Below are 72,089 nucleotides of genomic sequence, written 5' to 3'. Positions count from 1 at the left end.
GTGAACACAAAGGTCAGAGAAGAGGGAGGGGGAAGCAGCACTCAAGCACATATTCCCCTGCAGCCTGTGGAAGTTTTGGAAGAGACCAGGGTGGAGCAGGCATTTCCCTGCAGCCCATGGAGAGAACACATCTGAGCAGACGTCTACACTGCAGCCTGTGGAGAGCCCCTGCTGGAGGTTTATCCAGAAAGACTGCAGCCCATGGGAAAGCCCCTCATCGGAGCAGGGGTGTGGGCTGAACTGTAATGGAGTCTGACAACACGTTATAAACCAAACTTTATTGAGGCAGTAAGAAAGATGAGCAACAACACACCCACACAGTGACTCACCCAATCACCAACAGCAAACACAAGATTGTAGGTGATGTCATTGTTCCAGCAGACTATCAGGGACACTTGACTTCCAGGTCATCTGACAGGAACAGCCAAATGTGCAAATGCCTTTTGAATGACAAGAGTTGCTCCACTGATGGTAGTGTGATTTGAGACAATCATACCTTACATGGCAGTAGCGTGCCCCACACATCATCTCAGATGATGTGAGAGGCTTTCTGCCTATGTGGCAACACTGGCCAAAGGGCAGGACATCAAGGGGAAAAGTGTAACAAGGAAGGAGTGACAGAGAGGAACTGTTATGGACTGATGGTAACCCCTACTTCCTACTCCCCCATGCCACTTGGGGTGGGTGGGCAAGGAGAATACTGGAGATGGGAATGAAAGAGTGAAGTTGACCATGGGAAAAAGGAGGTGGGGGAAAGGTGTTTTAGTTTTTTCTCTCTATTTATCCCCATCCTACTCTATTTTTAATTAGCAATAAATTAAATTAATTTTCCCCAAGTCAAGTTTATTTTGCCTGTGATGGTAACTGGTAAGTGATCTCCCCATCTTTATCTCAGCCCACAAGATTTTTTTCAACTTATTTTCTCCCCTGTCCTGTTGAGGAGAGGGAGTGAGAGAGCAGCTGGATGGGGGTCTGGCAGCCAGCCCGGGTCAACCCACCACAGGCCTTTAGCATTCTTTGATCATATTTTTTATTTGAAAAACATCTAAAATAAGCTTCAGCAGCTCTTTTAAGTGTTCAGCAGTATTGCAGCAGAAAATCTCTATCTGTATCAACTGTAAGAGAATCTTGTCTCTTCCTTCATGCCACATTAAGTACAAACTTTCCAGTTTCTAGAATAAGTATTCTGCAATTTGAAGCCTGATTTCTTACACAGGTACAAAACATGTTAAGCCCTGGACCTTTCCATTGTGAAAAAAGTCTGGAGGTTATGTGGAAAACAATATGTGATCATATAATTACTGGAGAAATAGGCTTACAGGAACCTCATGAAGTTGAGCGAAGGGAAGGGCAAAGTCCTGCACCTGGGAAGGAACAACCTCATGCACCAGTACATTCTGGGGGCTATAATTTTTCCAAATCAGCTGGAAAGCAGCTCGGCAGAAAATAACCTGGGGCTCCTGGTGGACACCAAGTTGAACATGAACCAACGACGTGCCCTTGCCGCAAAGAAGGGTAATGGTATCCTGGGCTGCATTAGGAGGAGTGTTGCCAGCAGGTCAAAGGAGGTGATCCTTCCCCTCCACTTAGCACTGGTGAGGCCACACCTGGAGTACTGTGTCCAGTTCCGGGTTCCCCAGTACAAGGGAGACACGGACATACTAGAGAGAATCCAAAAGAGGGCCACTAAGGTGACTAACAGTCTGCAGCATCTCTCCTATGAGAAAAGGCTGAGAGATCTGGGACTGTTTGGCCTAGAGAAGTGAAGACTCAAGGAAATCTCATCAACGTGTACATATACCTGAAGTTGGGTGCAAAGAAGATGGAGCCAGGCTCTTTTCAATGGTCCCCAATGACAGGACCAGAGGCAGTGGACACAAACTGAAACACTGGAGGTTCCATCTGAATGTAAGGAAACACTTTTTTACTGTGAGGGTGACCAAGCACTGGCACTGGTAGCCTGGAGAGGTTGTGGACTCCATCCTTGGAGATATTCAAGTGCCATCTGGACGTAGTCCTGGGCAGCCTGTTCTATGGGGCCCTAAACGGGGCGGGGGGGGGCATGCTCCCCATAAGCAGGGGGGATTGGACTAGGTGACCTCCAGAAGTCCCTTCCAACCTCAACCATTCTTACTCTGTAATTAATGCTGCTTTCAAGAGACATCTAAACATAAGGCAAGACAGAGGAAATTAATTTTGGCAAGCAAAACTTAGTTCTGAAATTTACGGTCTTTGAGTTCATGGTCTGAAACTGTAGACTTTTTACTATAGTCTTTTACCGTTATTTTCTTATGTTAAGTGCAACATGAACACAGACAAAGATTTTATTATCCTGCCTTCCAAGTTGTATCATCTGAGAATTTCAGACATTTGAATTTACAATACAGACTCATACTACTACTTAAGCTGATCATCTAAGTGATAAAAGCCATAGGCTGCAGCTTTTGTGTGGAACAGATGCAAAGAGAGGTCAGTAACATACTGTACAAATTGCTAAATCTAGCTCCAGGTTCTGGAAGACAATGTTACTGAATAATTGTACATGATTTGCTCCCAGTCTAGCCATTCCAAGCATCTCCAACATTATTCCTCAGCTTCTAGCCTCCAACTTTTTTTCCCTCTCCATCCCCAGGTTTTGCCTTAATTTCTTCTGTTTTGATGATTCTGTAATTTAGTAAACTTTGATTGTTGAAAAACACCCTCCCAGGTCTTCATGTCTATGCCAAGCTGCTTCTCCTTCTCCCTTAGTGCTCTTAACTGTAGGAAAATCAATCTACCTGCTTTCCCCTTCCTGCTTCTTGCATGTGAGTGATGAGACCACTGAGAAGAGGTAACCTCAACCTTTTACTCTCAGTTCCTGCACTTACCTGGAAAGTTGTCCCTCTTATCAGTATTTCAAGTATTGCTTCACAAAATGGTTGCAGAAATGTTTTGTGGTAGGAAAAGGAAAAAATTTCTTAAAACTGTTTGAACTGAATACTGTCAAATGAAATTTTCTAGAAAAGAATCAGTATGAGGCAGATGATGAAATGTAAATGTTCAAAGACTTGGCAAACCAAAAGAGATTGTTCTCTTTTTTGAAGAAGTTTTGAAGAAGCCTAGGAAAACTCAATTATACATAGTTAAACTAGAGCTGTCCTATGTTGTGTGTAATACAGATACAAATATATAGAATTTCTTACAAGAAGGAAAATTGTGGCACTGCTTTTTGTTCTTTCAAGATATTACTGCTGTTAGTTATAAATATTGCTGTACCAAGAGTTCTGTATCTGGCTGGGGCCAAGCACTGAATAAAACTTAACAGGACTATGAAAATACTTAGTAATGGAATTATTTACTTAATATTACCACATTATCTTACTGTTGTGTTTTCTGCCACTAAACAGCTTGTTTTCATAGAAGATGAAACACAATAGTCTGTGCCCAGGATATTATCAAATGTTAAAAGATAATAATTATGAATATAATTTGTCCAGTGGAACTAACTAATTTTCTATTTTGTAGGAATAAGTAAGGCATTGTAAGTGAAGAATTATTAAATTTTTTAAATAAAAAGAACACTGTGGAGTTCTGTTTTTAATGTTGCTCTTAATTGGTTTAATTTTGTTTTCAAAATAATCAGATAAATTATCATAGCAAGTAAAGCATTTATTCCTTAATATCTAAGAGCAGCTGTCTTCATGTTTTCTATCATATGTTTCGCTCCCCAAAGGGAGAAGAATAGTCTCTGCTTGCTCATTGGTGTTTTTTGCAAAGACTCAGAGAAAACAGCAGTTTTTCTGGTCTCAAGTAAATGCACCCAGCCTTCCTCCCCTCTTTCCCTCCTTTCCTTCTCTTCTTGGCTGTGGTCTTTCACTATCGGTCCTGGAATTCCTCCACCTGGAAGCACAAAGTCACTAATTCATTATTCCTGCAACAGTGAAAATTCTGAATTCCCAGGAATATGAATGATATATTTCTGTGAAATATATTTAGTTATCAGTTCTAGGAAGATAAGGAAGTTAGATCTATTTTTCTTTATATTAGGAATACTACGCCCTAAGTCTGGTTGGTTTTGTCTGTGTGTTTGCTTTTATCTGGGAGAAATCTTTCTCATCTTTGAGGTCATGATTGAAAAAGCTGAGAATACAATTAACAGCTTAATCAAGTTGTTAATCATCATAATCAAAAGAGATTTGTAGGCAAATGGCAGCAGAGCATTTAAAACAAAGCTGGAAAAGAAAAAGACAGGGAGGGTTATTTGTTTGGTCTGCTTTTAAAAGGCTGTTAAAGCATTAAAGCCACTCAAGCTCTTGTAAATACAAAAAAATATCTATGGACAGAACAGGACAGAGTCAAAACAGTGTCTCAAATCAGAATAAGTGACACATAGAATCCATTTACCCTTTTTGAAAATAATTAACAATAAGTTCAAAACATTACATACTTAGAGATTAACAGTTTGTCGTGGTTTAATCCCAGCCAGCAACTAAGCACCACGCAGCTGCTCACTCCTCCCTCCTCCAGTGGGATGGGTAGGAGGACTGGGAAAAAAAAAGTAAAACTCGTGGGCTGAGATAAGAACAGTTTAGTAACTAAAGTAAAATAAGATACAATACTAACAATAATAATAATTATAAAAAATAATATAATAATAAGAATTGTAATGAAAAGGAATATAACAAAAAAAAAAGAGAAAGAAGTAAAACCCAAGAAAAGACAAGTGATGCACAATGCAATTGCTCACTACTTGCTGACCAATGCCAGAGCAGCGGTTCCCCCCTCCCGGCCAACTCCCTCCGGTTTATATACTGAACATGATGTTCTATGGTATGGAATATCCCTTTGGCTAGTTCAGGTCAGCTGTCCCAGCTATGCTCCCTCCCAGCTTCTTGTACACCTGCTTGCTGGCAGAGCATGGGAAACTGAAAAATCCTTAACTTAGGATAAGCGCTACTTAGCAACAACTAAAACATCAGAGTGTTATCAACATCATTCTCACACTAAATCCAAAACACAGTACTGTACCAGTTACTAAAAAAAGAAAGTTAACTCTGTCCCAGCCGAAACCAGGACACGATTTCAAAATAAAATTCCTACTACTAATTCTCAAATTAATCTATTACCAGTATGTAATACTAATGTTGCAATGACACTAGGTCATTTACACTGTATAAGGTGGTGCCTACCTTTTTAACACATAGTTTACCTTGTAGAACAGGGAAGACACATTGTCATTTTCTTCCTTTCATGTTTTGGTGACTCAAAATCTTCAAGAAAACAAAAGAAATACTATCTCGGGGTCAAACTGTAAAATGTTGGTATTAGTAATGAGATGCTCCTTAGAGATAATCAGTACCGTTAGTGGCTTTTAAGTCCATTAAAATAAATCTCTGGAGCTGCTTGGCTTTTTGTCAAATTAACGCTATGATAATACCTATATCAACACATCTTGTCAATTGAACATGCACATTATCACATAATTAATAAGATTATGGAAGCCATTTGAGTTTATTTTACTTTCCTTTATGCTAATAAGTCCACATTTACCCCTGCTCATCTTATTTTTTCTTCAGACTATTCGCTTACTTGTTTATACTAAGATATTTAATAAAATAGTTATTAATTTCATATTCCTTTGGATTCACTGTGACAAAATTAATTAGCATAACATCAAAAACTCCAAAGGAGACATTCCTGACAATCAAAATCCTCAGAAAGCTCAAGAATTTTCTTATAACATACGGTTCCCATTCTCATTCATGGTCTAATCCAAGTTGGAGAGTAGTAGGCTGTTCCATTGAGAAAATCCTACCTGGGCAGAGGCAGGATCTGACAAATATAGTATTAAACTTTTCTCTACTAAGTTTCACTGCTGGTTCAGACTAAATTTTTCTCTCATGATCTCAGGATTCTTCAGGATCCTCCCCTTAAAATAACTCTATCCCACATGCACTGTAGCTGAAAACAATACCCACCAAAAACCTAAATTCTTTTTAAGTGCTTCATCAAAGCATGTGTATTAACAAGCTCATCCAATGGTGACAGCAAAGTACCTGTGGATGGTGATTTGGTCAATATAAGGATTGCTTGCTGAGGGACCCCTTCTCTCTCGATTGACCATAGAGGGAACTTTGGTCAACAAAATTCAAAACCTAGTCAACTTAGTTTAGTGCCTGGAATTAGGTGATATTAATGTGAAATGAAGTGTTTATCATTTTATTTTCTCAGCAAATTTGTCTTTGTTTCAAATTAATTCTTTTTCCCAGCTACCTTAAATGAAGGGCAACAATGATAATTATCTACTGTTTAACCTGAGAAATCCCAAAGATCTTTAATGCAAAAGCACAATACTTTCAACAAAGCTGAAAAGGTAATGATCTAAGGTATGCAGTAGTTATTTCTTGTCTATTATTCCTAGGTGTAAGAAAGAAGCAAAAGAAGGAAAAAAACCCAAAACCAAAAAGCCAACACACACAAGACTGAATTGCTCCAAATTTCTCTATGAGATCAGTGGCAGAGGAGAGGGCAGACTTCCATCTTCTACAGCAACAGACAGCTTCCACAGTCACAAGACCAAATTGTTTTGCTCCTGCTCCTTTTATTCAGCTTCTGATATATACAGCTATTCTACTGACAATAACTGATTTAAGACATAGTTGATCTTTTCTAGAAACCTGATTACACACATTTACTCATTGAATTACTGGTATGGGATAAAGATGCTACAGTAAAAATAATATAACTAAAGGCTGTATCGTAACAGTATTTGTACAAAGGAGCTGAAGTAATATTGAGAAGATCAGATCTGGGCATTTTCTACCTTTTGATTTTGCAACCATAACATGTTTTTAATATAAATTTAGACTGTAATTATTAAATACTTAATTTAAATTATGCAAGCATTTATTGCACTAATAGATTATATTAATGTCCCCTAATCTACTGAAGAGGAAAATAACCGTAAGTTTTAATTATTGTTATTAGAGCTTTATTAATACAAGGAAATGTTTTGCTTTAAGATACATTGCAAAGTCTGAAGTTTAATCTTTGCATGTCAGTACAGCAAGAAGTTTCCAAAAATACCCATTTGAAATTGATCATATGAAGTTCTCCTAGCTTTGCTGTCTTCCACTTTGCAAATCGAAACACTGTACTGTTACTTCAATGTAACATTATAAAGTGGTAGATATGTGAGGGGGATGGGTGCTATTGTAAATTATTTCTCATATATTACTAATTTCTACTTTGTTTTGTTTTGTTTTGGTTTGGTTTTTAGTTTGTAATATTTACACTATGAGAAGAGCATGAGTTTCTGAATCTCTCTTGTTGCCCACTGAAGTGGAGATGGGGCCAAGCCAAGGCCAGTCCAGGATGTCAGTCCATGGGTGGGCATCACGTTCAGGCTCAATTAAGGGAAACAGGGTCAGACATAACCCCAGGACAGCAGGGTGTCCTGGATTCAGCTGGAATAGAGTTACTTTTCACCAGAAGCTGGGAGGCGGCACAGCCAGGACAGCTGACCTGAACTAGCCAAGGCAATCTTTGATATCATATGATGTCACACTCAGTGTATAACTGGGGGAACTAGTTGGGGGGAGGGGTGATCGCAGCTCAGGAACGGGCTGAGCATCCGGTTCTGAGTGGTGAGCAATTGCATTGTGCATCACTCACTTTATATATTCCTTTATTAATATTATTATTATTATTTCTTCTCTCCTTGTGTTGTCTTATTAAACTGTCCTTATCTCAACCCACAAGGTTTTACCTTTTTCTTCCGATTCTCCTCCCCATCCCACCAGGCGGGGGAGGAGTGAACGAGCAGCCGCATGGTGTTTAGTTGCCGGCTGGGCTTAAGCCACAACACAGGGCCTTGGGGATGGGATGGGGCCAGGCTGGGATGTCAGCATGTGGATCAGATCCTACTCTGGTCAGAGCTCTCCATGGCTGGGAAGGGCAGAGCTGGGGTGGAGCTGGAGATCAGTGCTGCTGCCAGTGTTGCCCTGGGCTGGACTGAAATGGGGTCCTAGGCCCATGGGCTTTTTCAGCTGTAAAAAGCCACTAAAAAAAGTAGGAAATGAAAATGCAGTTATTGATTTGTATTTAACAGATCCTTTCTTTGCTGCCTTGGTGTCTTAGCACAAGATGTGAGCCTCTTAGCCAAGCCATCTCCCCCTGTAATTGATATTGATCTCACCACTGGGCTAGTCCCTGAACTTGTAACCCTCCTGTTCTTATTTTCTAATAGAACAAGCCGGTACACCCAGGGCAGCTTCTCTGGGGTAAAGATTTTCCGTAGTTTTGTTTCTCACTAGGCTTGAAACCAGTTTGTTTCTTGACTTGTTTGGTTTGATCTATTTTTGTTTATTGATTCTTCATAAGTGCATACTTTCTTGCTCTCCAGAGTTGGGCCAGAAGGACATTCATGCTGAGGCAGAAGAATAAGGTGCTTCCTCTTTGTCCTTGTTAACATTTTTCAATTTACATGACCATTTTATTTGCATGTCTTTTCCTGGCAGGCTGTTACTGCTAATTGTTTTCAACTTGTAACATTGATAGACTTCAGTAATCATATATCATAATTTGTACACAGAAATCGCTAGATTAATAGCTTGTATTTCAGACTGTACAGCGTCCACGACTATGAGTTAATAGCATAGATGATAGCTTCAAAATTCACTTTCTTGTTATCAGTTCTAAGGGTTACATCAATATATTACTGCGGTAAAAGACAATAAAAAAAGTTTCTATAAATACATTAGCAACAAAAGGAGGGCTAAGGAGAATCTCCATCCTTTATTCAATGCAGGGGGAAACATAGTGACAAAGAATGAGGAAAAGGCTGAGGTACCTAATGCCTTCTTTGCCTCAGACTTTAATAGTAAGACCAGTTGTTCTCTGCATATCCATCCCCCTGAGCTGGAAGACAGGGATGGGGAGCAGAATGAAGCCCCTGTAATCCAAGGGGAAATGGTTAGTGAGCTGCTACACCACTTAGGCACCCATAAGTCTATGGGGCCAGATAGGATCCAGCCAAAGGTACTGAGGGAGCTGACGGAAGTGATCACCAAGTCACTTTCCATCATTTATCAGCAGTCCTGGCTAACTGGGGAGGTCCCAGTTGACTGGAGGTTAGCAAATGTGATGCCCATCTACAAGAAGGGCTGGAAGGAGGATCCAGGGAACTACAGGCCTGTCAGTCTGACCTTGGTGCCGGGGAAGGTTATGGAGCAGATCATCTTAAGTGCCATCACATGGCACATACAGGACAACCAGGTGATCAGGTCCAGTCAGCATGGGTTTATGAAAGGCAGGTCCTCTTGACTAACCTGATCTTCTATGACAAGATGACCTGCTTAGTGGATGAGTGAAAGGCTGTGGATGTTGTCTACCTAGACTTTAGTAAAGCCTTTGATACTGTTTGCCACAGCCTTCTCCTGGAGAAACTGGTTGCTCATGGCTTGGGTGGGCATACTCTTTGCTGGGTAAAAAACTGGCTGGATGGCTGAGCCCAAAGAATGGTGGTGAATGGAGTTAAATCCAGGTGGCGGCCAGTCACAAGTGGTGTTCCGCAGGGCTCAGTATTGGGGCCAGTTCTGTCTAATATCTTTATCAATGATCTGGACAAAGGGATTGAGTGCACCCTCAGTAAGTTTGCAGATGACACCAAGATGGGCGGAAGTGTTGATCCATCTGGATCGATGGGCTGAGGCTGATTGTATGAGGTTCAACAAGGCTAAGCGCTGGATCCTGCACTTGGGTCACAACAACCCCATGCAACACTACAGGCTTGGGAAAGAGTGGCTGGAAAGCTACCCGGAGGAAAAGGACCTGGGGGTGTTGGTCAACAGCTGGCTGAATATGAGCCAGCAGTGTGCCCAGGTGGCCAAGAAGGCCAATAGTATCCTGGCTTGGATCAGAAATAGTGTGGCCAGCAGGAGTAGGGAAGTGATCGTCCCCCTGTACTCGGCACTGGTGAGGCTGCACCTTGAATATTGAGTTCAGTTTTGGGCCCCTCACCACAAGAAAGGCATTGAGGTGCTGGAGCGTATCGAAAGAAGGGAGACAAAGCTGGTGAAGGGTTTAGAGCACAAATCTTATGAGGAGCTGCTGAGGGAACTGGGGTTGTTTAGCCTGGAGAAAAGGAGGCTCAGGGAAGACCTTATCGCTCTCTACAACTACCTGAAAGGAGGTTATAGTGAGGTGGATGTCGGTCTCTTCTTCCAAGTAGCAGGTGATAGGACAAGAGGACATGGCCTCAAGTTGCACCAGGGGAGGTTTCGGTTGGATATTAGGAAAAATTTCTTCACTGAAAGGGTTGTCAAGCATTGGAACAGGCTGCCCAGGGAAGTGGTGGAGTCACCATCCCTGGAGGTATTTAAAAGACATGTAGATGTGGCACATAGGGACATGGTGTAGTGGTGGACTTGGCAGTGTTACGTTAACGGTTGGACTCGATGATCTTAAAGGTCTTTTCCAACTTAAATGATTCTATGTTTCTATGATTCTGTATACTCCAATGGACAAAATAAAATGTCTGTAACATACAAAACAAATGAAAAAAAAAATGGTGCTCTGTTTCTACTGAAGAAATGCAACGTGTTATTACTGATTAAAATGAAAGTGGCTAATAACAAAGAGTTCCAAGATTCAGAGAATTTCTTCACAAGGAAGTTCCTGGAATTAGATAACTGAAGTATGAAAAGAGTAATATGGAAAAAGGTGATGTCAAAAAAAAAAAAGGGGGGGGGGAGAGAAAAAAGAGAACCTGTCCTCATTTGAGCCTGAGTCAAAAAGGGTAAAAAAAAAAAAAAGATTTGCCCAAGAAAACCCTTAAATACAGAATTCATCCATCCAGTTTTCACCATCTGGATTAGTTACCAGCAAAATGAATTATTCTTAAAAGTACTTATTTATTTCCACTGGCTATCAGAGGTGGTAGTGGTGTGTGTGAAGGTTGAGGTAGACATCCCTTTTTTTTAATATTAATTTTTTAGCTGAGATTAAATCCTAATTCAGGAGGTAAAATTAGCATGAATACTGCCAGGACTGTCTGAAGGAGGCTGAGCACAAGAAGATGATGTGCTGAGAGGTGCATCATGACTGTGAGCACCACTGGTATCTGAAGATCCAAATATGGTGAAATGGCATACATGCTTTATGCGATAAAATGTTATGTTCCATATCAAAGATTATCTTCATTTTCTTGTACATCACACTATAAATATATAAGAGAATTTACAGGCAGCTTTAATTTTTCAGAATGTTTTTTAAATATGTAACTTGTTTAACTCACTCCCTTAGCAGGGAACACATGTTTTCTGTTAATTTTACTCAGTTTAAGATTTCATAGTTGATGGCAACTGTGGTACTCACTTTTCTCTGAAGTATATCTCACTCTGCATCTAAGTGTACTTTTCTCAATGTGGGAATCTTCCACATTTACTTTGGAGTTTAAAATGGATGATTCACTCAGCAGACACACCATACCAAGTAAAATGAATATGTAAAAAGCCTTTTTGAATGGTAAACAAATCAAAACCAACCAACCAACCAACCAAAAGAAACCACCAAACAAAATCTAGCCTATTGTTATGTGAGAAAACCTAGGAAAGTACAAAGTTTTAGAGCAATGAAATCTGTATGAAGGAAAGAATTTTTCTGAAAACAAAGTAGGAACTCCTAGGAAAGAACTTTCTGCTTACTGACGGAGTGAAAATCATACGAACTTTATAAACAGAAGTTTATTTCTACACTAGCAAATTAAACAGGACAACAACCAAACAGTAGGATTGGAATGCTCTTAAAAAGATCAGTAAAGTATGTTTGATGAGTGCCAACTAACAGTCTCACAGGCAATAGCAGAACATGACGCAAAGAATACCACAGACCAGAAACTATACCCAGTAGACAACACAGCCAAGGTCACTGTATTAGGGAAGGGCAGGGAAGGAGAATTTAGTTTTACAGACAAGACCTGTAGCATATTAGCTGCCAAAGGATCAGCCTGTTTTATTTAAGAATACAGATCCAGTCACGAGGACCCATTAATTGAATTTCTGTTCTTCATTAGGTTCTCATGCAAAACCTTCAGGATTTAATTCATACTTGTGAACTCCTTCAGGATGAGAAAGCCTCCCACTCGTGGTGCTCCCAGGAGTGGGAGCTTCAAAATGCAAAGTGTGCTCTGAGACTCTGTCAGGAGGGAGCACTCAAGAGCTTTCCTCAGTGGAGAGGAAGGGAGGTAGCTCCGTTATAGGTCAAGTCACAGCTAGTTAACATGGTATATGTTTGAATCTGGCAAGCTAATACCTTTATATTTCCCTCCCATATGTACGTGTATGAATAAGTATGAATCCAGGCAGGTTTATTGGTGGTTTGTGCTTTGGAAGATTTATCATGTCCCCTTGGCCTCTTCTCTTCCAGGAAGCTTCTCTTCAGCACCCTCCTGCCACCCACCCCTCCCCACCAATTTACCTAGGTCATGTTTTCCAGACCTCATAGTATTTCTCTTGCTCTTCTCTTAATGCTTTCTGTAAGTGGCAGTCATTATTGTGTAATGTTCCCTAAGGGTCCTCAGTAAAGTGATATAAAATGGAGCAACTGCTTTTTGTTAGCACTTACTGTATTACCTCCCCAAATATTACTCCATGCTTTTTCTTTGTTTTCACACATTGTTGTCTAATATTAATTTTTTTAATCAGTCTAATCCCCAATTCCTTTTTGCGTGCACTGTTCCCAAGGCAGTTTTTCCATATTTGGTAAATCAGTATTTAATTTCTTCACTTTAAGCCTATCACTTGCCTTTATTTTATTTCATGACTTCCTTTTGGATGGTGCCTTCAGCTTTTTGACTTCTGAGAGCATTCTCAAAAATGTTGATATCCTTTTTCAGCTTGGTAGCATTGAAAAATTTTAAATATGAGTCTCTGGCATCATTCAACTTGAAAAATCCAAAGAAATGTGATATGAGTAAGGCCCCACTGGAACTCCCCTTGAGATGCTCTTCCAGTTACTTAGGAAGCTTTGATGGTATGTCAAAGACTATGCACCCATACAGTGGTGATTACACATCTTCCTTTTAAATTACTTGTTTATGAGATCTTCATTTAGAAAAGATCAAAAACTTAAAGTCAACATACGGAAGGGATTATAAGCTTCTTGCTGGTTCATTATGAACCAAAATTAGGAAGTATCTTTTGTAAACTAAGCATTCTGGTCAGAGAAGTGGAATTAAGAGAGTAAGCAGAAGTAACAGGTAATGAATCTTTTCAAAAATAGCCCATTTCAACTGATATAAAATAAAACAGGAAAACATATAATTATCTTCTTCCCCTGCATTAGAAAAATGAGGAAATTAAGATTTTCATGAACATCTGTAAGATGCTTTTAAATATAATTCTCAAGTTTACTGTTTGCCACATCTAAGCTGTAAAACTACAATCATGGAAGCTTAGTTCTAGAGCAAGCATTTAATAGAAATTTTTGTCTGTTTGATTATTTGTTATAAATTTCACTATTTTTAAGGAATTTGCCAAAATAAAACTTTAAAAATATTAAGTACAAGTTTTTCCACTCATCTGGAGCAAAAAATATGTTTATCCTCAGAGTTAAATATTCAGCATTTAGATAAGTATTTGGGGAGATGGAAAGTTAAGGTCTATTTATGTTTGATTCCTTTTCAAGATATAATATAACTCCAGGACCATGATATAGTTTAAAGGGCAGTAGATACTATAAATGATAAAATTGAGGTGGCTTTTTCCTTAGCTTGCAAAAAATATGATACATTCGCAAGAACGTAGTAAGAAAGCAAAAGCCATAACTGTATCCTTGGACTCAACTACTTCACCTTTTTGCAAATAACTTAATCTTTGTTGCTGCAAATTCATGCTTACTGAAATGAATATAAGAACTTTAGGCTAAAAATTAAGTAGTTTACATTAGGTGTAGGGCCTTAATATCTTTTAGTTGATAATAATGTGCTTAAAGGTCTTACTGAAAAGCAAATATTAAAATAAGACAGATAACAAAAGCAAATAATTCTAATGTTTAAGAATCAGCCCTTGCAAAAATCACATTTCTCTAAAGAATACATTGGGTTTAATGGAATTACTGTTACATAAATTTTGTTTTTCCCAAAGGGAATATGCATATGTTGTCAGAGTCCAATATTGGCTGATCAGGTTCTTTTAAATATTCCACACAGGGAGGGTTTAATGTTTTAACACCAAATTTACTTATTTGAAGATACTTGATGCTTCACTTGATACAGTGATACAGCAACGTAGTGAAATCACAACATAAGTGCTACATAGCAATTGTAATATTGTCCTGGTTTTGGCTAGGATAGAGTTAATTTTCTTCCTAGTAGCTGGTATAGTGCAGTGTTTTGGATTTAGTAGGAAAATAATGTTGATAACACACTGATGTTTTTGGTTGTTGCTAAGTAGTGTTTATACTAAGTCAAGGATTTTTCAGCTTCTCATGCCTAGCCAGCAAGAAGGCTGGAGGGGCACAAGAAGTTGGGAGGGGACACAGCCAGGACAGCTGACCCAAACTGGTCAAAGGAATATTCCATACCATATGATGTCATGCCCAGTATATAAACTGGGGGGAGTTAGCCAGGAGAGGTGGATTGCTGCTTGGGAACTGGGTGAGCATTGGTTAATGAGTGGTAAGCAATTGCATTGTGCATCACTTGTTTTGTATATTCTAATTCTTTTATTACTATTATTGTCATATTATTATTATTATCATGATGATTATTTTTCCTTCCTTTCTGTCCTATTAAACTGTCTTTATCTCAACCCACGAGTTGGGTTTTTTTTCCGATTCTCTCCCCTGTCCCACTGGGTGGGGGGAGTGAGCAAGCAGCTGTGTGGTGCTTAGTTGCTGGCTGGGGTTAAACCACAACAAATATGCAGTTAGATCACAATACAAACATGATTCCCATTACCAATCTCTATATGCTTGCTATCATGACACTGGGCAGCCCCAGTCACTGGGAATGAATACATAGATTCAAGCCTGTTCCACTCTTCAAAATTCATTTTGTTGGTCGCTCAGTTTTTTTACCTTAGGTTTGGCTGAGACATGTATACACTTCTCCCATGCTGATCTGGCTCAATCAGGAAGACATTCACAACTTTTCTTGATTAACTCTGGGAGGGACATTTACACAATCAGCTGATCCACCCAACTGATAAAGAGACAGCTGATGCATTGATCTAAAGAAATGGTCTTCTGACCACCCTCTGGTCCCCTTTGTATTGAGATAAGTTCATCTTTCTTTACAGCAGCTGTGAGCACTCCCTATATTCTACCCTGAGCTTCACAAGCGCAGCACCTGTGCTCATGTCCTCTGAGCTTTCTTCCACCGTAGGGTTTTTTTGATGTCACATATGTATATATCTATGTGTGTGTGAGTAACTTTACTACTTTCTTGGGAAGGATGTTGGTGATACTGCTGTTTTGCAGCCATGATACTTAGGCTTGATGTGCATTTGAAAAACTTTTATCTCAGTATTCATACTTCAGAGTTTCCCATTCATACAGTTTTTACACGTACACATAAAGTAAATATAATTTTGAGAGGATTTTGAGAATATGAATATCAGAGATTTATAGAATTAGTTGGTGCTATTGAAGAGTGTGAATACTATAAGTGTAAGACTGACATAATGAATTGGGCATTACTGTTATTCAAATGAGGAAAAAATGTTGAGTTTCTTTTAACTGGCTATAGGAAGTTTCTCATTCATTTATCTGGCAGACTGATGAATCTAAAGTAGGAACAAAACTGTTTTAGTCATGTCAGATATTAAAGTTTATGAACTATATAAATTAATAGCATTGTAAAGTATTCTGCTTTTCATCACCCTTTGCATGAGCCTTTCCCTTCCCTCTCTTTAGACTATACGAAGTGACAAAAAAGATGCCTAAAATTTAATTAGACTCCTAACATGAGTTCCTGATTTAGGTACTGTATGTTATGCACCACAAATACCTTACTAAGTTTTACGTCATTTGAAATATGCTGTCATTAACTTCTTAGCACAAAAACAAATACTTCTTTTTGTGTTTCTTGTAGTCAAAGTTTGCTGCAGTTTTCTACATTTGCCTCCATAAAAGCTATCCCATTTAGTGCTGTAAGCCAAAGGGTATTTCCATTGTACTTCTGATAAGATATTAAATGGAAACGTAATTCCCTCTCGCAGAATCAAGGAAGTTACACATTCTACCGCACTGTTGTAGTTATCTCTGGTTATCTATTCATTTAAATAAGACGTAAAGAGATTAGTCCTCTGGATAGTGATGATAAGTCTTGCTGGATAGTAGCAGGCGAAGGAAATGAAATAGAAGGGTATGATGGGTTGACCTCGGCTGGCTGCCAGGTGCCCCCCAAGCTGCTCTCTCATTCCCCCTCCTCAACAGAACAGGGGGAGAAAATACGATTGAAAAGCTCATGGGATAAGATAAGGATAGGGAGATCACTTACCAATCACCATCACAGGCAAAACAGACTCAACTTGGAGAAATTAATGTAATTTATTGCCAATTAATAACAGAGTAGGATAGTGAGAAATAAAAACAAAACTAAAAACACCTTCCCCCCACCCCTCCTTTGCCCCAGGCTCAACTCCTGACTCTTCTACCTCCTCCCCCCCAGGCAGCGCAGGGGAACGGGGAACGGGGGTTGCGGTCAGTCCATAGCGCGTTGTCTCTGCTGCTCCTTCCTCCTCACGCTGTTCACCTGCTCCAGTGTGGGGTCCCTCCCATGGGATACAGTCCTTCACAAACTGCTCTAATGTAGGTCCTTCCCATGAGCTGCAGTTCTTCAAGAACTGCTCCAGCATGGGTCCTTTCCATAGGTACAGTCCTTCACAAATGGTCTGCTCCAGCGTGGGTCCCCCACAGGGTCACAGGTCTTGCCAGAAAAACTGTTCCTGCATGGGCTCCTCTGCACGGGGTCACAGGACCTGCCAGGAGCCTGTTCCTGTGTGGGCTTTCCCCAGGCTGCAGCTTCCTTCAGGGCATATCCACCTACTCCAACGTGGTGTCCTCCACAGGCTGCATTGTGGATATCTTTACCACCGTGGACCTCCATGGGCTGCAGAGGGACAACCTGCTTCACCATGGTCTTCACCACGGGCTGCAGGGGAATCTCTGCTCCTGCACCTGGAGCACCTCCTCCCCCTCCTTCGCTGACCTTGGTGTCTGCAGGGCTGTTTCTCTCCCATCTTCTCACTCTTCTCTCCCAGCTGCTGTTGCCCAGTAGTTTTTACCCTTTCTGAAACATGTTATCACAAAGGTGCTACCAGCATCACTGATAGGCTCATCTTTGGCCAGCAACAGATCCATCTTGGAGCCACTGGAACTGCCTCTGTCTGACATTGGGGCAGCTCCTGGTGTCTTCTCAGAGAAGCCACCCCTGCAGCCCTCCCTGCTACCAAAACCTTGCCACGTAAACCCAGTACAGACGGTAAGTTGAAGGTAAAGACTTAGGAACAGTAGTAATATCAAAAAGAATTAATTATCACTATCATAAAGAATTTTTAGACTGTAATGACTTCGTTAAGGGTGGAGATTTTGTTGTTTTGGGTTTTTTTCTGTTTTGTTGTAGTTCTTGTTTTTTGTTTTTTTTTTGTATAGGATTTTATTTCTAAGAATGCAGTATTTTCTATGATAATCTGAATGGCTAATTCTGTGGGTGTCTCTGCTTTAGGAATTTCAAATATTTATATTTGTTTTTATAGGCCCAAACAAATACAGACCATTAAGAAAGTTAATACATATTTTAACTGCTCAGAGAACTACATGACATGAAGATGTGTCTAATAAGTCAAAATTCTGTAAGCCTAAATTCTAATTGTACCAGATATCAATTTACACCAGATAAAACATGTCTTGACTGAGGTCAGGTAATGTTGCTCATTTCTTATATCTACAGGAACATTAAAAAGCTCTGCTAAAATTCCTGACTCTAGAGAATAGATTGAAATGCATACTTTTTCATATAAAGTAGTAAAATGTTCTATTATGTTGAAGTTTAATTTTAGTAGAAGTAAAAGATGACGGTATTTCAGTGCCTGTATTCATTCACTGCATTTTCAAATGAAGAGTTATTTAAAATAGCTAGGATATTTTAGTGCTAAATTATATATTTTCTTGGTAGTTTTCAGAACAAATGAAGAGCTAATGAAAAGCTAAAAGCTGTTCTGATAAGCTAAAGAATAGCTATAAATTTTATAAAATACTGTTTATATAATACTGGACCAAGTTATACCGGTGATTCCTGATGTCAAGGGGCTGTTTGGACAACTAGAGATTAAAAAGTTACAAAAAATTAGTGTATGCTTTGAATTCTGTCAGGGTTCATCAGCCCAACTGCTTAAAAACATGATGTCTTCTCTAAATTATGTGCTGTCTGTTTATAGACATAAAATATTTTATTGGACCAACAAATACAGTTTGAAATAACAGACAAGCTTTCAGTTACTTGAAAAAGTTATTGTGTTTTTGAAGGTAGTCAGGCACAGACAATTCAGGCTAGACATGTAAGGGCAGTTGAATTGTCCTGTAGGTATGTTCCAAGATTAGTTTTGAAAAAATTGTTTTGACTGGTCATGAACTCAGAATTTCTGAGTAGAAATTTCTGTGGAGAACATCTGTTGGCTTTTCTGCTGCTTTTGTGCAGCTGAAGTCATACAGCATATTCCACCATCTGGTGCAGGAAATCTCCATCACTATATTGCTTTGTCAGAAGAATCTAATTTTATGTGTGAACCTGATACAGTATTATTTATGTTAGCATGCCACAAAGCACAGTGCGATTTGTTTAACTCAATATTGGAAAATTCTGAGCATTCAGACTCATCAAAGTTTTACTAATGTTAGTAAATTAAATAAATTATTTCATTAAGTGTTTATTGCTATAAGTGCATATGTAGATGATGGCTTTATGATTTTGATCATTGTAATAATCACAGTGCAACATGCTTGGTGAAATTACTGAAAGACTTTACTGACCCAGAAACTACCTGTGTTTTGGTCGTTCACCAACTTTTGTTTTTTGCTGCAATAAATGTATCTGCCATCCTCACTTTACTTTTCTGCTTTGAGTTAAACAGGAGGACTTTCTTTCTGCAGCTGCACTAGTGAGCTAGTGTAGGAGACCAACTGAAAAAACAAACTTGTAACCCCCTGGAACAAAGAGCTGGTTGTTCTGAAGGATAACAGCAGGAGAAAAAACTTGATAAGAGTGCAGGGGAGGATGTTAGATCCCCTGAGCCTGTCTGAAGAATGTCTCAAACACTCGCAATTTATGATCCTTGAAGAGGAGCTAAAGACTGATAAGAGGGAGTAGCCTGTCAAAGGCTGGATGAATTGCCCAAGAAGTGGCGAAGCCAGCAGTAAGTAAGGGAAAGGTAAATGTGGCAGGGGGAGATCACGACCACCGACTCAATTCGAGACCAAAAAGCCTTGCCCCCCCCACACCTGTAAGAAGCATGCGTGCTAATTTACATAGCAAGCGAGGCTAATTAAAATAAGAGGCAGTCCACATTGAAGGATAAGAATATAAGGAGAAGGCAAGTGCCAAAAAAGGGGGGAACTAAGAGGAAAAGAAGACACCCACAGACCAGAGACGCCCCCCCGCCCCTGTTGGCTGGACCAATGTTGGAACCCAGACCGGTGGTCTCTTTCCCCTCCCCCTTTCTCTCTCTCTCCTTCCTCTTCTCAAAATATATTATAAGCCTAACCAAGAAATCCAGTCAGAGTTTTGCCAAGTGCCTTATTCAGTCCAAAAGTTTTAAAGTTTGGAAGTAAAGTTGCTTTGATTGAACCTCCTGAGAACTTTGTTGTTTCTCCCGCGCACCGCCCAGAGTATATGAAACTACCTTTCCCTAAACCCGCCGAGCAGGACAGGACAGCTAGTCAATAGTGTCATCTCTCTTCTGTCTTCTTCAATGTCTGCGTTTTACCTTCTACATCAGGACAACCTGGCCCTGCTATAAATAGGTAGTCAAACAGATACATAAAGGCATTCTTCCCAAAGCCCAGGCACTGAAGAAATATTTTTCATTAATCATAGAATTTTTATAAACAAGAAAGTTAAATAGGTTACAAGTGTCCTTTGTGCTTCAACTGTGTGCCTTCAGTAACAACCAGTCACTGTGAATCATTTATTATATGTTTTGGTCCATATTCAAATACTCTTTCTAAAAGTACCATAGTGCTAAAAGTCACAAGTGTTTCAATAAATCTTCAAACTCTCCATGGAATGAAACACTGTTCAGTTTGGATAAAGAGATAAATCTTTTATACATAGTTTCCATCCATTCAGTTACATAAAGAAAATGTGTTTCACTTGCTGCACATTTCACATAGATTTCCTCAGAGTAGTTGTTTTCTTGCTTTAGTTATTAAGATAAATATTGATTATAGATAAGAATTGGGTACATTAAACTTTTGTTTTATATAAGCTTATCTTCTGTTATACTCATAAAAATTTAAGACTTGCTCCACCCCCCACCCCCACCCCTCTTTTTTTCCAAAGTCTACTCCATTGCATTTGGTGTAGGTATCGAGATTTTGGTAGCGTGGGTTGCAGGGGTGGTCTCTGTGAGAGGAGGTCAGGGGCTGCCCTGTGCCAGACACAGCTGGTTCCAGCCTGCTCCAAAATGGACCCACCACAGGACACAGCTGAGCCCATTAGCCAAGATGGTGGTGCCTCTGGGGAAGCATATTTAGGAAAGGCCGGAAAGCAATAAACAGGCAGAGGAGGAGGGGAAAAAAAGAAAAAGAGTGAGAAACAGCAGAGGGAACACCAAGTTTGGAGGAAGAGGAAGGGGTGCTCCATGATGCCAGAGCAGATATTCCCCATGCAGCCCATGGGAGAGACCAGGTTGGAGCAGATATAAACACTGTAGTCCATGGAGGACCACATGCTGGAGCAGTTGGGTATTCCTGAATGAAATGTGGCCTGTGGAGAGCACACACTGGAGCAGAGGAAAGATGTGAGAAAAAAGGAGCAGCAGACAGAAACTTCTATCTACTGATCACATCCACTCCCCCCCTGCCCCCAGCCTCCCTGCATTATTTGGGAGGGAGGTAGAGGAGTCTGGGGTGAAGGAGTAAAGTTGAGCCTGGGAAAGGGTGGAGGAAAGGTGTTGGTTTAATGTTTGTCTTTCTGTTTCTCACTACCTGATTCTATTTTAATTGGTAATAAATTAATTTTCCCCAAGTTGAGCCTTGTATGCCTGAGACAGTAATTGATAAGCAATCTCCCTGTTGTTCTCTCAATCCACAAGATTCCTCATCCTGTTTTCTCTCCCCCTCCTGTTGAGGAGGGGTAGTGAGTGAATCTGGGTGGGAGTTTGACTGCTAACCAAGCCTAACCCACCACATCCATAGACCATGATATTAAAAAGACAGTTAATCAATGATTGAGAAAGTCATGCGGGAATTGGAATGCTCATAAAATCTGTCAAGTTTAAAAATAAGGAAATTTGAAAAAAATTCTATTTCTCCAAACTCTTCCACCATAGATGTCTATAATGTTCTCTATTGTAAGAGGTGAAGCTATACCTGATCACAGATTAAGAAAACTTGCATATACCTACCAATGTATTAGTTTTGAGTAATAAACTTCACTGTGACCACTGGGCTCACTCATGCATTTTGTAGAAGGAAGATTATTTTCTAATAGTAAAGAAAGTCTCCATGTTTCACGTAAGATTTGGTTTGTTTTGGTCTGTTTTTTTTCCCTGGGGGATGGATGTCAGGGAGTAAAAGCAAAGGAAATATTCATTTTCTATAGTCAGCATCTATAAAATATTTAGTCTATGGCTGTCAACCTTGTTGTTTAAGTAGATTGTATAAGTAGTTTTCCAGACCTTTAGTATTTTTTTATTACCCACTCTTTTAAGTTTTTCACAAGTTTTAACTACATCATGAGTCTGCCATTGACTAGCATGTAATTTGGAAAATTTCACTTCGGCATTTTAAGGTGGTATATCCCTTTCATGTGTTCAGAGGAAAGTACACATGAAAACAACACATTAATAAGTTAGGAATACTTATTGCTGATTTTTTTTTTAGTTAATAATTTTTTCGATATCTCCATTACCATAAGGTAAGCAAACATGCTAGCCTGTGTGCCTGCCTGCCTCCCTCCCTCTCTTTTACTCAGTCCCTTCCTCCCACCCTTCTTCCCTTCCTTCCTTCCTTCCATGTAATCGAAGATGAATCTATGTTAGTTTATTCAGAATGCATATAATATGTAAGAGAGCCAAAGGTAGCTCCTCTACCTCTAATATTCAGAATATTAGAAGGTTGTTTAACTGTAGAGAGAGTTAAATTATATTTCATGTTTTAATTTACATCATAATTTGGAACAGAATCAGATTGAGAAATATTGATAACTTGTGCAAAATATAGTTTTCATTTACTGAACAGTTTTAGTAAAACCCAGCTGGTTTTTATCTTATCTGCAGTCAATGAAATACTTTTGTCAGTATGGTCCCAAAGCTGAGTTAACTTAAGTTCTCTCTGTAGTCATAGAGAGAGGGAAAGAAAGAGGGAGAGAACAAACCTGCAGGGTTCCCAAGGTGAATATCTTCCCATCCTGAAATGTAACCTAGACTACCATCTTAAACTTTTAAGATCCTAATGATAGGTGAGATTATACTAAAAGGCAAGCAATTTAATAGACAGATTTTCTTTGGAGCCTCAATCTGTTCTGAATATAGAATTCAGATCTTTTTAATGCTACCCATATTCTACACCTAGCTGAAGAAAGATTTGGAAAAAAAAAAAATACTGCATGCAACAATATATTATCCAGGATGGAATAAAAGAATATAATGCAAAATAATATCTTGACATTTATAAAAGTAACATTTAAGCTGAATATAAAGAATAATTACCTGGCCAAGACAATTATTTATGGGAGGAGCAATCGCCTAAGGTGAAAGCCTCAATACCTAGTTAAATTCAAAACATATTAAAAATGTAATATTAAATGAAAGAATTTCTACTAAATGGTTGCTAAAGCCATAAATATCTGAAAGCTCTATCATTCACAATCACTGTAAAATATGTATAAATTACCTTTATCATAATAGAGGTTGTGATTTTTATCATAAGCCCCCAAAATAATGGTTGTTAATATTCCAAAAAAGATAAGAATGAGACACAATACCCACAGAAACTGTTAACCTTACATATAAATCATCTTACTTACAGATAAAACAAAGTAAGTTATATCAGATGGAAGAAAACATAGGAATTTTTTAGGTCATCTTCCAGAGTACTTATTTTTACCATTTTTTGTCATATAATCCTGTTTTCAAGGTTTGAAAAATCTGAATGAGTAGGAGTAAGGCATGAATTTGCTTTCTGAAAAACTAATTGCTCTTAACATTTCTCAAGATTTTTATAAATAATGTAACTGTTCGCAACTGTAATGCAAATAGATTGAAACATTGAAAGACTATTACTGTATACTACAATTATGATGCATTAAAGTAATACTACTATGCCAGTTAGCATATTAATTGTTATTCAGTAATTTATATTCTGATATAATTCAAACCAAATCTCTGTCTTGGTAACTGCCCTTCAGGTAGCTGTACACCGTTGTTAGATCATGCCTTAACCTCCTCTATGCAAGATTGAAGAAGACCAGCTCTCTCAATGTCTGTTTGTATTTATGTCCTCTAGGCTCCAGACCATCTTGGTAGCCTTCTCCAGTTTCTCCACATTCCTTTTGATCAGGGGGACCGAAAACTGGACACAGTATTCCAGGTGCAGCCTCACCAGGGCCAAGTAGAGAGGAATAATAACGTTGTTCATTCTGCCAATCATACTTCCCCTAATGTAGCATAGCAGGGAAAGATTTGCTTTATTTGAGATGAGTACACTGTTAGCTCATATTCAGCCGAGTATCTACTGTGTCTCCCTTGTCCTTTCCATCAGGACTACTGTTCAGCCAGGTGTTTCCCAGAATCCCCTGCTGGTATGTGGCCTTATTCCTTCTCAGGTGCAGATCTTTGCATTTCTACTCGTTGAACTTCATGAGATTTCTGTTGGCCCAATGCTCAAGTTTATCACAGTCTCTCTGGGATGAGGGTCTACTATTTGGAATATCAAGCCTTTTAGTTCCCTCACATTTATTGTTCTCAAATTTGCTGAGGATACATTCTGTCTCCTCATGTTGAAGAAGATGAGGTAGTCTGCTATCTACTGCCTGCCTATGCGTAGCTAAGCCATTGATTGTTAGCATTTGATGCTCCAAATTCAAGGTCTTTGTCTAAAATTCCTAATGTTAGGGTGGATTGTGGGCCAAGTCCACTGTAGAGAGAAATCATAAATTCCTGATCTGAAATAAGTTTCTTCGTATTTTTAGCACAAAGTGTAATAAATGTCCCTGGCCTACAGCCAATACCTGTTCTTCCTTTGTACAGTCATGAGGAAGGATATTTGTATAGACGTCAAAGCAGAATGAAGAAGACCTACCAGAAGTACTGAAGAAGGACTGGAGAACTGAAAGAAAGTATGACCTACAAACTCATGTTGACCAGAAGTCTGTGAGGTAATCAGAAGATAAGGCTCTGGATCATGTGTGTCTACAGACAAGGTCACTGATTTTAAGATTCAGTCTGATCTTATGTTCCTTATTATTATCTTTCATCATTGCCACACAGTTTATGCTGTTTCATTGGCCTTTTTGATTTTTGTCCAATTTTAGGCTATAGAAAGAATAGTTACTGCTTCTTATATACATGACAATGAAAACCAATGCAATAAATGCTGTTTATTTTCCCCAGGCGTACCAGTAAAATGAAAATCCTTCTGTTATAGTTCCCTGCTTATCTACCCATTTGTTGTGGTTTAACCCCAGCTGCCAACTAAGCAACACACAGCCTCTTGCTCACTCCCCCTGTGGCAGGAAGGAGGATGGGGGAAAGAATCAGAAGGGTAAAAGTGAGAAAACTCATGGGTTGAGATAAAGACAGTTCGATAGGTAAAGTAAAAGCCATGTGTGCAAGCAAAGCAAAACAAAGAATTCATTCACTATTTCCCATCGGCAGGCAGGTGTTCAGCCATCTCCAGGAAAGCAGGGCTCCATCATGTGTAACAGTTACTTGGGAAGAGAAACGCCATCACTCCGAACATCCTCCCCTTCCTTCTTCTTCCCCCAGCTTTGTATGCTGAGCATGATGTCATATGGTATGGAATATCCCTTTGGTCAGTTGGGGTCAGCTGTCCCAGCTGTGTTCCCTCCCAACTTCTTGTGCACCCCCAGCCTACTTGCTGGTGGGGTGGGGTGAGAAGTAGAAAAGGCCTTGACTCTGTGTAAGCACTGCTCAGCAGTAACGAAAACATTCCTGTATTATCAACACTTTTTCCAGCACAAATCCAAAACATAACCCCATACTAGCTACTATGAAGAAAATTAACTCTATCCCAGCCAAAACCAGCACATTCTCCACCCCTTTTTCCATACCATTTACATCATGTTCAGGTCCCACACTCTCCAATACATCCTCATTAACCACCCCCCTCCTTCCCACCCTTTGATATAATACACAGATATCATTCCCTTAGTCTATGGACTATGTCTGTAAAATGTCCACAAAATGTCCATTGAGTTCATTTAGTCCATGACTTTGGGCTCCATCTGTTATGGTGGTCACTCAGGACAGGAGAGGTGGTGTGTTGCGTGGAGTTATTGGGCACCAAAGCCAACAAAGGTCAGGTCACTGCTGCACTTGCACTGCTTCTTGTAAGGCTTGTCCTCCATTGGTTCAGGTGGTTCCTGCTATAGTAATTCCCATAACATGCAACTCAAATCATGGTTATAACAATTTAAAGGTATTTCCATTACAATCTCCACCCCTGTTCCCTTTGGATCAGACCATAGGGTTTAACATTGCATTGAACTCCTCCCCTTGCCCCTGCTCCTGCTTGGACTTATCCACAGACTGCAGTTCCTTAGGGGTGTACCTGCTCCAATATGGCCTTACCCATGGCTGCAGTCCCTCCAGGGATGAACCTGCTCTGTTGTGGGCTTATCTATGGCCACATGTTTTGAGGCGCTCCAGCATGACCTCATGCACAGCCATTGATGCTTCAAGGTATACCTGCTGCAGCATGGACTTATCCACAGCCACAGATGCTTCGAGGTGTACCTTCTCCACTGTGGACTTATCCTTGGGCCACAATCCCTTCAGAGGTATACCTGCTGCAGCACAGACATAACCACAGCCACAGATGCTTCAAGTTATACCTGCTCTGGTGTAGACTTATTCATGGCCACAGACACTTCAGGGTGTCCTGCTCCTGCGTGAATTCATCCACAGGTCACAGTCCCTTCGACTCGAGTTCACACTGGAGTTCCAGCCTGTCCAGTATAGCAGCACAGAAACAGCAGTGATGCCCTGGCTGTCTGCCAGCCCAGGTGCATCACCACTGCTGTTATCAAAATGTTCCCAGGCACAGCAGAGTAAGATGACAAGCACTACAGCAGTACAGCAAGCAGCAAAAGCAAACAGCAGCCACTAACAAGCACTAGACTCTAATATACCTTAAGGCATGTAAGCCCCATGGCAAGCACAGGAGCCTGCCAATTAATAGCTAAGCAGCTAAACAGCTATAAATTTGATCTAGTACATTCCAATCAAATCTGTCATTATCTTGAAAACTTCGTGCCCCATGCTGGGTGCCAAAAAAGACTGTCATGGTTTAGCCCCAGCTGACAACTAAGCAACACAGAACCACTTGCTCACTCCCCCCAGTGGCGGGATGGGGGAGAGAATCAGAAGGGTAAAAGTGAGAAAACTCATGGGTTGAGATAAAGACAGTTTAATAGGTAAAGCAAAAGCTGCGCATGCAAGCAAAGCCAAACAAGGAATTCATTCACTGATTCCCATTGGTAGGCAGGTGTTCAGCCATCTCCAGGAAAGCAGGGCTGCACCACATTTAACGATTATTTGGGAAGACAAATGCCATCACTCCAAATGTCCCCCGCTTCCTTCTTCTTCCCCCAGCTTTATATGCTCAGCATGATGTCATATGGCATGGAATATCCCTTTGGTCAGTTGGGGTCAGCTGTCCCAGCTGTGTTCCCTCCCAACTTTTTGTGCACACCCAGCCTACTCACTGGCAGTGCGGTATGAGGCCTTGACTCTGTGTAAGCACTGCTGAGCAAAAAGAAAAACATCCCTGTATTATCAACACTGTTTCCAGCACAAATCCAAAACATAGCCCCATACTAGCTACTATGAAGAAAATTAACTCTACCCCAGCCAAAACCAGCACACCCAGCCAAAACCAGCACACCATTTAAAGCCATGAAGCTACAAGAGATGACAGTTGTTGTAGATCAGATAGATGTTAACATTTCTCATACATTCCACGCAGTAATGTCTCCTTAGAATTTAAGATTCCTTTTCTTCACAGCACTTTGAAATATCTTTTTAGAAACTACTGAAAAATAGGCCAATTTATCTGAAAGACAGAAGAGAGGAACAGAGGGTTCTTTGAAAATTTAAGTATCCGTACATAGTGAAAACTGAAATAAACTCTTCGGAGAAATAGAATCATCTACTTTTAATTCTTACATGCTCAAATAATAGAAATAATGTCTGGTGTTTGACATATGTTCCGAATACTGGCCAGGAAGGTATTAATGAGCACAAAACAAAACAAAGCATTCATTATTTCCTGATTAAAACTTTCTCCTTAAACTCACAGTAGGTGTACTGGGTTAGTCAACTTTCTTCATAGCAGCCAGTGTGCTGTTGTGTTTTGGGTTTGTAAGAAGAATAGTGTTGACAGTACACCAATGTTTTAGCTATTGCTGAAGAGTGCTTACACAGCATCAAGGACTTTCTGTTTCTCACTCTGCCCCATCAGTGAATAGACTGATGGTGCACAAGAGGCTGGGAGGGAACACAGCCAGGACAACTGACCCGAAATGACCAAAGGGATATCCGATACCATGACGTCACGCTCAGCAGTAAAACCTCAGGAGGAAGGGGGCATGTTTGTGATTATGGCATTTGTGTCCATTATGCATGCTGAAGCCCTGCTTTCCAGGAAGTGTCTGGACATCTGCCTACTGATAGGAAGTATTGAATGAATTCCTTCTTTGTATTGCTTGTGTGTGAAACTTTGCTTCACTTCATTTAATGGTCTTTATCTCAATCTATGAGCTTTCAACTCTTGCTCTTCCAATTCTCTCCCCCATCCTTCTGCTGGGGGAGTGAGTGAGCGACTGGGTGGGGGCTTAGCCTCTGGCCAGGGTCAACCCACCACAGTAGTTCAGGAAGATATTTTCTTTAAAATGTGCTATATTTACATGAATTTAATTAAGCATATTATAATAATGCAAAAAAAAAAAGCCTGATACTATAGATAAGGATAGAAGAAATACCTAGTTTATAAAATTTTGTTTGATGTAGAATTCAATGGAAGCACTGCTGAAGAAGCTTTCTAATAATTCTTGAAAACAGACTTTAATATATGCAATATTAAATGTAAGTGCTTTAAGGTATATATTTCAGGGTTGAAATTAAGGAGTATATAAAGTGATTATACCTGGTTTAAGAGGTATTTAGATTCATTATTTATGATTTTTTTTTTTTAACTGAAAGTTGGCTATTTTCTTCTTTATAATCTCAGTTTACTCATTACAATTCCTTAAATGATATGCATGCTTTCTGTCTGTATTTTCTTTTTCATGTGATATAACATATTTTCATTTTGTTGTCTCTCTTCTATCCATTCTATTTCCTATCCTTATTCTTTAAAATATAAATGTTTCTCACCATTAAATTTTCTCTTTTTGTGTCATTACCTTTGTATTTAAATCCTAACCACTACTAGTTAACAAAAATAATAGAGTCCAAAATAAGCATTGAATTATCAATGAGGAGCTTCAGGCATTGAAAATTAAATCAACACAGGATCAAAAGCAAAATATGTAACCACTTAAGGCAATGTGAAAAGAACAAATTAGTCGTAATGATGTTATTAAATATTGTTTCCAGATTAATATGATACCAGTAGCAAGGAAAGATATAATACAGAGCAACATGTGCAATTACAGTACCTACATACTGGATTTTGAAATAGATTACATGATGGGTTATGAGACATCATGGAGATGGCCAAATGTCTTTATTTAAGCAGGAAGCATGATTACTTGTAGAGGGCCATTGTGTGTCCCATTGTTCTTCAGATGTACAGTGTAGTCAGGGTTGAAAGATGAACATCCAAATGTCCCTAATGCTGAAACCAGGAACCATTGCCTCAGAGAAGCAATAAACACTTGCCAAACTTTTTAAAAAGTCATCAACAGTATCCTTCTGTCCCTCCAACTGATAAGACTTTATTTACATGTTTATTGATTTCATTTGGAAATTACACATTTGGGTTTGGGTGGATGGAATTATTTACCTTTTGTTCAACACATTAAGAAGTAACAGGGACAAATTTTCAATCTTTTCTCATTGAACTCCAGAACTATTAGTTTCTAGTTCCAATAAAGCTGAAATTCTCATAAACTGAGACCATTATTTGGTCTGCCTACTAGTTTCACCCCCTGCTTTCCCAGAGAAAATTAAATCACAAATTAATGAGATTCATTAATGTTGTGCTCATCCAGTGTGCCGAAAGGTACTTCTAGATATCTGAATTTTCTCTGTTACCCCACTTCTTCTGCCTGTCCACCCCCCTTATGACTTACTGTTGATGCATTTCCACACCATTTGGAAGAATGAGAAACATAGGTCTTAGCTTCAGTTGGCCGTGTTGATTTATGTGGTTTGGCATGATTTGGCAAGTCTATCCCCAGCCCCAGTTTTTGTCTCAGACTGCTGCTTCTCATCTATGAGAAGTGTGCTTCTATACACGTGTAAATATGAATGTGCATGTGTGTGCACGTGTACAAGTGTACACACATACATACATACATGCAACCGTATTTCAGCTTCTATCTTGATACAGAAATGTCTGGGTAGTCCCAATAACATTTAAGTTAACATTTATCTGTTTAATCTTTTTGTATCCTCAGACTTCCACATCTGAGAGAATTATTTGTGGCTCCTTAATTGACAACAGAGAGAAAATAACACTTTAGAGAGAAAATAACACTTTAGAGAGAAATTGTTCCCATATTATATTACATTACATTATATTATATTATTAGACAACTATTTTGGAGTGTGATTATTCTCTCCCTAAACCTGCCTGCTTCCTCCATTGACTAAAAAGGGTGTTTGAATTTGATACATATATCTACATTCAGTGAAATGAATCTGACCCTGGAACAAGAATCCTGTGTGCAGACTGGATGTACCTTTTAATCAGCTAGGTTTCCCTCTAACCCTGTACCCTGATCTGCAGATAAAATATTTTGCACTCAGGTGTCTGGAAAGGACAACACAAGAATATCCGTCGTAACTTTTTTAATGTAAGATATAGGTGCTCTGCAGGATACATCCAGTTTTAACTCATTTCTTATGATTAGATATGACAGCTCCACTAGCTACTGTCTAGAATAATCCTTTTTTATTCCCCAGGAGTATAGCAGCATATTTTGATCTTCCTCCAAGGTTTAAGAATATGGCTAACAAGATGACACTTAGCTATCATTGCAGGAGAGAAGAGTTAGCAGACGGTTCTGCCATGACAAAGCTGAGAAGTTACATAGTACTATGAAACTGAGCTTCAGGAGGGATTCACCTCAAGATTAAGACAGCTCAAATCAAGTTTCTGTTGTAGGAGTCTACAAATGAGCAAGATATCCAAGTTTCCATTGTAGCCAATAGGGGAAACAGTATATTTGCCAAGATGTAGGTGGTTTTACTATCAGTTGAGACTCCTTAGGTCATCCTGCCTGGCCTCCAGTTGCCTTTCCAGAAGGGTGGATTTCCCATACATCATCTTTCTTATTTGCCTGTGCCCTGTAGTTTCTTGAATATTTTGTAACATCTCAAATGGTGCCAGATGTCCATGTTTAAACAACTGAACTGAGCCCTAAGTCTCTACTTCAGTGTGTTGAATCACTCTCTAAGCTCCTTTGAATAAACGTAATCTTAAGGGCTCTTTCTGTCTTTGAATCTGAGCTGTTTTGCTGTTCTGTATGAAGCAGTTAAAAATCAGTGTAATTATTAACATTGGTATTTCTTCTGATTTTAACTCTATCAGTGAATGCTCTAGGAAAACTAGTGTTCCTAATGGTCATTGTCAGTATATATGAAAAAGCCAAGAGTTACCTTCCTGTTCTCCTACTGGCCTTAAAGCTACCTACCTTAAATGTTGAAAAATTACCTAACTGCACCAACTATAACAAAGTAGGAGGGCATCAACTGCCCTGGCATTGCTTCAAAGGCACAAGGATGATATCTCTTTGGAGGAAAATTTGTAAATGGGCAAGTTCCTTTTTCAATTCAGATTACTAAACTAGTTTAGGTGTTTTGCTTCATGGCATGGCTGGAAAATTGTCAAATATGTAGAATATAGGATAAATAAATAACGTTATAAGGTGGAAATTTCACTAACAGCAGTTAGTGAAGTTAAAATATATAAATAATTTAAGTTAGTTAAATATATAAATATTTTAAAAGAAAAACAGGAAACAAGACCAAATTAAAATAGCTGATTTCATAGCATTAATATATTGTTTCAAAACACATCATATAACCAAAGAAACAAGACTATAGTTTATGAATATTCTAGCAATGAAAAAAATGCATTGTCTTTTAATTAGCATTAGAACTACATATAGATTGAAAAGATAGCCCGTGTTTTTGATGACTGCAAACTCAATACCTTCCTGTTGTTCCTCTCTGCTGGCAAACCAACAGGCTGCCTTTGCTATAAATCACTCTAAACCAATTTAATATTAATGTAGATACAATATGAAATGTTCTAATAAATGCTTTTCATGTCATCAGATATCTTTGCCACCAGCAGGCTTACAAGGTTTGTTTACTAATTTGAATGTAGAGACTGTCAGGGCAATGATAAATGAAGCAGCCCATTACAGTGAAGGACATTATTAACCCAACTAAAATTATGACTTTAAAAGTTAGTGAAAATCTTTCAAATATACTTATGAACATGCATAAGTAGAAACAATTGAAAATAGATTGGTAAAATATTTTTTCTTAAAGTTGTATCTTAGAAAGAATATGCATCCAATAAACAATAGAGATATCACATAAAATGAATTAGTATAAATATAGTATATTAAAAATCACTGTTGAAGCAGTCTGTGGTATATGCTTCTAATATGGAAACTCAGGAAATGTATACAGTAGTGTGTGCAAAAAAGGTTTTTTTTTATTAAAGATTTCTCTCAACAGTGAAGTGGGTGTGGGTGTGACTGGCTACGAGTCAGTATGAGAGTGGGAGAGGGCTACATAGTGAATTAAATTCATGGAGAATTAAGACAGCATATTGTGTGTCTGAGAAGTGAATAACAAAACAGCAACCTTAACAAATACACATTTTGTAACTATTACTGAGATACATTTTAACAGCCAATTTAGAAATTATTTTCTATGTATAATATTTTATTGTTTTAATACAAGAACTTCTAATTTTTTTGATCAGGGTTTCTTTTTGTTGAGTTGATTTTGTCTGGTTTTTTTGAACATGGTCCAGACACTTGTAGCTGGCCTAATGAGAGCACCCTTTGGGAACTCTATGGCCTTAAGCAGATTATTTTTTCCTTTTATCTCTCAATAACAATATGGACATTCAAATACCAATATTAAGTGCACAATCATTTCAAAAAATAAACTTCATTGGCAGAGAGGTATTATTCTAATAAATTAGCAAGTTGGGAAGAAAAATAATAATTTCAAAGATAGTGTTTTTATGAAGACTTAATTTTCCAGAAATATAAGAGATCACTGTATACTCAGATAAATCAGGATCAATTTTGTATATAAGAAAATATACTTATTTCACATTTGTATTGAAATGCTCTTTATTTTATAGGAGTTACAAGCTAAGATCTATGCTACCATCTCCAAAACAAATAGATTTCACAATTTTGTTCCATCTAGCATTCTAACTACCAATATATTTAGTCACTAATGCTATTAAAATATCAACAATTCCTCGTAATTAATGGTTTGCATAGCATGAAACAGTTTAAATACCTTTTGGAACTAGTTAAATATGCTCAAATTTTCTTGCTCAAAATTTTCACTTCCAAAATATAGGTAAGGTTCTGTGAAATTGTTCCAATAACATGTTACCAATTATTCAAATAATCACAACACATTACATTTTGAATTACAATTATTATTTTTTAGGATAACTTTGTCATAAATTATATTGGTATCTTCTTCACAGTCATAAAGATTATTATGCACCTATAGAACACATGAGATTCTCACAGTTAGCTAGTATGCACCTTTCTGGAGATACTATGTCCCGGTTTAAGCACAAAGCAGATTAAAGACAATCAAGGAGAGATCGATAAAAATTTTACAAAATATAAAGTTGTTGTGGTTTAACCCCAGCTGGCAACTAAGCAACACACAGCTGCTCGCTCACTCCTTTCACAGTGGGATGGGGGAGAGAATCAGAAGAGTAAAAGTGAGAAAACTGGTGGGTTGAGATGAAGACAGTTTAATAGGTAAAGTAAAAGCCGCACACACAAACAAAGCGAAACAAGGAATTCATTCACTACTTCCCATCGGTAGGCAGGTGTTCAGCGATGTCCAGGAAAGCAGGGCTCCATCACACATAATGGTTACTTGGGAAGAAAAATGCCATCACTCCAAATGTCCCCCCCTTCCTTCTTCTTCCCCTAGCTTTGTATGCTCAGCATGATGTCATATGGCATGGAATATCCCTTTGGTCAGTTGGGGTCAGCTGTCCCAGCTGTGTTCCCTACCAACTTTTTGTGCACCCCCAGCCTGCTCGCTGGCAGTGCGGTATGAGGCCTTGACTCTGTGTAAGCACTGCTGAGCAAAAAGAAAAACATCCCTGTATTATCAACACTGTTTTCAGCACAAATCCAAAACGTAACCCCATACTAGCTACTATGAAGAAAATTAACTCTACCCCAGCCAAAACCAGCACAGAAGTATGAAGAATTATCTGTCTGCCTTTTTTAATTCATAGGTAAGAAAAAATCATGAGGTGGTATACATAAAAGTGAAAATTTTAGTTACTCTCAATGTCCAGAGACAGCACTGTCAGACCCTATTGATCCAGCTATACTAATCCCATGAAATTTAAATAACACCTTTTTCAGTGGCTTTTGGTTGTGCCAAAATGGTCACATAGTTGTGTTTCTTGTACGTTTGCCTTGACTATTGCAATAATCAAAGTGATATATTGTACCCATTGCTATCTCACATCCACATCTCGTTTTCAATAAGTTGCTCATAACATATTCTTCAGCAACATGTGCTTAATAGAACAAAACCTGTAATTCTTACTGCATACCACTAAGTATTAAGAAGTTTGGATATTCTACAGAGAGGTTTAAAGAGAAGTCAAGCTTTGCAACATCTCTGAAGTGCTTTGTATAACTGAATATCTATTAGACTTGGTGGGAGGTAAGAGCATTTCGTAGGAAATAGGTAAAAATAAAATTACACAGATATGATTTTTAAACTGCATCAGTAGTATCAATCTGCTGCAAATTAATTTTATCTTTTACTTTTTTATTTATAATACAAAATCATTTGGAATCATGAAGACTTGGTAGTGTGTGAACCAGTAGTGGGGCATTCATCTCATTTAACTCCTCACCTAAAAGAGGCACTAAAACTAGAAGCCTTACTGCCTTATATTCCTTCTACAGTCAATAGCGATCTAGAATACAGGTGTGGGATATCTTGGCAAGGTATTTACTATCAGGTGGACTCATTCTCCTTAAACGGGTTTTTGCAGTCAGTCATTAGACTCACCTCAAATATGATTGGAAAAATAGTATAAATGGGAATCAGGCATTCACAGCTATGACCTTGTTGTGAATATTATTATATATTGTAAATAACTCCTGTAATTAGAAACAATATAAATTTATTTAGCCTGATATTAATAATGCAGTATGTCTTTCTTCTTGGTGGATGCCTAAGGGAGAATTTGGGATTTGAAGACACAAAAAGTGAACCCGACTGAGCTCACTTGGCAATGAGATTGTGAGGCCTCACATAGCAGTGCTTTACTTCAAAGCTCTGAAGCAGCTTGCTCCAGGGCCAAATACGAAGTACAAAAATTTATAGGTAAGATAATTTCAAGGTGTACAAACTTGGTTTTCCTTTCCTTGATGGAGATAATGAGGGAGAAAAAAAGTCCTCATAAAATTAAATGGGTTCACTGACAACTTTTCCTGAGAAATATTTTGTATGATAGCAATATGCAATACATTTGAAGTGGTGAAGTTAAAACATCAACAACAACAAAAACCCTCAGTTACTCAGTAATTTGTGAGGTTATTGGTGTTATGTTGCTTAAAATTAATATACTATCAAACATTCATATACTTATTATTTCTATGTATTTTTTGTTTATTTAAAGTTATAATGAGAAAAATTAATGAGTAAAAAGAACACAGCCACTCAGCTGTACAAAGGGAACTCCTGCAGACCTCATTATGTTTGCAGTATTGCACTGCCTGCACTGAACACAATCAAAGACACACATGAATGCTCGTCTGCTTTTATTATACCCGTAAAGAGCAATCTGGGCTCATAAAAAGTGTAGCTGGCAACTTTGTAAAAAAGTAACAGCCTGTTTGTAGTGGTTCCTTCATAGCTGCCTAACAAAACAATGCTTTCCAAAACATAGCTAGCAGCTATTTATGTTACAACTGCCTTATTTATCACTGTGAAATGAATATTCTCACTGTATTCTAGTTCATAGAGGGGAACAGTCCTCTCCTACCTACTGTTCAAAATCAAATGCAAAAAAAATAACATGTTCAATGTATTCTAAACATTAAGAATTAGAACTGTCTGAATAATACAGAAGTCATCTTTAGAAAGATGTATTCAAATTCCACTTAGACATTTTTGTACATTTTATTGTTCATTTTCTGAATAATCTTATATAAACACTCTGTTCTCACAAATATTTAGGGAATTAATATTCTCATTAAAAATATTCATTTTTCATGTGGACAGCTGCATTCTTTTTTCATTTGTTACTCATCATTCATTTGCTTATTTACCTATTTTAAGAGTTTCAGTTATGCAATCACAAAAAAGATTATGTGTCACCTAGGTGAGCTGTCCTGCACTGAAATGAAAAATGGCAATAGCGAATAACCACAGAATTCTAAGAACACTCACAGACTGCATTTTATTTTGTGTTTCCATGGGAACCATTCACAGCTAAATAATACATTTGTAGAAACCTGTACTGCTTCACAAATAATCTGTTGTCATAAAAACAGCTTACTTACTTTGTCAAATAGCTTATTTACAAAATAGCTTGATCGTTTCTTGCTTTATTATGCCTTCAATCATGAAAAATCTCCAAAGGTTGACTGTCAGGATTTACTCTACTTTTACTATATAAAATCTTATGTATTTCAAATGGCTTGCATGAAAAAAAAAAAAGGGGGGGGGGAAAGAAAAAAAAAAGGGCAAACCTAAACTTACATCTACTTGTTTTAATTTCTCTCTGACCTAGAATAAATTCTGACAGAATTATTTACAGTCAGATTCTGTTAAAATTAAAGTTGGATCACCAGCTTGTATCATCATTTGCAAAAGTATTCTTTTTCTAGCTTGGAATTCTTCCCCATCACCATTAAGAAACTAAATAAGAAACTAGATGATGCAAATGGCAGAGGTAAATTTTATCCTTCCATTTCCCGTATATATGTAATGCCCTGATTTAGGCATTAGTACAGCATGAAGAAAGAAAAAAAAAAAAAAGAAAAAAGTTCCCTTTTGAGGGCTTTCTGTGCCTTGCCATACTGGGAAATTTTGGAAACAACTCCTGGTTATGTCAAAGAATTTTGATTTCCGAAGGAATGAATTCAGTTAATGGAATTTCTGTCACAGATGGTGGTATGCAGTAGGTATGGTTGTTGAAGAGATGAATCATCTTGCCTGATTATCTTTTATCCAGAGGTTGAAAAGGCCTGAGAAAATTTTTAGCATACACAACCCAGCTACACATGGCCATTTCAAGTGTTATCCTTCTTCCACAATTCTCCACTGAAGTGCTACCTTCAAAACTCTCAAGTGGCAAATCATCATTAGCTTTAGCACCCTGATGGATTTATGGAGCAGTTCTTTGTAAAGCTAAAACAAAATATTCAAAGCTTGCGCCTGTTCAGAAAGGTTACTTTCTGCTCCTGAAATACAAGTGGAGTATAACAGGACTGGTTGCTGATGTTATTTAGGTCTTGTCTACACTAAAGGACCTCTGGCATTATAAATATGAACCCCCCAGTAGAGACATAGCATTTGCTGTCTGAAGGAATTAATGTGCTGGTTTAGTTGTATTACTTAACTAAAACATGCAAAATTAATTAACCAAAACTTTTTTTTGACAAAGCAACCTTCAGCTTGGGAGATTTGGCAGTAATTGCTGCCCTTTAATTCAGCCAGTTCAGCTGCCTTCAGAGTTTGCTCTTCCAGGCCATACTTCCTCAGCTTCATGACACTGCACTGGGTGTCCATCTTAAAAGCTTTGGTAAAGTCAGGGTACATATTGCCCCTACTGTTCTCAGCTCATCCACAGAGGCAGTCAGTTCATCATCAAAGGCATTGAGCTTGGTCAAGCATGATTTTGCCTTGGTAAATTCACGCTGATTGCTCCCAATGACCTTCTTGTTCTTTCCATATTTGAAAGCATATTCCAAGAGGATGTGCTCCATGTTCTTTCCAGGGACTAAGGAGAGCTTTCATAGCTTATAGCATCCTGGGTCCTCCTTCTTGCCGTTCTGAAAGACGTGCTTTATATGTCTTTTTTTCAGTCTCCAAGGGTGTCTCATGTCCAGGATTTTTCATATAAGGTGAGGCATGGGAAGGGGATACAGTTGTGAAAAACTGATGGAGAATGGATGGGATAGCTGTTCCTACACAACAGATACTTAGTCAGAAGAGAAAAAAATACATAATGATGGCTATGAGAATTGTTACTAGGATTTAGTATCAGTCATATATGAAAAGAAGTATGTTTTTTCTACAAGATTTACAAAGTGAAAAAGGAAAAATTATTTAGATGGACAGATACAGATTTGTGTATACATCATGAGTTGGAACAAAAGAATAATCTTAACCATGTAGAATCAAAGACAGGAATCCAAAACTGGAGAAACTGCACACTGAGATGAAATAGAATTTGAAATATATATCTGTCTAGAGACTGGTAAAATTCAGTGAGAAATTGAAGGAAATCTTAAGAAAAAAAAAAGAAAAAGTTTTGATAGTCTATTCTGAAAGAAAATACATTAATATAGATATATCAACTGTGTAAACCAAGACACTGGGGGAAGACTTGGACAAAAAATCAGAAAGGCAAGTGAAGCTAGCAAATTCTGACAGAGAATAATGGACTGGAAGTTTTAAGAGGTCTATGATTAAGTGAATGGATAGAGAAAAAAGGATTTGTGGAGATGGTGGTTGAAGAGGAAAAAAGGTTGTGGACAAAAGGTTTAGCAGAGAGGGAAATACTTTTTGTGAAAATAATCTGCATATATATTTAAATCTTGCATCAAAATGCATAGACATTATCAGCCCACAAGTTTCTCAGGAATTTTAAGACCAGCATTTCCTCTCCTTTGAATATTACTACCTTAAATCTATTTTTTTTTCTTTTTTACCTTTCTTCAAACACATACATCTATATATAGCAGTTATATATATGTATGATTATTCACTGTTCTTCAAGGTATCGTGAGATGTGGTTTATCAGTTGATATCACTTTTTCTAAAAAATGGAAATAAACAGAGTTCAGGAATTCTATGATTCTATGAATGTGAACAAGGGAGATATAACAGATGAGTGGAAGAACAGTAAAACCTCTCTTGTCCTTTCCTGCTGTCTCACTGTAGAAACAGAACTGATACTACTTCACTGAATTTGTCTACATAAGCATGTCTTATTGACATGCTATTGACAGCCAAAATTTGGTGAAATAGAAATCTTGATGGTACTCTAAAACGTGAGGTATGAGATGATGCACAGCTTCTAAGTGTGAACCAGACCTAAGCTTCCTCTTTGAAATAGAGACTCTCAGTAAAGCCTTTGAAAAATTGTAAGCAATTTAGGGCAGTAAGTCTCACTGTGGTTTGCTTCACTGATTGTGCTGTAACAGGCCAGTGTACAGACTACCACTAGGAAGGTTTTACGTACTTGTGGAACCTTTTGAGTTTGTTTTGCAAAAGATACAAGACATAATGTCTTTAAATAGGCCATTCAGTTCAAATACTTATGCCCATTTCATGAGCTATTGGCATACAAGGAAGCACAGGGCCATATTTCTTCCTTGTCGTTTTTGGTGGCAGCAAGATAGAGATCTTTTTAACAGAAGGATACCCTGTGTTAGTTAAGGAGGACCTAAGGGATTAATACCATGGATCGCCTGTATAGTTATTTTGCAGCAGTTTATACACACAGAAACTGTACAGATATAATTAATTAAAAACAGATTCTACTGTGATTTTATATAGCCTATAATCTATGCAAGTTCACGTTCAGTGCTTCAGGTCTCCCAAAACTTATAGTCTTGTTTTAGGAAACATCCTTAAAAGAGCATGTCAGTGGCAGGAAAAACAGAAACTTGAACACTGGCTAATGATCCTCCTGCCTACAATGATCATAGTTCATTCATTGCCTTGAGCTATGACATCTATTCAGCAGTCAGAAAATCCATGCAGAAATTTTTGCATTCTTTCCAGTAACTTGCTACTAATAATCTAGTGTCCCCACACCATAGTTACACTGTAGATGTCTCTATTACTATAATACTCAGCCTCAACATTTGTCCTTAAGTTGCTGTAAAAGTCCAAGAATAACTTTGCAAAGGAGTAGAAGAAAGAATATCATCAAATGAATTTTTGAATAACAGCCAAAAAAGATCTATCTGAATAAATTTCCTCCTTTCTATGACTGTCTTAAAAGAGATGGAGAAGTTGAAGAGTTAGTTTCGCTGGATAAGTGTCCTGGTTTCAGCTGGGATAGAGTTAATTTTCTTCCTACTAGCTGGTATAGTGCAGTGTTTTGGATTTAGTAGGAGAATAATGTTGATAACACACTGATGTTTTTAGTTGTTGCTAAGTAGTGTTTATACTAAGTCAAGAATTTTTCAGCTTCTCATGCCCAGCCAGCAAGAAGGCTGGAGGGGCACAAGAAGCTGGGAGGGGACACCGCCAGGACAGCTGACCCAAACTGGCCAAACGGATGTTCCATACTATATGACATAATGCCCAGTATATAAACTGGGGGGAGTTGGCCGGGGGGGTGGATCACTGCTCGGGAATTGGCTGAGCATCGTTCAGCAAGTGGTGAGGAATTGCATCGTGCCTCACTTGTTTTGTATATTCTTTCAGTATTATTATTGTCATTTTATTATTATTATTATCATTATCATTATTTTCTTCCTTTCTGTCCTATTAAACTGTCTTTATCTCAACCCACGAGTTGGATTTTTTTTCCGATTCTCTCCCCCATCCCACTGGATGGGGGGAGTGAGCGGGCAGCTGCATGATGCTTAGTTGCTGGCTGGGGTTAAACCACGGCAATAAGCAAAATGGTTTATAATCTCTGAGTAGATGGCAGCAGTCAGCTGATATTACAAAATAAAAAATATTATCCTGTTTCAGAAATATTGCTTTCTTTTGGGCTTGACTTTTTATTCTTCAGACAGAAGGAATGATCCAAACCCTATTTTAACAAATGAGCAGACTTCCCATTTCCTTCAGTGTGTTTTGCATCAAGTCTTCAGTGAAAAATTTCACTGTCCAAAGAAATGCACATCTAAAATTTATAATTTTGTAGTTTCAATGCATTATATGGTATTGAGATGGGGTGTTTCAGTGTACTTCTTGGAGTTACAAGATGCATTAAGTGACTCTATATTGGACTTCGGTATGAGGATCTCAAGTAATGCTCGATTCAGGTTATTAACTTGAAAAAAAAAAAACACATGAAGGGAATGTTTTACTTTTAAATGTTGCAATTTGTCGTTCCTAAAATAGGTTAGAAGTCATGTCTGTTTTGTTCCTCCTGACGTGGTTAGAAATGTATGAACAATCTAAAGGTTGCTTGGAAAAAAGGTTTTCTGCTAAAGCGAAGCACAGGATTGAAGATTTTGATGTTGCTATTTTGTGATCTGATTTATAGCTACAAAAATACAGAAATAATGTTAAGTGGTAAAAAATGTATTTTTAAGATGTTTAGGGAGTCAGCAGAAAAAGAAATCACATGCCTATTTTTTAAATTGAAATTTAAGAATAAAATGGAGTCACCCAGAACGTCCCAAAAATCACAATTTTTATTTATGTTTTCTTACATTTTGCTTCATTCAGATTTTCCTCATAATGCAGTTAAAAACAAACAAAAAAACCAACGAGCCCCACTCCCCCAATATGACTGTAACTGTCATATTGAAAAAATACTGTTTTTTTCTGACATATGTATATTTCAGAATGAGACAAACTATGACATAGTGATTCCACTGATTGTAACAGGAGCGCAGTGGACTAACTCCATTGCACCATAAGTGTCCACACGCAGTCAGGTCAGCCTTACTGAAAGGTTCTGACAAAGACAGATATTGCATAAAAGGAAGGAATAACCATTGAGAAACACTTCGTGATTCTGAAGGCATGTGCAGACTATCCTAAATACACAGAAAACCAGAGAGTACTGTGTCATGGATGAATTCAGTGTGTGAGAACACCCTGAACAGAAGCACACCATTTGGTGAGATAGAATCTAGAATTTATTTCTAAAAATCTGAATTTGCATTGGGCTCCTCTCCACGGGTTGCAGCTCCTGCCAGGGGACGACTCAAGAGTGGGCTCTCCATAAGCTGCAGCTTTCTTCAGGGCATATCCACCTGCTGCGGTGTGGGTTCCTCCACAGGCTGAAGGGTGGATATCTGCTCCACTGTCAACCTCCATGGGCTGCAGGGGGACAGCCTGCCTCACCATGGTCTGCACCATGGGCTGTAGGGGAATCTCTGCTCCAGTGCCTGGAGCACCTCCTCCCCCTCCTTCTTCACCGACCTTGGTGTCTGCAGGGCTGTTTCTCTCCCATTTTCTCACTCCTCTCTCTCAGCTGCTGTGCAATGTTTTTTTACTATTAAATATGTTATCACAGAGGCACCAACAACATTACTGGTCGGCTCAGCTTTGGCCAGTGGCATGTCCATCTTGGAGCCAGCTGGAACTGTCTCTGACTGACATAGGGAAAGCTCCTGGTGTTTTCTGATAGAAGCCACCCCTGCAGACTCCCTCCCTGGTACCAAAACCTTGCCACATAAACACAATACAGGCATTTGCTTTGCCTTACAAAGAAAAATTATATATACAGTCTAATGGTTTATGGTTTCTCATGAATACCACTGATAGTAACAACCACACAGAAGTTATTAAGTAATCGCAGAAATCACACAGACCATAACTACTTCCTGCGCAAAACCTGACCACTGATGAAGATACACAAACATATGGAAAGTCTCTGAAAACAACATAATGTGTCGTTTGGGATTTTTGGCTTTTATTTCATTGCAAAGCTCAACTGCACCTAAACCTTCAGTACCTAAACTAGTGGAAGAATAGTGACTGGGTCCCATAAACAAACAAACAAACAAACAAATAAATAATCTCTAGAGTACAAAGTGAGCTTTTGGTTGAAATGAGGTGTCTGAATCTAAAGTCATGAAGTAATAATGCAAGTCCTGTATATCTGTTGTTTACCCCAGAATTGCATGAACTTTTTATGTGCCTTGTTTCCTTAAGTTCGTATTTCCCAGGTCCTAGAATTGCATAGAAGTCAGCATCCAATATTATACAGGGTAAAACACATCGTATCCCAGAACAGGATTCAGTTGACTAAACATGGCCATCTAGTACTTGCTGAGGTGCCCTAAAGTATGTCATCTGGCCTCCGGCTATTCTGCGGAAGGATGTGGCTTTTTTCTTGGTCCAGTGTCCCATTTATCAGGCTCATGTGGATGTCCTGAATGCCTTACTTAAGGCATCTCAGATAGCACTGCATTACTTTGTGTGGGCAAATTAATAAACTCCCAGAAGCCTGGCACTTAAAAATTAGATTTTCAGCTGCCTAAATATTTCACTAAATCTATACTACTGTGTGTAAATATATTAAAATGACAGAAGATACAACATAGGTGTAAAGCAGCTGTTTTAACAATCACTGTGTTTTATAAAACAGAATACATATTAAGATCATTTAAGTGTTTACTATTCTTCAGTAGCATTTTATTCTGAAAAATATATAACTCCTGTGGTAATTTTTATGGTTTCTCTTACGTTCTTTTCCAGAACATCATAAAATTCATAAAAGAAAGATATTTTACAAGATCATCTGTCATGCAATCTTATCACTTCAGATGAAATTGCTTTTTCATTGAGGTGTTTTCTTACAGTTTCATTTTTTACACAGGCTCCCATATACCCACTATCCATTGTCTCTGGTTCATAAGATTTACACAGTCCACTGCTCTGTGAAGATTGTGTTGCTGAAGCTAAAGTATCCAACAAAGATGTAAGTTTCAAATTCAAGTCCAAACTCCTTTAAAAAAGTACAACAGCTCTACTCAGCTCTGGTGAGGCCACACCTGGAGTAACGTTTCCAGTTCTGGGCTCCCTGGAGAGATATGCACATCCAATGAGTCCAGTAAAGGTTCACAAAGATGCTCAAGTGATCATTTGTCTTATGAGGACAGACTGAGGGAAAGTAACTGTTCAGGCTGGAGAAGAGAAGGCTCTGGGGAGATCTCATCAACGTATATAAATACCTGAAGGGAGGGTACAAAGAGGACAGAGCCAGGCTCTTTTCAGTGGTGCCCAGTGAGAGGATGTATTGGGTTTGCATGGCAAGGTTTTGGTAGCGGGGGGGGGCTACAGGGGTGGCTTCTGTAAGAAGCTGCTAGAAGCTTCCCCTATGTCCGATAAAGTTAATGCCAGCGGGTTCCAAGACGGACCCGCCGCTGGCCAAGGCCGAGCCAATCAGCAACAGTGGTAGCGTCTTTGGGATAGCATATTTAAGAAGGGGAAAAGAAGTTACGGGGGAGTAGCAGTTGCAGCCAAGAGAGCGAGTGAGAAGATGTGAGAGGAACAACTCCACAGACACCAAGGTCAGTGAAGAAGGAGGGGGAGGAGGTGCTCCAGGCACCGGAGCAGAGATTCCCCTGCAGCCCATGGTGAAGACCATGGTGAGGCAGGCTGTCCCCCTGCAGCCCATGGAGGTCCACGGTGGAGCAGATATCCACCTGCAGCCCATGGAGGACCCCATGCTGGAACAGGTGGATGCCCAAAGGACGCTGTGACCCCATGGGAAGTCTGCGTTGGAGCAGGCTCCTGGCAGGACCTGCAGACCCGTGGCCCTGTGGAGAGAGGAGCCCATGCTGAAGCAGGTTTGCTGGCAGGACTTGTGACCCCACAAGGGACCCACGCTGGAGCAGTCTGTTCCTGAAGGACTGCACCCCATGGAAGGGACCCATGCTGGAGCAGTTCGTGAAGAACTGTAGCCCGTGGGAAGGACTCACGTTGGAGAAGTTCATGGAAGACTGTCTCCCATGGGAGGGACCCCATGCTGGAGCAGGGGAAGAGTGCGAGGAGTCCTCCCCCTGAGAAGGAAGGAGCGGCAGGAACACCGTGTGATGAACTGACTGAAACCCCCATTCCCCATCCCCCTGTGCTGCTCGGGGAGGGGGGGGAGGAGGTAGAGAAAATCAGGAGTAAAGTTAAGCCCGGGAAGAAGGGAGGGGTGGGAGGAAGGTGTTTTAAGATTTGGTTTTATTTCTCATTATCCTACTCTGATTTGACTAGTAATAAATTGAACTAATTTTTCCCCAAGTCGAGTCTGTTTTGCCCGTGACGGTAATTGGTGAGTGATCTCCCTGTCCTTATCTCGACTCACGAGCCTTTCGTTTTATTTTCTCTCCCCTGTCCAGTTGAGGAGGGGGAGTGATAGAGCGGCTTTGGTGGGCACCTGGCATCCAGCCAGGGTCAACCCACCACACAGGACCAGAGGCAATGGGCACAAACTGAAACACAGGAGGTGCCATTTGAACATCAGGAAACACTATTTTACTGAGGGTGACTGACCACTGGCACAGGTTGCCCAGAGAGGTTGTGGAGTCTTCCTTCCTGGAGATATTAAAAACCTGAACGGACACAACCCAGAGTAACTTGCTTTAGTTGACCCTGATCTAAGCAGAAGATTTGGCTGAGATGATCTCCAGAGGTGCCTTCCCACCTCAGCTGTTCTGTAGTTCTGTGAGAAAATTATACAGTTGCACAGCAAAGAATGAAATGAAAATGGCTAAGTAATCCTTATAGCCTAAACTCTGCCCTCTCCTGCCTTTGGATGTATTCACACACATATATTTATAAAATGATTACTGTGTAGAACAATATTCACACTTTTCTCTGTCTTATGTTTTTGAACTCAAAATTTTAAAAAAATTATATCTTTTAAAGATGCTTAGACAGTGACTAGTGAAGTTTACAAGTCAATGCACCTACAAACTCAAGTTTTCCAAATGTTCTGTTTCAGTCATTGCTTGGCTCTTCATTTTGTATTTGCTCTATCTTTAAAAAAAAAAAAAATACCCAAATTTAAGACTTAACTACACAGAAGACTGTGTATATATATAATATATACATATATATAAAAATATGTGAAAACCTGAATGATTAAAAAGTAGTGTTAGTGAAAATTAGTGGAAAGAAAGTGAACATCAGGTAGAATAAAATTCTGTCTGACAGATATTGTAACTTCGGAAGATAACTAGGTAAAATAAATTATTAAGACAAGACAAAATCTTTAACTAAAACTTAATTTTTATTAAACATAATGTCACTGGTGAAAAAGTTACAAAATGATATCTAGAGCAAATTGTTTTCTCATCCTCAATTGTGAATGCTCTACAATGGTAAAAAATACAAAGAAACATCATTTGGGAGTTCATTAAGAAAGTTCACAAGTTAGTGCTAGTGTCAGAAAATGCCTATAAAATCTTAGAGATTTTTCTAATGGCAGCTGTATATCACTCCTGACACAGTTTTAAATGCTTTTGTAGATCTACACAACCAGAAGGAAACGATTTCATCTAGCAGTGTAATATATTTCTAATTTAGTCTGAAAAAGTGTCTCCAAAGGTGATTTAGAGAGATCATAAAACAAATTTTATCTACAGTTTATTATAATGAAACGAAAATGATAATAGAGTTTTAAACTGACAACATATTAAAATTAACGCAATAATGTGATGACATTGATTAAGATGATAAGTAGATTTATACAACAGTTTACACATGGAATGAAGTTTTCCAAAGAGTAAGCATTAAAGTGAAAACTGAAAAAAGCACATTGTGGATAAAAAAATCTTCACATCAGTAACACTTCTAGTCTTCAAAGAGATTTAAGATGAGGTATAAAAAGGTAGTGTACTTTTTGCAATGTTTATGTTAAGTGAAAAAGAAAAGTAAGTATTAAAACTACTTAAAAAGCACTTGAAGTTTTAATGAATAACTTTGCAGCTGTGCTTGGACAAATTCAGCAATGATTACAAAGATACTCCTCTCTTCTTTTTTTTTCTTTTTTTTTGTCTTTTGTAGAATTAATTACTTGGAGGCAAATTCCAGTTTGATGGGATTTTAAAAAGCTCTTTAATGGCCTAATTCACAAAAGTCAATGTGAACAGAGAGAGGTTAAGACTGAGGGTTTTGAAAAGTTTAATTACTTAATGAGTTGTTAGAAAACACACAATGAGACAGTGAAAGAAAACATCAATATGCCTATATGTTTGTTATATGATGGAAGCAAAGCAGGGCAACTGAGAGCTGCAATAGAGTCACTGTCAGATCTGTATTAAAAATCAAATGGCATTCATGTTTGAGTTAACGTAATTAGACCTTACTGTTGATTTCAATATTCTGTTCATTTTCCACATGTGCAAGACAGTAGCAGATGTGAAAACCAGATCCAAAGGACCTCTGAAGCTAGACACAGTTTCTGCCACTATAGAAACTGGGTAGAATTTTATCTGTGACATCAAATTTCAGGAAGAAAATATTCCTTCAGTTTTCTAGTTTTATATTGAGGAGCAATTTCAGTGGTTGTCAATCATCTGTTTAAAATAATGAATCATAATCTTTATTCCAGCCAATTATTATCAGAAGTATGAATGACTGATTTAATTATGTAATTTTAGAAAATAGGATGATTCCTTCCAGTTTGTACTGGATCGTAATATTGAAATAATGCCTAGATTTCTCAGTGTGGGATTGGTCCAGTGTGTTTAGTACAATGCATATTGTGAAAGAAAGAGAGAGAGACCATCCTCACGATTTAAATATAAGAAAAACTGAGAGGAGATACTTTAAGGGCAAAAATGATAAGGGACCTCAACATCCAAATGCAACTGGAAACATACTTCGTAGCAGATATTATCCACTGCAGATTGTTAGTGTCAGCTCAAGTCTTTTCAGCACTGCAGAGAAATATGAAATTTGCTGTCCTCAAGGGTTAGGGGTCTGCGGCTGTGCTGCTTTTTTCTGTGGGAAAGAGCTGGAAAAGGGGATCAAACTGGAAGTGCTGGTACTTGCTCTTCCAGCTGCTCTGCAGTGTGGGTTGGGTGTTTCTTTAGAGCTGAGTGGCACATTTTCTTGCAGATACCATCTCGTACTTTTTCATTGGTGGAAGCAGCAGTAACCTATAGACCATGCAGAAATCAACCACGTACTTCATCAGTTACACACTGTGCCTCGTCATACATCCACCAGCCCCACAGAACAGGATAACAGCTCTAGATAACAGTTGTATACTCTCCATGACAGCATATGAGAGCTGAATATCTCTCCCTTCAAATTTAACCTGGACAAAGCAGGAGGGAATTTACCTATTTGTGGAATAATATCTGAAGTGACTTTTGTTTTTTTGGTTCTCTCATGCAGAATTCTATTTGTCTGGTTTTGAAATAGCACTACTCATTAAGTTGTATTCTTAAGTAATTCTCAATTTGTTTATGTATGCAAATTGCTGATTTTTTAAAATGTAGTACTAAATCTGAGTTGCAACATACTGGTGCAAAACTAGAAGCAATAAGAATGTACAATGAAATATTTAAGGCAGAATTTAGTTGCATAATGCCAAAAATCTTAGTGTTTGTGTCTGATAGCATAATCCTCCATTTTCCAAATATAAGTGGGAAAAATAAGTGGGAATAATTGATAATAAAGGATCAAAAGTAGATAGAAGAGAAAAGAGTCTTTGAAACGCTTTGAAATGCTCACAGATATTTTATCTAGAGCTTCCAAATACTATGTTGATGAAACAGTTACTAAAACCCTAATAAAATATAAATAAATAAATATTTGAAAAAATTTTAACTTCTATTGAAAAACAGATCATTGCCATTTTGCAAAAAGAATTATGTTGAAATGGAGACAGAGGTGGAAAGAAAACAAATCCGAAGCAAACTGATTTTCTGTAGTTAAAGAACCACATACACTTGGAAAATGCCAGCAGCTGCTTTGGTGAAGGGGATGTTATAGATCCCTAATTCTTAAAGTGACAAAATCCCAGTGATCCTTATAATCTTTAAAATATACTGCAGATATATTTGGCAAAGTTCTTAGTTTTGAAGGAGTGGATTATTATGAGTGGTGAAAAATTTTTGTGTTGGCTGGTCAGTTAGATGTTTAAGACCAGAAAATAGAGATCAGATATTTTGAAACAGTCTTCCAAAAAAAAATAAAAAAACAACAACTAAACAAACCAAAACAAAAACAGACAAAAAAAATCCCCTAACAAAATCTCAGCAGGAGTTTATGTGAGAAACACTGTAGTGTTTACCTTCTTTAGCCTGAGAACATGATAAGTACTAAGAGAAAGATGTTTCCAAACTAGTCAATGTGAGTTGATTTGAATAATAATTAAATAAATTGTACTAGAAAAAAACTCATTCTAATATTCCTCCACAAGGTAAAGGGCCCTGTTATTACAGATATTTTTCAATGTCAAGTCAGTCTGAACCATGGATATTCAACTTCACGGTCTTGAAATATACCCTCAGAGCTCAACTACAGCCTCTCAGGGGTGCAGCTGCCAAATTGGATGAAAAAATAGTTGTATCTAAAACCAAATATGAAGAACATTGTTGAAAAACATAAACATGCTTTCAGATTCTTTGATATCAATTTTAAGGAATTTGCTTTCATGTTGGGAGGGAGAAATGGGAGGAGAGCAAAGTTGTTTATTTGAAAAGTATTTTAAAACAACAAAAATAGGAAAGTGTTCTTTACTTCTCTACTGTATTCTCCACACCAGAAAAGTTACTCTGTCAAAAATAGCTGTAGTGATTAGATATAATGAGATGGAATAGATAGATCTAATAATTAGAAGTTATTAATATTAACTGTGGTAGTTATGGTGAAAAACTATTGAATTACTTATTTACTTGATTTGAAAATGACAGAGGCTAAAAATTGCCTGTAATTTCTAGAGCAGAGTCTTGCTCTTAGAAAGATTGGTGACATTAATACTGCTTGAGTGCTCTGGGTTTCAAGGCTCTCCTAAGATGAGGAATCAGACACTTCTAAGTGCCTTTGCAGAGATCACTGGAAGTTGCCTCAGAGAATTACTTTAGCTATCTGCTCTTTCTATAAGTCATGAAAGATCTGGTGTAGCAAGGGCATTGGAGCTCAGCGAAAAGGCAGTGGAAGAGCTCCCTAGAGCTAGCATTCCAGCAACAACTAACTACAGCAAGTGTTTTAGCCTGGAGGTCACTCTCCAATCCACTGCATTCTGTGCAGATGCATTTGCGAGTAGTAGTGATATACAGAAGATGGGATCCACAAACAAAATGGAAAATGTTCCAAAAACAATATCAATGGTTTGTACATCTTCTGTTTTATTTCTCCTCAATTACTTGTTTTGTTGTTGTTGTTTTAACCTATTTTATTTCTATTGCTAATATACTATATGTGACACTGATAATTATTGCTGAAACCATTATCGACTCCTAATGAAAGAGTAATGTCATTTAATTGAATGCAGTATCTGGCACCACAGGCAAGCAAGAAAATAGTACATTTCTTTTTCTTTTAAAGTGGAGCACATACAAGTCATTTGGTAAGAAAGAAGTTTCTCTATATGTAAATTAGTAATTAACAAAACTATTTTCCTCTCCTCTCCTCTCCTCTCCTCTCCTCTCCTCTCCTCTCCTCTCCTCTCCCCTCCCCTCCCCTCCCCTCCCCTCCCCTTCCCTTCCCTTCCCTTCCCTTCCCTTCCCTTCCCTTCCCTTCCCTTCCCTTCCCTTCCCTTCCCTTCCCTTCCCTTCCCCACCCCTCCCCTCCCTTCCCCTTCCCCTTCCCTTTTCCTTTCCGTTTTCCCTTTTCCCTTTCCCTTTTCCCTTTTCCCTTTCCCTTCTCCCCTTCTCTTTCCCTTTCCTTTTCCCTTTCCCTTTCCCTTTCCCTTTCCCTTTCCCTTTCCCTTTCCCTTTCCCTTTCCCTTTCCCTTTCCTTTTCCCTTTCCTTTTCCCTTGTTTTTTTTAAGGAGAGTTTATCCTCCTTCTCTAGACAGATGTACTCTCTTCACTATTACATAATCTGTGGATGAATAATATTTGCCATGTATTTACTCAAGATTAATAGTCTTGGAACAAAAAAAAAAAAACCAAAGGTGGAGTTGGGTATTGTCTACATATGCTTTTTTTTATATGAACACTATTTATATAATATGTATACACACAGAGATATATACACTATATGTATACACACTACATTTATATACATATATACATACTACATAAGTATGTATAATGTGTATATAGTTACTACATAATGTGTACATGCAGTATGTATATGTATTGTATATGTGATACATAGTGTACATATATACAATAGTATAGGAATAATAAAAGGTTTTTTGTCCTTAATATGTTAAATTGTCTGCTCTTTAAAAGCATTGAATTGATTTTGCATTACTTCAGTGAATTTATTCTAATTCAGTGAGATTCAATGAAGTTACATGAATTTTACATCAGCATGAAATTAGAAAGAACTCTTTATAATGAAAGATTGTAATAAAACAAGATTCTGTGTGAACTCATCTCCCCTTCTTTCTTTCAGTTCCACACCTGCTGTTCGTACTACCTCTGACTTTTTTCTTTTTTCGTCACTGTTTGTTTCAAGTAACTTATTTTTTATTATTTTACAGTGCTGTATGATCCATTTTTCATTGCCCCATCAGGTTCCTTCAGATTAGTAATTTTATTCAAATTCTTTCTCATCTCATTAGAAGCACACAAGACTAACATCCTTTCTAACAGAATCCCTCTTGAATGTCATCTTTTCACCCCATCTTGTTTTCACTTTTGTGGTGTGTTGACCCCAGCCACCAACTAAGCACCCACTAGCTGCTCGCTCACTCTGGGCCCCCAGAGGGACGGGGAAAGAACTGTAAGAGCAAAAGCAAGAAAAAATCATGGGTTGAGATAAAGACGGTTTAACAAATGAAGGAAAGAGAGAGGAAAAAAAAACAAGTGATGCAGAGGCAATCACTTACCACCCCCCACCAGCAGATCGATGCCCAGCCAGCCTCTGAGCAATAGGTACTTTGGAAATACTACTCCCCAGTTTTATTGCTGAGCATGATGTTACATGGTATGGAATATCCCTTTGGTCAGCTGAGGTCAGCTGTCTGGCTGTGTCTGCTCCCAAACTCTTGCCCACCCCCAGCCTTCTCACTTGGGAGGGCAGAATGAGAAACAGAGAAGGCCTTGATGCTGTGCAAGCACTGCTCAACAATAGATAAAAGATTGGTGTGTTAACAACACTGTTTTAGTCACAAATGTAAAACACAGCACAATATGGGCTGCTATTAAGAAAATTAATCCCATCCCAGCCAGACCCAGTACAACTTTTTACCTCTAAACTTGGTGAAGGTATGGTATCTTACAGTTGCTATAAATTTGTTTGTGACATATCTCCTTGGTACTTTCCAGTAAAAATTCTGATTTACTAAAATTTGATTCTACTAAAAAAATGGCCTCTCTTGGTATCATTTATCTACTTTGTTCCACTACTTTTGATGGAACTCATTATGCTCCCAGATTTTTCCCCCTGGTTGTATTTTATTATTGTACCCTCCCTTGCTTCTCTGACTCTAGATTCCTCCTCCAGAGAAAGCTGGGGCTGTTGAAAGATGCTGCTCTCCCATTTGAAAATGACTATAGCATGGGGTTCTGCCTCTCATGCAGAAGCAATGCCTTTCTCTATTGTATATCCTACTTCTCATATGCCATAGCAACCATTACAATGATGTCATGCAGTTTGTACTAGATGTCAGGAAGCAAAACTGATGAATTTAGTTTTGTAATTGCATTGAGCAGTTTAGATATTGCACAAGAATACTAGCAGGAAGAAGCCAGAACTCCTTGTTCCCACATGAGTGGCCCTACCAAATATTACTTCATGTGTGTGCACATGCATCTTTCATCTCCTCCTGTGACTTTGACATTTTTGAAGCTGTATCATGGAGCAGCAAAAAAGCAGCTGGAAAAGATTCCCCATCTTTTACCTGGACAAGTCTATGCCCTGATGAATTAGGAAATTCTCAGGGAAATTGGGAGCTATTGTTTTTAACTCATGAGGAGGAAACTGAAATTAACTTGTATACCTCTTAAGTGAGTGTTTCAGTTCTTAGATGTTATTGTTGCACTATTAAAAATGTGCAATGCATGAAGTTACACAGTTCCTCCCCTCACCTGAATAATGGCAGCCTAAGAGAGGGCTATAGGAGTAGTAGTCCTCTGCATAAAAGTGAATTTAATCTAAAGCCATCTGACTCAAATCTGTTCTTAAATTCAGAACAGATACTATAGGTGTAGTTATGCTATTTTCAAGACTTTTCAATGCTTAGCGGTAGAGCTATGAGATATGCACTATCTGGGAACATTATCATGCTCTGATCTTGAATGAACAGAGCTTCAACAATTTAATGTATTATTCCATTGAACTGAGGAGAGGCACTGTAGTATGAAAGACTTTCAAATTTGTAATGCAAATTAGACAAAGGCAAACCAGACTTAAACATGCCTCTGAAACAGACGACAAGCTATGCTTTCCCAAATCTGCAGTGTATTTCAGTGTATTCTCACTGTTTTCATTATGAGAAACAAAAATCCTACATAGTCATGGGTGACAGCTTGTAACATCTCCTGTCCTCTTTTCTTTTCAGAAATTGAAGGTTTTTCTTTTGTATTGTTTGGTTTTATTTTACTTTGTTTTGTTTAGCAGTCCTTACCACAAGAGTGGCACTCTTCCTTTCAATAGCAAGAGCCCTTTTACCTCCAACCCTATAAAATCTTAATATAGCCTCTCTCTCAACCTGGGTTCCAGGCACTGATGGTCTGTGAAAGTCATTCTGCTTCTGCCCTCCACACTTCAGTAGAAATTATTTTCTTGGGCAAGAAAAACATAAGACAAAGTTTGCTTAATACCTTTACGCCTAAATCCTGGTATGACTGATCTATAATCACACAGACCTGTAATACAGTATTGCTGTTGCTAGTAACAGGCCATAAGCTTTTTAGTGAATTTGCAAGGCCTCAGGACTGAGGCTTGTCAGGCTTGCTCAGCCTTACCTTTTCTTGACATGCCTGCAGCTTGTTTTACTTAGTTCAGCTGTGACAGCAATTTCCCTAACTGACCAGGTATCTAAGGCTAATTTGTTTTAACATTGTCTCTCTTTGTGTGGTGCAACTATAGTTCTATACAGATAGCACTAGCAAGCAGTTGTTCGATGTAGAATGAGATATTTATAACCTTGCAACGATGATGTAGCGCAGAGTAAGACAGGCCAGGTACGATAAAAGAGGCCTTGAGTAGTGGAGACACAGGATGTGGTATGGAGGGGCGCATGCACAAAAGAGTAAGAGGTGGGGCATGGGCTTGGCCCTGGAGATCCCACAGCTATGAACAACTAACCTATGGTCAGTTAAGGATAAGCAGACTGGGACCTGGACAAGACTGGTTTTAGGGGTAATAAAGAGAACAAAAAGAAGTAGAATCTGACATAATGCATAAGGCACCATGTACCATACCATAAATTTAAATAAAATGTGGAGCTCAAACTAATGAAGAGAAAGATGTAAACATGTGTGGGCAAACATGTGAAAATGACCCTAGTGGATCCTAGAGTGATGAAAAAGAAACCATCAATATGAACAGCACATTCCAAAGGACTCCAGATGTCGATGACTCGAGGTAATACCTACCCCACCAGCAGAATGAAACCACCAGCCCCCAGGACTCTGGGGAGCAGTGGAAGGGTGAGCATAACACAAGGAAAAGGGGTAGGAACAAAGTGTGTGTATAACAATTTTAACTGCATTATTATGCTTCCTTTTCTGTAAAAATTAGATCTAGATTTATAGTGATTCTTGAATTAGACTATTAAGATTTGTGTTATACTGACAATGAACTCTTGTCTATCTCTATATATACATGTAAGGTTTGCTTCCTATTTGTTCATAGAGGATACTTTGAGCATAACACCTATACTATTTCCAAGATTACTTAAGAAACCATCTTAAATACTGAACTGCTTATTCCAAACTATTTGTTCCTTTTTTTACCTCGGGTTTTTTTTCCAGCTTCTTACTCTCAACAACCACACCTTCTACCATCTTCTCTTTTCAGTCATTTCCCATAGAAATACCTTTCTCTTGGGATTACTTCTGAAAGCCTCTTAAATGCCCTTGAAAGGGAGACCATAGATCTCCTTCTCTCCAGGTCTCTTCTTCAGAGTAAAAGAAAATATTTTTCTTCAGAATTCCCAGTTTAGAACATATCCACAATTGCCTGGAATCTATATATTGCTCCATTTCTGTGTTTTGAACCTGGAGTCCATTTTAAAGAGACAGAACAAGCTTTATTGGTAATGACACATTGTGTCAGTTTTATAGCGTACGACACTTAAAAAGTCCTCTGTGAAAATCAGTGCACAGGACTTCCGACTGTGACCCACCAAGGTGTAAATGATCTGTATTATATTTTCATGATTATGTATTCACGTGGAATGAGGTAATTGAACAGATTTATCACTTCCCCAAATCATGAGGAAAATAAAGACTATTAAGATTACTTAGATTTTGTTTGATAATTCATGAGCTCATGCAATTTCAAGCGCAACCGTGAAATTAAGAAGTGTTAGCTTGCAGTGAATTTTGCTTTACTAGAGAGGATATTTCAATAGCCTCACTTTTCCTTTAAAAATATTTATTGATCATATGAACTCTAATTAAAACAGTAGAATAATGAATTACACGAAAACCAACAGCTGTAAAAACAATAGTTTTAAAAGTTATAGGAAAACCCAGAGTAATTTCTTTAAAGATGACTGCCAAACAATCATGCACACATATGAATGGTTAAACAATAATAATCACAAATGACAACTCCAAAAACATCATTTAGATATCCAGAGTGTGATTTAGAGCCTACATTCAGAAGTGCAATCCACCAAAGCCAAATAAAATCCAATTAAGGGTCCAGGAAACTCAGATATCTGTCCAAAAAGCTATTGTCTCATGTTCTGCAATATGAATTCTGAGTATCACTGTCTTTAAAGAACTGAGTATCAAAATATACATCCTGCTTAAGGTTACTTGGGATCCAGACACTAAGCTTGTCTAGGTTATTTAGTAGAGGCTACATCAACTGGAAGCACAAAGGGTGGGCTAGTAATTTAAAAGCTTATTCTGAAAAAGTGGATTTCAGGTTCACTTGTGCCTATGAAAATATGAAACTGCCTTTCCCCAAAAAAGTATCTTAAATGCCAGGAAACATCTGTTACTTCTTTATTTTAAATTGGGTCAATATATAACATATTCCCAGGCAAGAAAAAGCCTGATTGTAACCTAGTTGGAAAGCAATTCCCTAAAGAGTTGTGGTCCATGACTTTAATGCCAGTTTGCCCGGTTTCTAGTTTCCTGTTTCTGTTTTTATCCAGCTTGATATGAAATACAAAAAAAGTCCTGGAACAAAAAAACTGAACAGCAGATCCCCTGGTGCTTACAAAAATCCTAATCAATAGGCTCAGCTTTCCCATGTGCATTGTACCCCTGCCCCTGCTCGCTGCTGCTCCACCATGGAGCTGTCAGTGGTGCCCAGCCCTGGCACCAGCGCAAGGTCTCAGGATGGAGGAGGAAGGGACCATCTAAACTTGAATGTTGCACTCTTAGCAACAGGTGAATCACTGGAAACTCCCCTTCCCCATTTCTCCTGAGGAAGCCTGAAATAGTCACTTAGAACCCAGAGGGACTTTGGAAGGGAAACACAACACCAAAGAAGATGGGTAGGTATTAGAAAAGCAACAATTTAAACTTACTCATTAGGCTATTCTGACCCCCCCCACCACCATAATTTGGAACTTAAAATGTTAAAAAAATGGGCTAACAATAAATTTTTAGCTGCATATTTGTATTATGCTCCCTTTGGCTCATAATAGCATTTCAAGCACAACAGTGCTCTCTTTCTGACCTACACATTTTGCAGTCCTAAATATACACTGGCCAAGCTGCTGTAGGAAAACTACAAACCCATCCAGGATACCCACAAGCTTACAGTTGGGGTATTTTCCTGGTTGCTAAGAGATAAAGATGCAAATCTCCTCAGTGAGGTGAACTTAAAGCCCAGGTGTCATCATCCATTTTTGGGCAACTATTGTAATTATCATGCAAGTAGGTTGCCTCTTCTGTGTTTTCATACCAAAAATTGCTGAATGGAAGTGAGAGAATTTACACTCTGAATTCCAGCTGCACAAAGTTGTTTAGCTTTAACTGCCAGATGACGACTCAAAGTCATGCAAAATACGGTATTTCAGGTGTACTCAATACACTGACTTTGTGACCCTCAACCTAGATGTCTTTAAAGTATAGGATATGTCAATGCTTTACTCGGCATTGGGGATTCAATTTATGGAGTTGGCTACCTGACTTCGGTTTTTGCAAAGATGAGAAGACCGTGCTAATGTTCTATAGTTTACTTAGGTGTCCGGAAGTCAACAAGATTAATTTTGAAAGATATTGAATGTATAACGCACACAGTTCTAAGAAAAGAAGTAGAAATTTGAAACTCAGAGCTTTCTTACATATAGTAATGGACATGGCTACAACAATGCTATGGTAACTACCTGGGTGACTAGCAACATTCAGTCTAGACTATTCAATCCCAAACTGATGTTATAAATTGCTTACCTAACAGCAGCCAATTATATAAAATGATCTTGAAGTGACTACATAGCATAAGTAAAAGATAGCATTTTGGAGACTTTCTGATCTATCTATATATCTTTTTTCACTAGCTAAAGTGAATGGGTGCTTGTGAAAGTATTAGCACAAATACACATCACGTCTGAAAACTTTGTTTTTTCTTTACATTTGTTTCATCTCTAATTTTTATTTTTAGGAATTATTAGGAATAGTTGAAATAAAAGGTATTTTTGCTCTTCATATTCTTGTTTGCTATCTTACCTACAAATCTGTACCTTTCCATAGAATTAAGAGCAGCTAATCAAGAAAACAAAACTAGTAAAATGATTGAGTTCTGAACATTCAAGGTGAAATTAACTTCAAAGGAAAATAATTAGCTAAAATGTTGAAGTGAAAGCAAACAAAACAAATAAACCCCCTGCAAACCTTAATCTCAGGAATGGATCCAGAAATAATACAAAGTGCACTTCAGAATTCAGTGTCAAGAATCTAAATTATGAAGCTTGGTTAAAAAACTGTTAGAGAATTTCTAGTTATAAACCAATATCCCATAGAAAGTTTCCAAAACCATGGAATTAAATAATAAAAAAAAAAGACTGATATTTTTATCTCATTTCTTGTTTGTTGTTTGTTCATTTGTATGTTTCATTTATTTAGTGCAAAGCATTGAGAGAAAAGTATAAACAGGAGAAAAAAGAAACACAAACTCTCTCTCTTTGGTAAACACTTCAACATAAAATAATTTCTACAAATGAGTCAAAAATAACTGAAGTAATGGCATAGGTGGAAAAAAAAAGATGAAATTATTTTTTCAAAAGAAAACATAATTTGTGTTAAAATAATCATGTTAAGAATAACACTTTTGAATGATTCTCAGCCCTTGCTTGTTCACAGTTGAAATGCATAGACGTTCAGTTACTTTGTTAACCTTCATAATTTAGTCTTAGATATGTATTTCAGAGCAGCAAAGGGTGGAGTCTGTAGCAGGTATGTGTGTAAGTAGGAGCAGACTGCAACGGTGACCTGTGGAGGAAAGATCATGAGCTGCACTGTGCCTGTTGAAATGGGGTCCAGGCTGCCTTGACACAAAGGAAAACAACAGTGGAAAATATTAATTGTGCATCAAAACTTAACTATAGTACACCAAACTTGATCCAGTCAGAGAAGTAGTAAGGGCCCCTGCTCAAACTTATCTAACAAAGACACTGGCAGCTGTTAGGGGCTAGAGAGAAATGCTCTGGGGAGGCACTCCATGAAGTCACTACAGGCACCGGGATCTGTGGGAGACTTGTGCCAGGGCAGGGACACCCCCGAGGGACTGCAGCCCATGGGTGACCCATGGTGGGGCAGGGACACCCCTGAGGGACTGTGTCCATGGGTAGCCCAGACCAGGCAGAGGCACAAAGGAATGGAGCAGCAGAAATCGTTAAAGGCAGAGACACATACCCCTCAACCTCCTATACCACGTATCACCTGGCTGGATGAATTGGAGAGACTGAGTATAAGCTATGGTGAAAATAAGTAAAATTGAGACAGGGGAGAGAACACAGATGTTTATGTATATGTATGTGTGAAAGTGTGTGTGTGTGTGTGTGTGAAATGTATTTTTGTGTTCTTTTTTTTTTTTTCTCAATACCTTAATCAGCGATCAGCCATTTGTGTTGACTGGCAATAAATTAAGTTCAGTAAAATTCCCCAATTCTAGGCTTTTTTGCCTGTGACAGCAATACATAGAAAATACATCATCACTTTTGTGTGGAAATTGCATACTATGACACTAATGTGCACCTCAGCCTACAGCCTCTGGCTATCTTCACTTAATTAGCTGACATTAAATACAGAAATATCTTAAAAGTTTATTCAGAGATACAAGTACAGAAATATACAGTATAAATATAACCCTTTATTTCCTTGTTTAAGATAAATGTTTAAATATATAACTTTTAGTAAATGAGTATTAACAAACAGGCAAGAAACCTTCAATGTAGAACTTAAACATATGCTTACACACTTGGTTATTTACCTAATGGACCTAGACAAGGAACAGTATTTGATTACTCTTTCTAATAAAACTGCTTCACAGAAAGAACCACATTATTTTAAATTTTGCTGTAATATAAGTAAGTCACTAAACAGGTTTTAAAATTTAGTGTTCTGCTTTATAAGCAAAGCCACTCGTAAATTGTCAGTCCATGTACATTCTCAATACATTAACCAGAATCAATGAATAGATGTTAACATGACATTACAGACTGAACTCTGTAATAAATTTTTATATTATTTATTTATATACTATGTGATATTTATAGATCAATAATTTAAATTTATATATAATAGTTACCTATAATAAATATAATTAAATATATAAGATATATGTATACATTTACAGAAATTTATATGTTTACATATATTTAGTTATTGTTTTATATAATTATTTATATGCAAATTTACATTTATAATTTAAATACTTAGATAAATACATTTCAATTCAATATTTTAACACCCAGCCAAACTGATTTGAAAACATGAAAGTGTAATATGATACGTTTATGAAGTTTGACTCTTATGCTTGTACTTAAACATTTACATGACCGTACTCTGAGATGAAATTGGCATCAGCCAAGTTTAGTGACAGTACTTAGTATTTTTGAACACCAGAAATGTGTCTTAATACTTCACTTTTTAAGATTATTCTTCCAAGGAAAAATGTCTTCTTTGAAATATTAGGCATTATGAGCAAAAATTATTTTGTAAAAACTGTGTTTTCATCATAAGTAAATGAAAAAAAGCATCAGATGAGAATTTCAGTTTTTCAAATGAAACTTTTACTTTAAGAAGAAAAAGAAACGAAATGGTGGTTGTTGTTTGTTTGTTTGGAGGGCTTATTTTTACAATTATTTCTTTCAGGAGAATAAATTTTGTGATCACCTTGAGCAATCAAAGCATTTGACCAGCTAAATAATGACTTCACTCCCTTTAGATATTAATTTCCAGTTATCTTTATCATTCTGTAACAAAATTTCCTTTTGACTCCTTGAATGCCTATGTATTTTCCTGTCCACCAGGACATATAATTACACATTTCTAGCACTAGTCAGCTTGTCTTCATATACAAAACATCAAAGGAAGCATACTATTTTTAATGTGAGTTTTATTTGGTATAAATAGAGCCTTCAGTGTGACTTCAGAATGAAGAATATTGGACATATTTTGACGATATAAACATGGGGGATTTCTTGTATTGTTTTTATGTGAACAGCTTGACTTTATTTTCTTTTGAGTTGCACTTGAGTTGCACTTGATAACATTTTGTCCTGTCTTGATATGACAACAACAACAAAAAGGTAACCTAAAGTACAGGCACAGCAGGAGGAGGCTGTCTTTACTGTTCTTCCTGCAGGGCGAAATTTTCTTTCTCCTGCTAGACTTTGTTCTCAACTGATGGTAGAGTGGAAGGGAAGAATCCTGCAGGAGTGTACTGATGTCAAGGCAGAAGTCCATTGTTATGCAAGATATCCTACAGGTTTTTTGCTGTGTAGTTCTTTTGTCAATGAAACTGCTAATAAAACACTTTTATTAGAGGCAGAAACCTTAAAGACAGACAGGAACCTCTCTCAGCTAAGATCCTCCTCACATGCTGTTAAGAGTGGAATGTTATTAAAGAGACTAATTTGTTAAGCACAGGCACAAAAATCCAAAGCTGTTCTCAGTGAACTTTAAACATTAGAAAGAAAAGGCCCTGACCATATACGGCTTTGGCTTTAGCAGTACTTTCTTGATTTCTGTATGTATCCTGCTTCTGCTACGAACTGAGCTTGCAGCTGGCACTGAAGAGCAAAGAACAGAAAATAATAATTTCATGCTTCTTAATATATTCTTCTGATGAGTAGACACTGTTTAATCTAAAAGTACATTAATGAATTTCAGCATGATCCAGGAGATGCACAAATGAGCCGACTGATGAGCCCAGAGATGAACTAGGGCTCATTTTCTTCCTTTTCAAATCCTCTCACATTTTCAGGATTTATACAAGTTGCCACCTTTCCTTGATAGATTATTAAGGTAAGCATTATTTAATGAATCTTAAAAAATCTTCACTAAAAAAATATACTTTGTATTTTACAGGATTATTGGCGTACTGCATAACACAGTTTTGTTAAAGATTTTTAGTCATTGCATTCAATGGAAGGCAGGCAATAGTTATCTAAATGCCTTAAAAATCTGTCCCATTGTCCTTGTAAGATGTTACAGTTGTATCGGAAAACAAAAGTGCGTGTATAAATACATATGTATAGCAAGCTTTTCCTTGATGGCAGTGATAAGTGAGTTAGATTGTGCTTCGGTAGTAGCATATAGCCTAAAGTTATTTTAGTCACTTTTCAGTCTGTCACTGATCTAATCATCCACTATTATAAAACTTCTCTCCTTTTATTTGGAAAGCGTAGGTATTGAAACTTCCTATTCTGTCTAATGTTAAGGACAGCTTTCCTTCCTCGCAGAAATTGAGCTGTCCATTTATTTAGCACACTCAGTGCTTTGCATCTGCATTCTAACTTTTATACTTGTCATATAAGGCTTTGTGTTTTGTCATGTCTGAACATGTGACTGTTAAGTGTATATACATGTTTGGAAACACATGTACATAAATGTAGATGAATGTATTTAATGAAATTTGTGGATACTGACTCTTGAACAGCAAAAAGAAACCAATGCAAGTCTAAATTTTTCTCCCTTTTCTGCAGAAAGAAAATTATTTCCTAAATATAAAATTCAGTATTTCCTTCTACACACAGTAGCTCATCAATAATCAGATCACTGAGACAGATAATTAATTAACTTGATAGATAGGGAAGATATAAATTATCATATCTATTATAGTAAATACTACAAGCATGACTATATTAGGCTTTCTCAGGTGAGATTTAAAACACTTATTTCAGGAAGAGATAACAATATTGGAGAATTCAGCAAAATATAGCCATTATAATAGTGACTTCTAGGCAACACAACTTTTATGTGCAAGATTTGTGTAAGTAAGCAGGGCTTATGTATGTTACATTCAAATACAAAACGTTGCTTTTTTTTGTGCCTAACTAGGAAGACAACTGTGAATAGGACTCTCTAACTTATTTCAATTTTTTACAGCCTATATTAAATTTAAATAAAACAGGAAATGCCCACTTCCTTCTCTGCTCCCATTCACTTGATAGCTTTCTCTAAATCTGGGATCCAGAAGGCCACGATTTTGTGTGGATAGAAAACTAGGTCACAAAACTCATAACAAGTAGCTTTCCTACTGATGAAGATATTATCTTCACAGAAAACACCTTACCTCTGTGTAGTTGTTACAGGAAATTATTATCAATGTAAGAGATTAAATATGGTTTACTGTCTAACTACTAATGCATTTCAATTGAGGTCCTATAGACATCTGTCTTGAGATTAGTACTATTCAGCTTTTTAATTATTTACTTAGCTGACTGATAGAAATTGCACTTAGGAAATGACCCCAAAGTCACTAGTGTATGACCCCAAAACTGGGGAGGTTAAAAACACTTAAAAAGATGACATCAGAATTTTATCAAAGTTTTGGACAACTAACCCCAAATCAATAGGATTACATTCAATAAAGTACTTGAGAGGAGAAATCCAATACATAGCTACAAAATGAGGAAAAAATGTCTAAGTGTCAGTGTTGCAGACAAAAATATGGAGGTTATAAAGGACTAAAAAGTAGTTTTGAACAGAAGAGGTAAATCTCATTCTGAGATAACTAATAAAATTGTTGCATGTTAGTCAAAAATAGTAATAGTAAATAGGAATAGTAATAGTAAAAGAAAAATAGTTTTCTACTATCTGATGTTAGCGAGACTGCAGCTGTAATAAAGTGTGTTTTATAAGAACGTAAAAATAGGTTCCTAAATTAATAAAGCAATCCTTTCCTCTCCTTTCCTCCCCAATTTCCCTAATCATGAAGATGTTCAGGAAGGAAGATACCTTATTATGTTGACTTTCAGGCACCAACTCTCAAGGAAGATATTAGAGGTCTGGAGGAAAGCAAAAAAATTAATTGAGTAGAGGTTGAAGAAGACAGACATACCTATAAGGTTAAGAGAAGATCTAGAAAGACTCAAACAATACGGAAAATGTTACAGGGAGACTGATGACACAATTGTTCTCTTTAGTAATTTGGATTATTAAGACATTATAGGGCGGGGGAAACAAAGCAAAATATTTTCTAAATACAAGGATCAAGAAGTACTACAAGTTTTGAGATCTCCCTCTCTAGAGATTTTTAAGAATGGGTTAAACAAACAAAAGCCAAGTATACTTATCCTTCCTTAACAAATGATGGACTAGATGTTTTCTGAAAGTACCTTCAAGACCCATATATTTATGGCTGTGTGATTATGATGGATCATATAATGTGTAAATTTTCACATGATTTGTATATAATGCTTATGCAAATACATCTGAATTGTATTTAATTATCTGATTAATATATAACTGCCCTATTGTAAGTTGTAAGGATAGAAAAAACACAGGTAAATCTCATCTTATTTCAGAAGGGCTAGGGCCCTTTTACTGCTATTTAGGGAACTTTTATTTATCTTTTATTTACAGGTAAAGAAATAATAAATTCTATTATGGCGACCAAATTTTGCTATAGATGAATATTGACATGGGATACATTAGTTGTAGGACTGAATTTCTGAAAAACACCTACAGGTTTTAGCATTGCAAGTTCTAGCGAAAATTAATATGCACTCAAGTTATCCCAAGATAAGATTTATGTGAAATAACTGTACATCTTTACTTCATCTACCAAGAGTTCTTCCACTGAATGTATGGTTATAGGCTCTTCAGGATAGATAGCCAGGACAGGCAAGGCGGAGGGGTAGTGCTGCGTGTAAAGGAGGGGTTGGACTGTATAACGCTTGCAGCTAGGGACAACGTGGTTGAGAGCCTCTGGGTTTAGATTAGGGGAAAAGCTAATAAAGTAGATGTTGTTGTAGGAGTCTACTGTAGATCACCCACCCAGGATGATGACATCGATGTATTATTATATAAGGAATTAAGGGAAATCTCTAGATCAGTTGCCCTTGTCCTTATGGGTGACTTCAACTTCCTAGACGTTAACTGGGATTATCATACAGCAGACACAAACAGGTCCAGGAAATTTCTGAAGCACGTTGAAGATGATAACTTTTTGATACAGGTACTGAGAGAGCCAACTAGGAAAGGGGTAACACTTGATTGGCAGCCAGTCACTAGTGATGTTCCCCAGGGCTCAATTTTAGGGCCAGTTCTCTTCAATGTTTTTATTAATGACCTGGACACAGGAGTTGAATGCACACAAAGTAACTTTGCTGACAATACTAAGCTAGGCAGAGCTGTTGATTCCCTCGAGGGCAGAGAGGCCTTACAGAGAGATCTTGAGAGATTAGAGTGCTGGGCAATCACCAATCATATGAAATTTAGCAAGAACAAATGCTTGATTCTGCACCTGAGAGTGTAATCCTGGGTGGACATATAGGTTGGGGGACAAGAGGCTGGAGTGCAGACCTGCAGAAAGGGATCTGGGAGGTTTGGTTGATGGTAAGCTCAATATGAGTCAACAATATGCCTTGGAGGCCAAAATGGCCAACTGTATCTTGTGGGGGCATTTGGCACAGTATAGCTAACTGGTCGAAAGGATTGTCCAACTGTACTCAACATTGGTGCAGCCTCAAGTACTGTGTGCAGTTTTGGGTTCCATAGTATAAGAAGGATATAAAAATATTAGAATACATCCAAAGGAGGGCAACAAAGATGGTGAAAGGACTAGAGAGCATGACTTATGTGGAGTGGCTGAGGATACTAGGTTTGTTCATCTTCGAGGAGACTGAGGGGTGACCTCATTGCTGTCTACAACTTCTTTATGAGGGGGTGTAGAGAAGGAGGTGCTGATCTCCTCTCTCTGGCATCTGCTGATAGGGCACAAGGGAATGGCTTACAGCTGTATCACTGGAAGTTCAGATTAGATGTTAGGAAAAAGTTCTTTATTGAGAGGGCGGTCAAGCACTGGAACAAGCTCCCCAGGAAAGTGGTCATGGCTCCAAGCCTGTCACTGCTCAAGAAGCATTTGGGCAATGCTCTTAGCTATATGATTTAACTTTTAGGTTGCCCTGTGTGGAGTCAGGAGTTGGACTCAGTGGATGCCTTCCAACTCAGGATATTCTATAATTTTCTGATTCTAAATAAAGTATCTCAGAATACTTTTAGAGTGAATAAAAGGAGATGAGCTCTTCTAGGGCATGACTCATCTCATTCTAAATTAGATTTGTACATATGGTCATCCAAATTGTTCCTCAAAATGGCCTGTACCTTCCCATTTACTATGATAGTATTTTAGAATTCCAGACAGCTCCATTAAAGATGTCTGAAGTTGAGTCAGTTGAACTGTATCCTTAGTCACCTTAGTCCTTCAACATTGCTAAAAAATCTTCTGAAAGGAAAACAAAATAAAAAAAATGCAATACATCTGAAGTCCTAATCTCCTCTAATAAAGCCAAAGACTTCATAGTCTTCTTTTGGGAACAAGATTTCAAATCAAGCTATGTTATCACAATACTTTTTTTTCTTACAAAAAGGAAACTCAACCATCCATTCATTGCACTTAAAAGTTATGTTAGAAGGTTCCTTCATGAAGTACAATTGTTTACATGAAAAAGCTCATTTTGTTGATAGTTCACAATAAATGAGATAAAGGTAATATTCTAAATTTAGGCTGTAAGTAGTACAATGAATTTCATAAACATGTTTTCAGGAAATTGTCTAAAAAACACAGTAGGCTAGAAATGGGCTAAAAAAAAAAATCCACCCTCTAGTCTTATTTTTTTTTTTTTCCTTCCCTTCTATTCAATTTATTTTATTTCCTAATAGGGAGTACATTACATTGACACATTCTACAACTGCCTGCATGATGTGACAATGTCTCTTGTTGATCTGAATGTAAATACATAGACACAAATGCCCTGAGCATATCCTGTTAGTGTCTTTTCCGTCTTCAAACAAATCTCCCCAATTGTCTTTATCACTGGCTATGTATGCTTTTATCATTTTAAATGTACATCAAATATTTGTGAGAAAAATCACATTTCATAAAAACAAACAAATCTAATGTGATGTGAAGACTCTGAATGAAATCTAATGAAGCAGAAAAAAACCAACAGTGTTTCATTCGCCTCCCACCTCTGAAAACATTTCTTGGTACTTTAACAGGGAACAGTTTCCATCAATTGCACCAAAAGTCAGCATACTATTAAGTTGTACATGCAAGACAAGCAAAATAGAGCCCCGAATGTGGGCCCTCTGCTGAATGTAGCAGGGGATCTAGTGACAAAGAACATGGAGAAGACTAAAGTATACAATGCTTTCTTCATCTTGCTCGTTACTGGTAAGACTGGCCTTTAGGAGTCTCAGGCCCCTGAGACCTGAGGGAAAATCTGAAGCAAGGAAGACTCACACTCAGTACAGGATGATCAGGTTAGGGAACACTTAAACAAATTGCATACTATCGTGGTTTAGGCCCAGCCGGCAACAAAGCACCACGCTGCCGCTGCCTCACTCCTCCCCTCCCCGACAGGATGGGGAGGAGAAAATACAATGAAAAGGCTCATGAGTTGAGACAAGGACAGGGAGGGATCACTCACCAATCATGGTCACAGGCAAAAAACAGACTTGACTTGGGGGCGGGGGGGAAATATTAATTTGTTACCAGTCAAATCAGAGTGGAATAATGAGAAATAGAACCATATCTTAAAAACACAACTTCCCCCCACCCCTCCCTTATTCCCGGGCTCAGCTTTGCTCCTGATTCCTCTACCTCCTCCCCCTCCAGCAGCGCAGGGGGGTGGGAATAGGGGTTGCCGTCAGTTCATCACATGTCTTTTCTGCCACTCCTTCCTCCTCAGGGGGAGGACTCGTCACACTCTTCTTCTGCTCCAGCATGGGGTCCCTGTCACAGGGGTCAGCCCTCCATGAGCTTCTCCAACACGGGTCCTTTCCATGCACTGCAGTCCTCCACGAACTGTTCCAGCGTGGGCTTTCCCACAGTCACGGCTTTCTCTGGGCCCGGCCACCTGCTCTGGTGTGGGGTCCTTCACGGGCTGCAGGGGAATCTCTGCTCCATGGTTAACCTCCATGGGCTGCAGGGGGACAGCCTGCCATCTCACCACAGGCTGCAGGAGAATCTCTACTCTGGCACATCTCCTCCCTCTCCTTCTTCACTGACCTTGGGGTCTGCATGGTTGTTTCTCTCACATCCCACTCCTCTCATTGCTGCAGCTCTTCAATTTTTTTAGCAGTCTTTCCCCTTCTTAAATATGCTATCCCAGAGGCACTACCACCGTCACTGATTGCCTCGGCCTTGGCCAGAGGCAGGTCTGACTTGGAGCCGGGGAAGCTTCTGGCAGCTTTTCACAGAAGCCACCCCTGGAGCCCCTCCCCTGCTACACAAACCCCCGCCACACAAACCCAACACAGATACACACAAGTCCATGGGACTTGATGGGATGCACCCACAAGTGCTGAGTAAGCTGCTCGATATCATTGTAGGAACATTCTTGATTATCTTTGAAAGGTCATGGCAATTGGGGGAGGTTCCTAAAGGATGGAAGAAAGCAAATATCACTCCTTTCTTCAAGAAAGGAAGAAAGGCAAAAAGGAAGATCCAGGGAATGACAGGAAAGTCAGTCTCACTTTGAACCTTGGGAAGGTAATGGAGTTAATAGTCCTGGAAACCATTTCCAGACTCATGAAGGACAAGAAGGTGATGGAGACCTGTCAGTATGGATTTATGAAGGGCAAGTCATGCTTAAGTAACCTGATGGCTCCTGTGATGAGGTGACTGGTTCAATCTGTGAGGAGAGAGGAATGGATGTTCTTTATTTCAACTTCAGTAAGACTTTCAACAGTGTGCCCATAACATCCTTATAAATAAACCAATGAAGTACAGGACCGATAAACGAACAATGAATTAGACTGAAAACTGTCTGAATTGCAGGCTCAACGGGTGGTCAGCAGCAGCACCAAATCCAGCTGAGGCTGGTAACTAAGTGATGTACCCCAGGTGTTGACACTGCAGCCGATGATGTTCAACATCTACATTAATGAGCTGGATGATAGGACAGAGTGCACCCTCAGCAAGTTAGCAGACAACACAAAACTGGGAGGAGTGGTTGATACACCAGATAGGTGTGCTACCTTTTAAAAGAACCTTGACAGGTTGGAAAATCAACCAACAGGAATCTCATGAAATTCAACAAGTGCAAATGCAAAGTCCTGCCCTTGGGGAGGAATAACCCTGTGCACCATAACAGGTTGAGGGCCTGCCAGCCAGAAAGTAGCCTGGCAGAGGACGACCTAGCAGTCCTGGTGGACAGCAAGTTGAACATAAGCCAGCCATGCAGCAAAGAAGGCACAGGGCTCAGCCAGACAAACATACTGACCTGACCCTTTTTACATGTGACCAGACCCTTTTATATCCCCTTCTGTCTATCCCCCCTCTCTGTTTCTCCCTGAACCCCCTTCCCCTGCACATTGCTTCATCAGTCGGCACAGTCCCACCACCCCCTTCCAACATCCTGGACCCTCAGGTTTGTGTCCTTACCAGTTGCAAAGTCTGGTTTGCCTGCAGTTTCTTGATAGCCCATCAATTAGTGTGATTGTTGAGGTTTGTCTCTTGTCTTTGTCTCCATCATGTTTGTCTGTCACATATGTGTCTCTGTATGTTTTGTTCATAGCTTTCCACTTTTCCTTAGCATACCACTTGACAAAGTCCTCCATCAGATAATCTTACTGAAATAAACATTCCCACATTCCACCTGCTCTTACCAATTACTGTGACTGACCAGGTTTGGTTCTCCTGTTACTGCCTCCTTTATAGTTTGTACGTCAGGTTTGTATTCTTGTGTGTTCATGCTTATGGCATCCTCCTTTTCTTATCCCCTTCTGCATCAAAAAGGTCCTTGACCAGATTAAGGGAACAGACATTCTCTCCTTCCATATACCCTTACAGTCTGGATGCATGTTTCATTTCTGTCCTGACTTTATTTTAGGGTGAGATCCAGGTCCATTTCAGTACAAGACTGTCCTGGTTTCAGCTAGGACAGAGTTAATTTTCCTCCTAGTAGCTGGTATAGTGCTATGTTTTGGATTTAGTAGGAAAATAATGTTGATAACACACTGATGTTTTTAGTTGTAGCTAAGTAGTGTTTATACTAAGTCAAGGATTTTGCAGCTTCTCATGCCCAGCCAGCACGAAGGCTGGAGGGGCACAAGAAGCTGGGAGGGGACACTGCCAGGACAGCTGACCCAAACTGGCCAAAGAGCTATTCCATACCATATGACATCATGCCCAGTATATAAACTGGGGGAGCTGGCTGGGAGGGGCAGATCGCAGCTCGGGAACTAACTGGGCATCGGTCAATGAGAGGTGAACAATTGCATTGTGCATCACCTGCTTTGTATAGTTTAATTCTTTTAGTATTACTATTGTCATATTATTATTATCATTATCATTGTTTTTCACTCCTTTCTGTCCTATTAAACTGTCTTTATCTCAACTCACGAGGGTTTTTTTTTTCCTGATTCTCTGCCCCATCCCGGGGTGGGGAAGCAGTGAGCGAGCGGCTGCGTGGCGCTCAGCTGCCGGCTGGGGTTAAACCATGACAAAGACATATTCAGAAAGCATTCTCTGTTTGTGCCTTAATTCCCATAGGAAAGATGACATGCACACATTGCAAGGGACTGTGGTGTTTATGAGCCAGGTCCCTACTCTTGGTGATTGAGTGACAAAGACTAAACACACCTCCCCGTCAGTCTACACTTAGGCTATAGAGCCTTCATACTAGTGGAATTTTTCTAGTACCCTTCACTATTCTGAACAAATGTCAGGAGGGATATTACGCAAAGTGTTTTCATATTTATTCTCTATAGAATGATTGATTTCTGGAACAAAGTCAGACCAGAAGCAGCTCTGGAATGTACAAAACAAGGTTCAGGATGTAAATAGTGTAATGCCATTTTTTACACAATGTCATTGTGTTACCAGATTAAACATATTTGTGGAAGGTAAAAAGATGGGGAAAAAAAAAAAAGATGAAAAATAAAAGCATCTAAAGATAAATGTTATTTAGCTTTTAAAGGGAAAAGACATTAATAATAAATAATTGTCGTGGTTTAAGCCCTGTCAGCAACTAAGCACCACGCAGCCGCTTCCCCCTTCCCCCTCCCAGTGGGGTGAGGAGGAGGAAAGAGGGAAAAAGAAAAGTAAAACTCGTGGGTTGAGATAAGAACAGTTTAATAACTAAAGTAAAATATAATACTAACAATAGTAATAATGAAATACAATAATAATAATAGTAATGAAAAGGAGTATAACAAAAAGGAGGGGGAGGAAGGAAAAAAAAACCAAACAACCAACAACAAAAAAACCCACCAGTGATGCACAATGCACAATGCAATTGCTCACCACCCGCTGACCGATGCCCAGTTAGTTCCCGAGCCACGATCCGCCCTCCCAGTTAACTCTCCCCAGTTTATATACTGGGCATGATGTCATATGGTATGGAATAGCTCTTTGGCCAGTTTGGGTCAGCTGTCCTGATGGTGTCCCCTCCCAGCTTCTTGTGCCCCTCCAGCCTTCTTGCTGGCTGGGCATGAGAAGCTGAGAAATCCTTGACTTAGTATAAACACTACTTAGCAACAACTGAAAACATCAGTGTGTTATCAACATTATTTTCCTACTAAATCCAAAACACAGCACTATACCAGCTACTAGGAAGAAAATTAACTCTGTCCTAGCCGAAACCAGGACAATAATAAAAATTAATAAAGAATACTAAAATAGGATCAGCTGAACAGATAAAATTCATTTCAAAAACATTTGGTGGGAGAATATGTCAGAGTTACGATTGATGGAACAATGTATTTGTTAAAACAACTTCAGTATCAGAGGAATCAAAGATAGTGGAGTGACAGCATTTTTTGAAGGATTATAAAGATAACCTGGGGCACTACAGACCAGTAAGTCTGAACTTTGAGTTGTGTGAATCTGCAGAAACTATAATACATAATAAAGTAAGTAGAGACATAGACAAGGTTATTATATGGGAGAAGATTTATATAGATTCTTAAGGAACAACTTCCCTCTACAAAAAATATTAAAGATTTTTGGAGAAGTCAAGGAGCAGACGGGCCAGAATGAACTAATCTTGTTAAATACTTGTATTTTTTTATGTCCTCAAAAAAATTGTTCATCAGAAGTGTTTAAAGAATGTAAACACTGTCAGCTAAGAGCTACTTTTCATAGAGTAATGATGTGTTAAAATATGAAAGAATAGAAACAACTGGTCAGTTTTCCTAGCAAAAGAAAGTTAACAGAAAAGCTCTGAGATAGTCTGTCTTGGGAGTTGTGCTTTTCAGTGTACTGAAAGTTGGCTGGAGATGCAAAATAATTTAGAAGAGTCAAATCTGATCTGACTGTGAAGAGCTACAGAATATTCTCATGAAAACCTAAGTGGATTGGTCTCATCAAAATTGAAGCAGTTCTGCAGTATAGTCAACTATGATCTAAGATAGTCAT

The sequence above is a fragment of the Gymnogyps californianus genome, chromosome 1, assembly GCF_018139145.2.
Source record: "Gymnogyps californianus isolate 813 chromosome 1, ASM1813914v2, whole genome shotgun sequence".
NCBI classification, from domain to species: domain Eukaryota; kingdom Metazoa; phylum Chordata; class Aves; order Accipitriformes; family Cathartidae; genus Gymnogyps; species Gymnogyps californianus.
Note: the sequence above shows the minus strand (reverse complement) of the source record.